The sequence below is a fragment of the Heptranchias perlo genome, chromosome 45 (genome assembly GCF_035084215.1).
Source record: "Heptranchias perlo isolate sHepPer1 chromosome 45, sHepPer1.hap1, whole genome shotgun sequence".
NCBI lineage: Eukaryota > Metazoa > Chordata > Chondrichthyes > Hexanchiformes > Hexanchidae > Heptranchias > Heptranchias perlo.
Window position 1 is genome coordinate 3,512,879 of NC_090369.1, and position 70,026 is coordinate 3,582,904.

The 70,026-nt window shown below is 52.0% G+C and overlaps 2 protein-coding genes across 2 annotated transcripts in view; both read left to right on the plus strand.

The window, feature by feature from the left end:
• Positions 1 to 19,947, plus strand: part of gdi1 (GDP dissociation inhibitor 1) — a 35,809-nt gene extending 15,862 nt beyond the window's left edge. Inside the window, exons 3-11 of the mRNA XM_067976221.1 lie at positions 314 to 413; positions 1,459 to 1,593; positions 5,009 to 5,207; positions 7,304 to 7,435; positions 9,420 to 9,519; positions 12,265 to 12,436; positions 14,923 to 15,067; positions 15,648 to 15,702; positions 19,409 to 19,947. Of these exons, the coding sequence (XP_067832322.1) occupies positions 314 to 413; positions 1,459 to 1,593; positions 5,009 to 5,207; positions 7,304 to 7,435; positions 9,420 to 9,519; positions 12,265 to 12,436; positions 14,923 to 15,067; positions 15,648 to 15,702; positions 19,409 to 19,561 (1,191 nt within the window). The 3' untranslated portion in view covers positions 19,562 to 19,947. The remainder of the gene's footprint in view (positions 1 to 313; positions 414 to 1,458; positions 1,594 to 5,008; positions 5,208 to 7,303; positions 7,436 to 9,419; positions 9,520 to 12,264; positions 12,437 to 14,922; positions 15,068 to 15,647; positions 15,703 to 19,408) is intronic.
• Positions 19,948 to 25,674: 5,727 nt separating this feature from the next.
• Positions 25,675 to 58,763, plus strand: LOC137306824 (protein FAM50A). Its single transcript, XM_067976222.1, has 13 exons — positions 25,675 to 25,927; positions 30,540 to 30,624; positions 31,811 to 31,910; positions 35,065 to 35,243; positions 35,817 to 35,893; positions 40,995 to 41,061; positions 45,194 to 45,255; positions 49,566 to 49,642; positions 50,577 to 50,631; positions 53,337 to 53,385; positions 55,171 to 55,241; positions 56,146 to 56,256; positions 58,361 to 58,763. Exons 1-13 carry the CDS (start codon positions 25,817 to 25,819, stop codon positions 58,367 to 58,369), a joined length of 1,053 nt encoding a protein of 350 aa, XP_067832323.1. The 5' UTR covers positions 25,675 to 25,816; the 3' UTR covers positions 58,370 to 58,763.
• The last annotated feature ends 11,263 nt before the right edge of the window (positions 58,764 to 70,026 follow it).

A 70,026-nucleotide genomic window follows, 5' to 3' on the forward strand; every position in this document is an offset into this window, starting at 1 on the left:
ACCCCCGTCCCATCACCGTGCGGGGGGGTCGTGGACACTGACCCCCGTCCCATCACCGTGCGGGGGGGTCGTGGACACTGACCCCCGTCCCATCACCGTGCGGGGGGGTCGTGGACACTGACCCCCGTCCCATCACCGTGTGGGGGGGTTCGCGGACGCGGACCCCCGTCCCGTTGCTCGCTGGGGCACCGTTGCCGAGGGTGGATATTGAGCAAGGCGGTAGCTGGGATTGTGGCCCTCGATTTTCAAAAAATGGCGGTGAGCGGCAGTACCGTGTCCCCGAAATGCTCCATCTTTTAATGTCTTCCCGCAGCTGTACAAGAGGTTTGGGATCTCCGAAGCCCCTCCGGAATCCATGGCACGGGGCAGGGACTGGAACGTGGATTTGATTCCCAAATTCCTGATGGCTAACGGTAAGGCCGGCAGCGAGAGGTTAATAACTTTTTTTTTCCTACCCCCCTCTCTTCCAACAGAAGCTTCTAAATTAGTTTGGGGTTTACAATCTACTGACAGCAGCGCTGTCGCTGGGCTTTCAGTGAAGCTCAGTGTGACTCTGTCACAGGTCTGACGCTGGCAGTGACAGCGTTTGGAGCATCTCTCACAAAGCGGCTGGGCTGCCCCGCACTAACCTGTGTTGCTGCACGAGAGATTTCCTGGCCAGAGCTGGTAGCTGGCCTCCTCTTGGGAAGTGAGGGCCTTGGATCGTGGAGATTGACCGCAGGAGGAGCTCCGCCTGGCCCGTTGGACCTGGGCAAATCTTCAGTCGGAGATTTCTGCCCTAATCCTGTTAACTCTGTCCTCTCCCGGAATCCTCGTCCGGGTCCCTTTTGAAAGTCTCTGCCGCCGCAGCCACTGGTGCATTCCCTCTTCTTACGGCCCTCTGAATTTCCAAAGAGTTTTTTTCCCCTAATTGGCTTGAGGTTGTCTTTTCCTCTGACTGTTGGCCTCTCCCCAGGAGGTAGCACGGCCGTTGAGTTGTTGGGGGGGGGTGGTCATAGTGTACAGAAGTTGCAATGTTGCCCTATTGGGCAGGCACGATGAACCAACTGGTCCTTTCCTGCCCTCCGTTTACATACGTTCAGAAAGTCTCGTGTGTAGTGTGCGCTTCCTGATAGTGCCGTCCTTGCTTCTGGTCGCACTCCCCGCCTCCCGCCCCCCCCCTTCCCTTACTGGCATCCCGCTTCTCTACCCCTGGTGCCCTGCCTCTCTCTCCCCTCTTTTCCCCCCCCCCCCCCCCCCACGATCACAGGTTTGCATTTTTTGTAACAAAAACAGATGCAGCCTCCATGCGCGGGTTGCTTGAGTAGTTGGCGACTGGTCGTTAATCTATTGGGTGGTCGGGTGCCTGGGTTAAAACGGATTTTGTGGGGAGGGAGGGAGGGAGGGAGCCAGCCGTCGTCTTGACTTTATAAGAGTTACCGCTGCCAACGGAGTCTGTTTCGTTCCCGGGCCCCGCAGGTCAGCTGGTGAAGATGCTGCTTTACACAGAGGTCACGCGATACCTGGATTTCAAAGTTGTGGAGGGGAGTTTCGTTTACAAAGGCGGGAAGATTTACAAAGTGCCCTCCACGGAGACGGAAGCCCTCGCCTCCAGTGAGTGTTGGGCTGTCGCTCGTTAACCTTTCTCCTTCCCCGGTCACTGCTTGCCGCAGCCGGTGGGTTATTCCATCTGGTATCTCCTTTGCTCCGTGTGTGTGTCTGTCTTTATGCGTGGTGTGTGTGTGTGTGTCTGTCTTTGTGCGTGGTGTGTGTGTGTGTGTCTGTCTTTGTGCGTGGTGTGTGTGTGTGTGTCTGTCTTTGTGCGTGGTGTGTGTGTGTGTCTGTCTTTGTGCGTGTGTGTGTGTGTGTCTGTCTTTGTGCGTGGTGTGTGTGTGTGTCTGTCTTTGTGCGTGGTGTGTGTGTGTGTCTGTCTTTGTGCGTGGTGTGTGTGTGTGTGTCTGTCTTTGTGCGTGGTGTGTGTGTGTGTCTGTCTTTGTGCGTGGTGTGTGTGTGTGTCTGTCTTTGTGCGTGGTGTGTGTGTGTGTCTGTCTTTGTGCGTGGTGTGTGTGTGTGTCTGTCTTTGTGCGTGGTGTGTGTGTGTGTCTGTCTTTGTGCGTGGTGTGTGTGTGTGTCTGTCTTTGTGCGTGGTGTGTGTGTGTCTGTCTTTGTGCGTGGTGTGTGTGTGTGTCTGTCTTTGTGCGTGGTGTGTGTGTGTGTCTGTCTTTGTGCGTGGTGTGTGTGTGTGTCTGTCTTTGTGCGTGGTGTGTGTGTGTGTCTGTCTTTGTGCGTGGTGTGTGTGTGTCTGTCTTTGTGCGTGGTGTGTGTGTGTGTCTGTCTTTGTGCGTGGTGTGTGTGTGTGTCTGTCTTTGTGCGTGGTGTGTGTGTGTGTCTGTCTCTGTGCGTTGTGTGTGTGTGTGTCTGTCTCTGTGCGTTGTGTGTGTGTGTGTCTGTCTCTAGTGCGTTGTGTGTGTGTCTGTCTCTATGCGTTGTGTGTGTGTGTCTGTCTCTATGCGTTGTGTGTGTGTGTCTGTCTCTATGCGTTGTGTGTGTGTGTCTGTCTCTATGCGTTGTGTGTGTCTGTCTCTATGCGTTGTGTGTGTCTGTCTCTATGCGTTGTGTGTGTCTGTCTCTATGCGTTGTGTGTGTCTGTCTCTATGCGTTGTGTGTGTCTGTCTCTATGCGTTGTGTGTGTCTGTCTCTATGCGTTGTGTGTGTCTGTCTCTATGCGTTGTGTGTGTCTGTCTCTATGCGTTGTGTGTGTCTGTCTCTATGCGTTGTGTGTGTCTGTCTCTATGCGTTGTGTGTGTCTGTCTCTATGCGTTGTGTGTGTCTGTCTCTATGCGTTGTGTGTGTCTGTCTCTATGCGTTGTGTGTGTGTGTCTGTCTCTATGCGTTGTGTGTGTGTGTCTGTCTCTATGCGTTGTGTGTGTCTGTCTCTATGCGTTGTGTGTGTCTGTCTCTATGCGTTGTGTGTGTCTGTCTCTATGCGTTGTGTGTGTCTGTCTCTATGCGTTGTGTGTGTCTGTCTCTATGCGTTGTGTGTGTCTGTCTCTATGCGTTGTGTGTGTCTGTCTCTATGCGTTGTGTGTATGTGTGTCTGTCTCTATGCGTTTGTGTGTATGTGTGTCTGTCTCTATGCGTGGTGTGTATGTGTGTCTGTCTCTATGCGTTGTGTGTGTGTCTGTCTCTATGCGTTGTGTGTGTGTCTGTCTCTATGCGTTGTGTGTGTGTCTGTCTCTATGCGTTGTGTGTGTGTCTGTCTCTATGCGTTGTGTGTGTGTCTGTCTCTATGCGTTGTGTGTGTGTCTGTCTCTATGCGTTGTGTGTGTGTCTGTCTCTATGCGTTGTGTGTGTGTCTGTCTCTATGCGTTGTGTGTGTGTCTGTCTCTATGCGTTGTGTGTGTGTCTGTCTCTATGCGTTGTGTGTGTGTGTGTCTGTCTCTATGCGTTGTGTGTGTGTGTGTCTGTCTCTATGCGTTGTGTGTGTGTGTGTCTGTCTCTATGCGTTGTGTGTGTGTGTGTCTGTCTCTATGCGTTGTGTGTGTGTCTGTCTCTATGCGTTGTGTGTGTGTGTCTGTGCGTTGTGTGTGTGTGTGTGTCTGTGCGTTGTGTGTCTGTCTCTATGCGTTGTGTGTCTGTCTCTATGCGTTGTGTGTGTGTCTCTATGCGTTGTGTGTGTGTCTCTATGCGTTGTGTGTGTGTCTGTCTCTATGCGTTGTGTGTGTGTGTGTCTGTCTCTATGCGTTGTGTGTGTGTCTCTATGCGTTGTGTGTGTGTCTGTCTCTATGCGTTGTGTGTGTGTCTGTCTCTATGCGTTGTGTGTGTGTGTGTGTGTGTGTCTGTCTCTATGCGTTGTGTGTGTGTGTGTCTGTCTCTATGCGTTGTGTGTGTGTGTGTCTGTCTCTATGCGTTGTGTGTGTGTGTGTCTGTGCGTTGTGTGTGTGTCTGTCTCTCTATGCGTGGTGTGTGTGTGTGTCTGTCTCTCTATGCGTTGTGTGTGTGTGTGTGTGTCTCTATGCGTTGTGTGTGTGTGTCTGTCTCTCTATGCGTTGTGTGTGTGTGTGTCTGTCTCTCTATGCGTTGTGTGTGTGTGTGTGTGTCTCTATGCGTTGTGTGTGTGTGTCTGTCTCTCTATGCGTTGTGTGTGTGTGTGTCTGTCTCTCTATGCGTTGTGTGTGTGTGTGTCTGTCTCTCTATGCGTTGTGTGTGTGTGTGTGTGTCTCTATGCGTTGTGTGTGTGTGTCTGTCTCTCTATGCGTGGTGTGTGTGTGTGTCTGTCTATGCGTGGTGTGTGTGTCTCTCTCTATGCGTGGTGTGTGTGTCTGTCTCTCTCTATGCGTGGTGTGTGTGTCTGTCTCTCTATGCGTGGTGTGTGTGTGTGTCTGTCTCTCTATGCGTGGTGTGTGTGTGTGTCTGTCTCTCTATGCGTGGTGTGTGTGTCTGTCTCTCTCTATGCGTGGTGTGTGTGTCTGTCTGTCTCTATGCGTGGTGTGTGTGTGTGTCTGTCTCTCTATGCGTGGTGTGTGTGTCTGTCTCTCTCTATGCGTGGTGTGTGTGTCTGTCTCTCTCTATGCGTGGTGTGTGTGTCTGTCTGTCTCTATGCGTGGTGTGTGTGTCTGTCTGTCTCTATGCGTGGTGTGTGTGTGTGTCTGTCTCTATGCGTGGTGTGTGTGTGTGTCTGTCTCTCTATGCGTGGTGTGTGTGTTTGTCTGTCTCTCTATGCGTGGTGTGTGTGTGTGTGTCTGTCTCTCTATGCGTGGTGTGTGTGTGTGTCTGTCTCTCTCTATGCGTGGTGTGTGTGTGTGTCTGTCTCTCTCTATGCGTGGTGTGTGTGTGTGTCTGTCTCTCTCTATGCGTGGTGTGTGTGTGTGTCTGTCTCTCTCTATGCGTGGTGGGTGTGTGTGTGTCTGTCTCTCTCTGTGGTTATGCTTCTATGAAGCAGCTAGGGAGGTTTTTCTACAATAAAGGCCCCGGTTAAATACAAGTTGTTTTCTCTTCCCCCTCGTGCCTGACGTTTCTTTTCTCCCAGATCTGATGGGCATGTTTGAGAAACGCCGCTTCCGCAAGTTCTTGGTGTTTGTCGCTGCCTTTGACGAGAACGATCCCAAGACCTTTCAGGGCGTGGATCCCGTCGCCACGACGATGAGGGACGTCTATAAGAAATTTGACCTGGGGCAGGATGTGATCGACTTCACTGGTCACGCACTGGCTCTCTACAGAACAGATGAGTATGTTGTCAATGTGATTTTTATTTTTAAAGTGAGCAGGTCATTAGGGCGGGCTAGAGCAGCTTGTTACCCATTGGGCTGGAATTCAAAGGGGGTGGAAGTTATGTACAGAGCTCTGGTTAGACCCCATCTGGAGACACTGCGTTCAGTTCTGGGCACCGCACCTCAGGAAGGGGATATTAGCCTTGGAGGGGATGCAGCGCAGATTCACCAGAACGATACCGGGGCTAAAAGGGTTAAATTACGAGGACAAGTTGCATAGACTAGGCTTGTATTCCCTCAAGTGTAGAAGATTAAGGGGTGATCTAATCGAGGGGTTTAAGAGATTAAAGGATTTGATAGGGTAGAGAGAGAGAAACTATTTCCTCTGGTGGGGGGAGTCCAGAACAAGGGGGGGTAACCTTAAAATTAGAGCCAGGCCGTTCAGGGGTGATGTCAGGAAGCACTTCCTCACACAAAGGGGAGTGGAAATCTGGAACTCACCCCCCCCCCCCCCAAAAAGCTGTTGAGGCTGGGGGTCAATTGAAAATTTCAAAACTGAGATTGATAGATTTTTGTTAGGCCAGGGTATTGAGGGTTACGGAACCAAGGCAGGTAAATGGAGTTAAGATACAGATCAGCCACAATCTCTGAATGGTGGAACAGGTTCGAGGGGCTGAGAAGCCTCCTCCTGTACCTGTGTAACAGGCCCGAGGGGCTGAATGGCCTCCTCCTGTACCCAATGGGGACCAAACTGCACGATTGGGTGAACGACCCTTCCCATGGATTTCAACCAATTTTACAAATAGTTTTGCCTGTGGTGTCAGCTAGAGGAGCAGAGTAAAGGATGTTATAGTGTGCCTCGGTACTGGGAAAGGTCAGCAAGCATTCCCCCTCTTGATCATTATCCAGCCAGCCCCTGTTGGAAAGGGCAGTTTCCATGGACACTGGGTTAGGATAGGGTCAGGCTTGGCTTGTGGGTGAAGAATGGCAACTCCTGGCAAGCTGCCGGAGGGGCGGCAGATCCCCATGGAACTTGTAGCCCAGCCAGACCTGGCACCTTCGGGGATGTGGGAACCGGAGGAGGCCATTCAGCCCCTCGAGCCTGTTCCGCCGTTCAGTTAGATCATGGTTGATCTGCACCTCAAATCCGTTCACCCATATCCCTTGACACCGTCACCTAATAAAAAAAATCTGGTGATTTCAGTCTTCAAATTCGATTGACCCCCAGCGTTGGGGAGGAGAGAGTTTTAGAAGGAAGTTGGGAGGTGGCTGAAGGTGTAGGATTTGAACAGGCTTTTGAGGATGGAGAGAGGGAGAGAAACGTAAAGGGGTTCAGGCAAAGAATTCCAGAATGTGGGAGCAAGCCAGGGGAAGGCCCCACTGTCGGTAGAGTGGAGGAGACGCAGGGTATACCACCATTGAAAGAGGGGAGGTGGGGGTTTGCAGGGGTAAGAGTGGAGCAAGGCCACCGAAAGACTGAACAGGCTGGGGCTCTCTTCTCCAGAGAAGACCGGGAGGTGACCTGATCAAGGTCTTAAAAAATTATGAAGGGGTTCGATAGGGTTGACGTGGAGAAGATGTTTCCACTTGTGGGGGAGACCGGAACTGGAGGGCCATCAATATAAGGCCGTAATAACTGATAAATCCAATCGGGAATTTAGGAGAAACTTCTTTACCCAGAGAGCGGTGAGAATGTTGAACTCGCTCCCATAGGGAGTGGTCGAGGCGAATAGAATCGATGAGCTTCCCCTTAAATCCAATGAGGGAGAAAGGAATAGAAGGATATGCTGATAGGGTGAGATGAGGAGGCTCGTGTGGAGCATAAACACCAGTACTGACGAGTTGGGCCGAATGGCCTGTTTCTGTGCTGTAGACTCCGTGTGAATTGTAGACCTGGGCGAGGATTTCAGAGTCCGTGCGTTTGAGAGGTGGGGAGCCAGTGAGGACAGGGGCGACGAGTTAGTGCGGGATAGGAGTGCAGTGGGTGAAACAGAGGGAAGGAACGGTTGGAAACCGCGGAAGGTTAGAGGCGAGAGAGGGAGGCGGAGCGGAGGATAATCGTACTGGACTTCTTTCTCCGATCCGATCTTTTTAATGCGTTTTGTGTTCGACAGGTATCTCGACCAGCCATGCCTGGAAACAGTCAATCGCATCAAGCTGTACAGTGAGTCACTGGCACGGTATGGGAAGAGCCCGTACCTCTATCCCCTCTACGGACTCGGGGAGCTGCCGCAGGGGTTTGCCAGGTAAAGGATACATTATAAGAGGGAGGAAACTTACCTCTCCATCTGTGAACTTGAAAATCCCTCTGTGGCCCTCGCCCCCAGTCTCTGTAACCTCCTCCAGCCCTACAACCCTCCGAGATCTCTGCGCTCCTCCAATTCTGGCCTCTTGCGTGTTTTTCATCGCTCCGCCGTTGGCGGCCGTGCCTTCAGCTGTCTAGGCCCCAAAGCTCTGGAATTCCTTCCCTAAACCCCTCTGCCTCTCCTTTTAAGGCGCTTCTTAAAACCTCCCTCTTTGACCAAGCTTTTGGTCACCTGTCCTAATATCTCCTTATGTGGCTTGGTGTCAAATTTTGTCCATGATTTACGCTCCTTTGAAGCACCCTGGGATGTTTTACTTGTTGCTGTTGTCGACAAGTGGGCTACTTTGAGTAGCATCATGAATAATTAAATCTAATATTTTCATTTTTGGTGCGTGTTATTTATGTGCCTCTGAGGAGTTTCATGGCATTGCTGTGGTCTCCAAAATAGCCAAACACACATTCAGGGCATTTTCGTTCTGCTGTGTGCTTACACTCTGTCAGAGGGTTTCTGGATCACCTCTTCATGTGAGAGAATGTCAGTGATTTCCTGCAGGTTTCTTTTGACATTCGGCATTACCATCGCCGAATCCCCCACCATCAACACCCTGGGGGTCACCACTGACCAGAAACTTCACTGGACCAGCCATATAAATACTGTGGCTACAAGAGCAGGTCAGAGGCTGGGTATTCTGCGGCGAGTGACTCACCTCCTGACTCCCCAAAGCCTTTCCACCATCTACAAGGCACAAGTCAGGAGTGTGATGGAATACTCTCCACTTGCCTGGATGAGTGCAGCTCCAACAACACTCAAGAAGCTCGATACCATCCAGGACAAAGCAGCCCACTTGATTGGCACCCCATCCACCATCCTAAACATTCACTCCCTTCGCCACCGGCGCACCATGGCTGCAGTGTGTACCATCCACAGGATGCACTGCAGCAACTCGCCAAGGCTTCTTCGACAGCACCTCCCAAACCCGCGACCTCTACCACCTAGAAGGACGAAGGCAGCAGGCACATCGGAACAACACCACCTGCATGTTCCCCTCCAAGTCACACACCATCCCGACTTGGAAATATATCGCTGTTCCTTCATTGTTGCTGGATCAAAATCCTGGAACTCCCTCCCTAACAGCACTGTGGGAGAACCGTCACCACACGGACTGCAGCGGTTCAAGAAGGCGGCTCACCACCATCTTCTCAAGGGCAATTAGGGATGGGCAATTAATGCCGGCCTTGTCAGTGACGCCCACATCCCCATGAACGAATAATAAAAAAAAGTTGACAGCTGGATCAGACCGAGAGATATTAGGAATAGGAGTGAGCATAATTAACTCATTTACAGACTGAATTTAATAATTAATATTAAAGTTTCTCACAGGAACAGGGATGAGGGACTCCAGTGATGTGGAGAGACTGGAGAAGCTGGGGTTGTTCTCCTTAGAGCAGAGAAGGTTAAGGGGAGATTTAATAGAGGCGTTCAAAATCATGAAGGGGTTTTGATAGAGTAAATAAGGAGAAACTGTTTCCACTGGCAGGAGGGTCGGTAACCAGAGGACACAGATTTCAGATAAAAGGCCAGGGCTGAGATGAGGAGAATTTTTTTTTAACGCAGTGAGTTGTTATGATCTGGAATTCGCTGCCTGAAAGGGCGGTGGAAGCAGATTCAATAGTAACTTTCAAAAGGGAATTGGATGTAGACTTGAAAAGGACTGTGGGTAAAGAGCAGAGGGGAGTGGGACTAAAACGATGGGCTGAATGGCCTCCTCCTATGTAGTATGATTCTGTGATATGATAAGTTGGTCCCTCGGTTATCATTGTTTGTGGTTTAATTCCTTCTCCTCCTTCCGCCCCACGCGCTGATCCCTGTGACATTACCGTGGCGTGATTCTCTGCTCCTAACTCTTGTCTTTTCTTCATCGTAGGCTGAGTGCGATCTACGGAGGTACTTATATGTTAAATAAACCGGTGGAGGAGCTGGTCCTTGAGAACGGGCGAGTGGTCGGCGTGAGGTCTGAGGGAGAGGTATAATTTCTGCTGTTCGCTGTTAAACTGTTTAAACGATGCATTGGGCCAATCCTTCTCTACTGAAGCAGACTGTTTTCCAGTGCCACGTTTGGGTGGGTTGGGGTGTTGAACGCTGTCGGCCCCGGTAACTCACTGGAACGGCCAGGTGGAGTGTCGGCAAGCAAGCTGTTCGACTGCGGGAGGCAGATCCTGTCCTTGCACAACAGGAGATAATGGATCAGGAGCTGGTGCCGTGGCTGATTTTAAACCTCCCCCTCCCAATCCTAATGCATGGGCACGGAGGGCAACAGTAGCGTCCTTAACCACCATCCTGGCTGGGACATACTGGAGTACCTTGCTTCTCCCTGGTCTGTGCGAGTTGTCTGCAAAGGGATAGAGGGACCACACCTGGAGTACTGCGTACAGTTCTGGTGCCCTTATTTAAGGAAGGACATACTTGCATTGGAGGCAGTTCAGAGAAGGTTCATTAGGATGCTTCTGGGTTGTTTTGTGAGGAAAGATTGAACAGGTTGGGTCTATACTCAATGGAGTTTAGAAGAATGAGAGGAGATCTTGTTGAAACATACAAGATTCTGAGGGGATTCGATAGGGTAGATGCTGAGAGGATGTTACCCCTCATGGGGGAATCTGAAACTAGGGGGCACAGTCTCAGAATAAGGGGTCACCCGTTTAAGACGGAAATGAGGAGGAATTTCTTCTCCCAGAGGGTCGTGAACCTTTGGAATTCTTTACCCCAAAAAGCTGTGGAGGCTGAGTCATCGAATACATTCAAGACTGAGTTAGACAAATTTTTGATCAGCGAGGGAGTCAAAGGATATGGGGAAAGGGTGGGAAAGTGGAGTTGAGGTAAAAATCAGATCAGCCGTGATCTCATTAAATGGTGGAGCAGGCTCAAGGGGCAGAATGGCCCACTCCTGCTCCTATCTCTTATGGTCTTAAGCTCACCACACAATTGTGGAACCATATCTGTTCAGCTGGCAAGGAAGTGACCGAGTAGGTGCTTTGGGAATTTGGGGGGTATGGTGCAGGGGAAAGAGGCTGGTTTGCACACTTTTCGAACTGAACTCTTTTGCATATGAATATATGGCCTCTGTGTTCTGCTTGACTGTCTAGCTTCCTCTTTTTTTTAAGTGAAGCTCGTCTGATAACGGAATGGGTAAATGCACTGTGCGCTGTAGCACTAAAGACTGGGAAGGTGCGCAATTCGATCCCTGGTCTCTGCTGGGTTGGCTGATCTTAGCCAGGGTTGGCGCAGAGGCGACGCTGTTGGATTCCTGAGAAGGGAGGGGGAGAAATCAGGCTAGGTTTTTGGATTGCGCCAGCACAGACCCAGAGGGCTGAGTGGCCACCTCCTGTGCAGTCAGCGTCTATGGTTCATAGGACATTGGATTGCTAGACGGAAAAAGACCGAGATCCATCTGGTTCGCCTTCCACCACGCTGGTAGTCGGGCGATGCAATGATAATGGAGTTGTTGACCAATCCTAGTGATTTAATCTTCCTCAATTAGTCTACAACAGACCCAGACATGACATGGGGAGAAACTTCTGTGGTGGAGAGTTTTGGGAACCATAGGTCCAAAGTCACCTTGTATGCCAAAAAGTTCAATAGATGCAGGGCTAGGGGGAAGAGTGCAGGGCCATTAATTTTGAGTTTCTCTAGCAAAGATCGAGCACACACAAGATGAGCCAAATAGCCTTTTTGTGCTGTAAATGTCCGTGGGATCCTGCTCCTTCTCGCTATTCAGTTGGCCCCTGCTGAACGTGGATATATTGGCCTTGGAAGGAGTGCAGCGCAGATTCACCAGAATGTTACCAGGGCTCCAAGGGTTAGATTAGGAGGCGAGATTACATAAACTAGGCTAGAAATATATAAAGTTAAGGGGTGATTTGATTGAGGTTTTTAGGATTTTGAAAAGAATTGATAGGGTAGATAGAGAGAAACTTTTTTTCCCCACTGGTGAGGGAGTCTAGGACCAGGGGGACATAACCTTAAAATCAGCCTTGGCCATTCAGGAGAGAAGTCAGGAAACACTTCTTCACGCAAAGGGTGGTAGAAGTGTGGAACTCTCTCCCGCAGAAAGTTGTTCACTCGATTAATAATTTTAAATCTGAGATTGATAGATTTTTACCAGCCGAGGGTATTAAGGGATGTGGAGCCAAGGCGGGTGGATGGAGTTAGGACGCAGATCAGCTGTGATCTCGTTGAATGGCAGAACAGGCTCGAGGGGCTGAATGGCCTCCTCCTGTTCCTATGTCGAGGCAGAAACCCTCAACTCATTTAAAAAGCACCTGGATGTGCACCTGAAGTGCCGTGACCTACAAGGCCACGGACCAAGTGCTGGAAAAAGTGGGATTAGGCTGGGTGGCTCATTTTCGGCCGGCACGGACACGATGGGCCGGATGGCCTCCTTCTGTGCTGTAAATTTTCTATGATTCTATGGATGAGCATGGCTTTGGGTTTGGGTCTAATAGGTGTTCGTTGTCCGTTGCCTGGGCTCGCCTGGGTGGGGTACCAGAGGAGTGGCTGCCTGTGGCGTTATATCCCACCCTTTGGGAAAGGAGGAGAAAACCAGATGGTGAGTGGCTAGCCCAGATGAGGTCTTGTGTTTCAACAAAGGAAATATTTCATGTTCCTACTTGGGTGGATCGACTGCGAAGGGTAAAAGGATATTTTTTTATTTTGAAATGTGAAAGTTTCTTCTAAATGGTGGCAATTTTTTTGTCCTTTTGTTCTGTTCCCAGGTGGCTCGCTGCAAGCAGCTGATCTGCGATCCCAGCTACGTGGCGGAACGCGTGCAGAGAGCGGGCCAGGTGATCAGGGTCATCTGCATCCTGAGCCACCCGATCAGGAACACCAACGACGCCAACTCTTGTCAGATCATCATCCCACAGAACCAGGTCAACAGGAAGTCAGGTGGGGGTCCGAGCCACTGCCCATTCGGCCCATCGTGCCTGTGCCGGCTCTTTGAAAGAGCTCTTCGATTAGTCCCACTCCCCGCTGTGCTTTTCTTTCCCCCCATGGCCCTGTGAAATGTTTTCCCCTTCAAGTATTTATCCAATTCCGTTTTGAAAGTTATTATTGAATCTGCTTCCACCGCCCTTTCAGGCAGCGCATTCCAGATCAGAACAACTCGCTGCGTAAAATAAAATGTTTCCTCATGTCTCCTCTGGCTCTTTTTACCAGTTACCTTAAATCTGTGTCCTCTGGTTACCGACCCTCCTGCCACTGGAAACAGTTTCTCCTTATTTACTCGATCAAAACCTCTCATAATTTTGAACACCTCTATTAAATCTCCCCTTAACCTTCTCTGCCCTGAGGAGAACAATCCCAGTTTCTCCAGTCTCTCCACATAACTGAGGTCCCTCATCCCTGGAACCATTCTAGTAAATCTCCTCCGCACCCTCTCTAAGGCCTTGACATCCTTCCTAAAGTGCGGTGCCCAGAATTGAACACAACACTCCAGCTGAGGCCTAACCAGTGTTTTATAAAGGTTTAGCATAACTTCCTTGCTTTTGTACTCTATGCCTCTGTTAATAAAGCCCAGGATTCTTTCTGCTATGAGGACAGGTTGCATGTACTAGGCTTGTATTCCCTTAAATATAGAAGATTAACGAGTAATCTAATTGAGGTGTTTAAGATGATTATAGGATTTGATAGAGTAGATAGAGAGAAACTATTTCCTCTGGTGGGGGGAGTCCAGAACAAGGGGGGCATAACCTTAAAATTAGAGCTAGGCCGTTCAGGGGTGATGTCAGGAAGCACTTCTTCACACAAAGGGGAGTGGAAATCTGGAACTTTTTCCCCACAGAAAGCTGTTGATGCTGGGGGTTAACTGAAAATTTTAAAACTGAGATCGATAGATTTTATGTTAGGTAAGGGTTATGGAACCAAGACGGGTAGATGGAGTTAAGATACAGATCAGCCATGATCTAACTGAATGGCGGAACGGGCTCAAAGGGGGCTGAACGGCCTCCTCCTGTTCCTGTGTTCCAATCTTATAATCTTCAAAATTCTCTACCCCAGAGGGCTGTGGATGCTCAGCCGTTGACTATATTTAAGGCTGAGACCGATAGATTTTTAGACTCTAGGGGAATCGAGGGATATGGGGATCGGGCGGCAAAGTGGAGTTGAGGTGGAAGATCGGCCATGATCTGATTGAATGGCGGAGCAGGCTCGAGGGGCCGTGTGGCCTACTCCTGCTCCTATTTCTTAGGTTCTTAATCCATCCTTGTGAATTCCCACACGAGTGAATTCCAGCTCTCTGATGGGCCACTGGGGTCATATGCCAAGGGGGGAGAACCAGGGGATAAATTCCCTGCCCTTGGATTTCTGCAGTGCCTGTTCGGAGGGTTGTTGCCTGAGGTCCTAGATGTGTCCCACTTGCTGGAGAGCAGGCAAGCTGCAGATCTGAAGAGGGGCTTGAAGAATAGAAACTAAGCTTCCCTGATAACTAAGTGGGTAAATGCAGCATCCAGACCTACGGTTCTATGCTTAGCCTGCGGAGTTAGGTGGTCAATACTCGTGCAGCAGTAAGACGATCACAATTTGGCAGCGCTCCTGGGCTAGGGAAGGGAGGGGGGAGGGGAGAATTCCCCCCTCCCCTCCTATTTCTGTGCAGTGACCCCTGCTGGGATGTGGTGTTAGGATGAGTGAAGCTGTCATATCCACTGTCAGTTGTCTTATGCCCATTGGTCAGATAGCCTCACCCCCCCCCCCCCCCCTCCAACCAGGGTCATGTGTGAAGAATTGCCATTTGGACAACTCTGCTATTCCAGTGCTCTCCTGGCCTCCCATTCTCCACCCTCCGGACCTCATCCAAACCTTTGCTGCCCGTATGCTATCTCAGACCGTGCTGTCTTACATTGGCTCCTGGTCCCCCAACACTTCAAATTTAAAATGCTCTTCTTTGTGTTTAAACCCCTCATGGTCTTGCCCCTCCCTATCTCTGTAAGCTCCTCTAGCCCTGTAAACCTTGCACTCCCACCCAAACTCTCCGTTCCTCTGACGTTGGCCTCCTGCATCCCCTTCGCCCGCCATTGCCTTCAGCCGTCAAGGCCCCACGCTCTGGAATTCCCTCTCTCTAAACCTCTCCGCCTCCTTCTGCTCCTTTAAGATCCTCCGTAAAACCCACCTCTTTGACCAAGCTTCAAGTCTCCCGCTCTAATATCTCCTTTGGCTCGGCGTCCATTTTTGTCCTGTGAGGCACTTTGGGACGTCTTTTTCTATGTTAAAAGGCGCTATATAAATGCAAGTTGTTGTTGAGGCACCAGAGGGCAGACGCACCCCGTGGAAAGTTGACTCTAGCAAGAGGGGAGGGGGAAGGCAAGCTTGTGACACAGTCTCGTTGCTCCATCGCACAGTAACCACTCTAACAATCAATCTCTTCCCGCGCTCTCCAGATATATATGTCTGCCTGATCTCCTACGCGCACAATGTGGCGGCCCAGGGCAAGTACATCGCCATCGTGAGTACTACGGTAGAAACAGGCGAGCCTGAGAAAGAGATCGAGCCTGCACTCGAGCTTCTGGAGCCCATCGACCAAAAGTAAGGAGAAACTTTTTTTAAAAAATGTCTCCTGTTTCCCTCTTCCATTTCTATGTCCGAGAGCAGAGTTTTAATAAAGGACTCGTGAGTGCGGTACTTCACACTTGAATGCAGAGTAGCATCGTATTCGGTCCAGGTCGTGCTGCACTCTTTTTATCTCCCCCCCCCCCCCCCCCCTTCCTGTGTCGGAATCTCCTGCTCTTAACTCCTTCCTTCCCAGGGGCCTCCAAACTGCTCCCCTCCCTCAGTCCTCCATTACTCCTGCAGTCCGCGTGCTTCTAAAACCCGAGCATGGCACCGCAGAGTCGTTAAAGTATTGGTTTGTGTCGTCGTCCCTCTTGGCGGTGTCCTTCACGATGGGGTTTGGGTCCACGACTAGAATTTAGGAACGCACCCGTGCGAGAGTACACTGTGGTGGAATGTTCCGTTCGAACCTTTTAGGTAATTGACGGTGTGACCTGAGGAGATGCCGGAATGCTCCTTTGAACTTGTGCGGAAATTGTGTGTCTCATGGGCCTGCCCACGAAAGATGTTGTAATGTTTGTGCCAATCTTTGCTTTTTTTTTTGTCTGTTCCCCAGGTTTGTTGCTATTAGCGACCTGTACGAGCCAATCGAAGACGGAACAGAGAGCCAGGTGAGAAGGTCGACAGCAGTGGCACCTGCAATACGGCCCATCTCTCCTTCACCCGTGCCCCTCAACACGTGCATGTGTGTGAGACACGAGGGGAAGGGTGACGGAGCAAACCAAGACTTGCATTTCTGCAGCGTCTCTCGTGAACGTACAGGGAATCGCGTTTGATTTGGGCTAATTGTTGTGTAGGGAGATGTGGCAGCCATTTTGCACACAGCAAGATGCCACAAACGCCATGACCAGTTAATCTCTTTTTGTTGGTGGTGTTTTGAGGGTGGAAAGTTGGCCCAGGACATCAGGGGTACTCTGTCTGCTCCTCTTCAAATAGTGCCGTCAAAACTTTAACATCGACCTTGGTTTAACATCTCCTCTGAAAGACGGCACCTCCGATGGTGCAGCACTCCCTCAGTACTGCACTGGCAGTGTCAATCTAGATTATCAGCTCCAGAACCTTCTAACCTAGAAGCAAAAGAACTATTAACTGAGCCAAAGATTGACGTTTTTTTTAAAAAAATAGGCAGATGCAGTTTTGTAATGCTAAGTCTGGGAGAATACTGCTTGAACAAGTTATTGTTCAGAGTTGTGACTCTTGACAAAATGCTGGTGAGGACCCCTTTGCTTTAAAAGACTTGCATTTCTACAGCGTCTTTCATGAACCTCAGGATGTTCCAAAGTGCTTTACAGCCGATTAAGTACTTTTTGAAGTGTGGTCGCTGTTGTAATGTAGGAATGCAGCGGCCAATTTGCCCACAGCAAGATCCCACAAAACAGCAGTGAGATAAATGACCAGTTAATCTGTTGGTTGGGGGATAAATATCGGCCCCAGGACACCACGGAGAGCTCCCCTCTGCTCTTCTTCAGATAGTGGCCGTGGGATCTTTTCCCACCCGAGAGGGCAGACGGGGCCTTGGTTTAACGTCTCATCCGAAAGACGGCGCCTCCGACAGTGCAGCACTCCCTCAGTACTGCACTGGAGTGAGAGTGTCGGCCTTTTTGTGCTTAGCGTATGCAATGTGTTGTGTATTTCCTCTCGGCCAAGTGAGCGTCTTCACACTTGTGGAAACCCATCACTGTGTTGTAAGAATCTCCAAACCAAGCTATTGGGAAAACTACACGTAGAGTTTATGTTTGCCTGATATGGAATGCAAACTCTCTCCCTGGGCTTCACCTCGACTCCAAAGATGCCCTCCTGGGTAATGGACGGAACGCAGAGTAATTATTACTGGGAGAGGGGCAAGTGGAGATTTCTGGATTGCAAGACACAATCCTCCTGGTGTAAATGAGTTGTCCAGCACTTGACTGCAGTTCAATGTTGATTTTTAAAAAAAATTGTAATATTTTCTCTCCCTATTCAGGAGTGCAGCTTTGCAAAATTTCTCCTTGTATGTCCAGACACACAGTGTGCTGCTGCAGTATTCCTGTTTGGCCACACGATGGTGCAGGTGGTCTGTGCCAGTACCAGTGCCAGAGGCTGATGCTAAAACTGCAGAGTCGCACAGAGCCTGTTCCATGTAGATCTGGGAAAAGAGTCTGCCTTTTTAAAAAAAAAAAAATCCCTTTACCTTTTGCTTTCCCCCCTATTTTCTCCTGAAGTCTCTGGATCACTGGTGTTGGCTGCCCTCTCCTGAATGGCTCTTGACGTGTGTGAGCCTAGACGCTGGTTGTCGTCTGGCTGCTTGTGGTTGAGGAGCGGGTATTACACTTGAGTCCGATGCTTCCTCGCTCGGTGCCCGTATTTGCATTTTCCAGTAGGAATTCCTGGATGGCAGCCAGGTACAAGAACCCTGGCTGATTATTTATATTGTGCCCTCTCTCTCTTTTTAGCCCAGGGGCGCTGTGGCCAGTGGCAGCACCCAAATCCCGTCTTGGCTTGCTGCCCGATCGCGGAGGGTGACCAAAACTTGCTCTTGTCCTCGCCTGACACCTGCACTAGTCTAACAGAAGGCACTTGCATTTGCAACAAGAATTGCATTTATATAGCACCTTTTACTGTAGTAAAACGTCCCCAAGGCGCTTCACTGGAGCGGAACGCAAATCAAACAAAATTTGACACCGAGCCACGTAAGGAGATATTAGGACAGGTGAGCAAAAGCTTGGTCAAAGAGGTAGGTTTTAAGGAGCGTCTTAAAGGAGGAGAGAGGGGTTTAGGGAGGGAATTCCAGAGCTTGGGGCCTAGGTGGCTGAAGGCACGGCCGCCAATGGTGGAGCGATGGAAATCGGGGATGCGCAAGAGGCCAGGATTGGAGGAGCGCAGAGATCTGGGAGGGTCGTAGGGCTGGAGGAAGTTACAGAGCTGGGAGGGGGCAAGGAAGGCCATGGACGGATTTGAACACGAGGATGAGAATTTTAAAATTGAGGCGTTGCCAGACCGGGAGCCAGTGTAGGTCAGCGAGCACAGTGGGGTGATGGGTGAACGGGACTTGGCGCGAGTTAGGATATGGGCAGCAGAGTTTTGGATGAGAACTTCTTTCTAGCACCCCCTGGCCAGCATCTTGGATCAGCTAACCTGGCACATTCAGGGAATTAAAACCAAGAAGTGACACTAACCCTTATCAGTAAATTCAGCACAAACCAGGAGTGGAAACACGAGACTTTCCTCGCCTGTATAGTTCAGCTGCACACACAGCGGACAACTGAATGCCGGAAGTAAAAAGTGTATCCTGACTCTATAGTTTTATATGTGTGCCAACATGCCTACTGATATTTCCACTGTTGCTACAATACGTACGAATATACAGTACAAGCAACTTTGAAACTAACGCAGAACACTTTTATTTTTGATGAAACAGATTAACTCGTCTCAACTCTGTGGGATGTTGCTGTGTGCTTATTAAGCTTTGTTTTCCCATGTAATGGCGACTGCACTTCAGAACTAATTCAGTGGTTCTGAAGTGCTTTGGGATGTTCGTGAACTTCCTCGTGGTCCCCCTCTCATTTCCCCACACCCCCCTCCCTCTTTGTTTGATATAACTCTGGAGCAGCGCCTCCGTTCCAGGTGACGTCAGCTGACTTCGTTGCCGAGGCTCTGAGTCAGAAGGTCGTGGGTTCGAGCCCCCCATAATCCAGGCCTGACACTCCCCCCGTGCCAGTGCTGAGGGAGCGCTGCACTGTCGGAGGTGTCGTCTTTCGGATGAGAGGTTAAACCGAGGCCCCCGTCTGCCCCCTCAGGTGGACATAAAAGATCCCACGGCCGCTATTGGAAGAAGAGTGGGGGGAGTTCTCCCCGGTGTCCTGGGGCCGATATTTATCCCTCAACCAACATCACTAAAAACAAGATGATCTGGCCATTATCACATTGCTGCTTGTGGGAGCTTGCTGTGCGCAAATTGGCTGCTGCCTCTCCCTGCGTTGCAACACCTCAAAAAGTGTTTAATTGGCTGTGAAGCACTTTGGGGCGGCCTGAGGTCGTCAAAGGTGCTGTAGAAACGCAAGTCCTTTTCTTTTTTCCGCCGCGCGTGTTGCTGCTTCATTCGGGAAAAGAGCTGCGCGCGGTTTGCGAACGTGGGAACATAGCGGGAGGAGGCCATTCAGCCCCTCGAGCCTGTTCCGCCGTTCGATGAGATCATGGCTGATCTGTGACCTAACTCCACATACCCGCCTTAGCCTCATATCCCTTAATACCTTTTTGGTTAACGAAAATCTATCAATCTCGGACCCTTTCCAGGTCGTGAGCCCGTCCGCATTTTAAACCTCTCTCTCTCTCTCCCAGGTCTTCATCTCTCGGTCTTACGACGCCACCACACACTTCGAGACGACGTGCAACGATATCAAGGACATCTACAAGCGCATGACCGGCACGGGTTTCGACTTCGAGAACATGAAGCGCAAACAGAATGACGTCTTTGGCGAGGACGAACAGTAACGGAAGCCGGGGGGGTCCGCGGGAAACACGGGCTCTGCGTAGTGTAAATGAATGGATTTCCCCCTCTCCCCCTCCCCCCCCCCCCCCCCTATAATTTACCTCTGTACCTCCAGATAGTATAACGAGTGGGCATAGCCTTAAAAAGTACTTCAAGCAGCTGCCGCTGGGGTGCGCGTGAGCCAAGTTTTCCGACCGATGATACCTGCTGACTTCGCGTTCCGTTCCCGGCAAATGTCCCTTTTCCATGATGCCGTGTACACGTGGGCCATTTTGTGAGATTTGATCGGTTAAAAGTGTGTTCCTTTATAGGCTACCGTAGGGCAGCTGTCAACCAGATAACACTAAAGGACTGAAATAATAAAACACAGAAAAATCCTGTCTGCAAAGTTGGTCGGCCGTGTCTTTTTCTCTTTTTTTTGCAGGGTGCGGAAACTATCTACTGTGTTATTTCCCGGGACTTTTTTTGGGGGCGGGGGTTTAAATTTCAGATTTGCAGCTTTTCCCTTTGTGGCCACGGAACCGTTGTGGGGGACGAAGAGAAGCCATTGTTTCCGAGCGCACTGCGAAACCCTCATTTGTTTTTTTGTCTTGTCCCGAACACGTGGCCCTACAGCCCCGTGGCAGCAATGGTAAATGGGTGTGCGTTTTACAACAGTGCCTGCATCGCCCTGGTGCTGAAGTGGCAGCCACCCTGCCCAAGCGTCTTGGTGGCTGAAATTGGTGCCACGGTACCCAACAAACTTGGCTACCAAGCTTACTTGCCCAGTGGCAAGTCGTACCTGACCAGCCACTTTTAAGGTGGGACTATCCTAACCTGCCCACTAATATTGAGCTGTTGGGTTTGCGATTTTTAATTGTCTTTGTTTAACTATAGAAGGTGTTTTATTTTCTTTAAGTGGATTAGCTTTTATACCCACACCCCCCACACAGGCAACCAGACTGAGAATTAATGACACTCCATTGGTATAGTGGTGTTGCAAGTATGGGTTTCGACCTCATCTGGTCCTTTAATCTGCTGCTGCAGGACGTTGGTGGTGATCTTTTAAAAGGGGTCCAAACTTGGCCTTTCCAAATGGATGGTGTGGGAACAGTGTAGGTGTACAAGGCTGACCGATTAAAACTGGGGTCTTGTACTCGGCCCTTGCCTCTGGGGCTTGGGTACCAATGCGGCCCAGAGCTTTGCAAGGGACGCTGCTTGAAATTGGTGTGTAGTCATCTTAATCTGGCTCCTCCTGAGCACGGCACCGCTGCGTTCGTCTGTCACTGAGAGGCCGCAGGGCAGCGGGTGCGGGGAAATGGAAAAATGCCGCACTGGGGGGGGGGGTGCTCGTCTGGTGCACGTTGTCAGAGCAGTGCAGAGGGAGCTCTCGCACTAACCCGCAAGAGAGTTGCTTTAGTGGGGGGAAGGTGTGAGGGTGCAGCCTGATTTAAACAGAACTTGAGGAGGGGCCTAACATACAACTTGGCCCCCACATTTGGACAGATTGCAAGCCTTGGGCGCGTTATAGTCCTCAAACCTTCGCACCAGACTTCCCCGGAACCGAGCACTCGTGCAAAGCAGCGTGCCCACCCGGGCATTAGCTGCCTCTCAACATTCCAGCACGGAAACGTACATTCCACCCATCAAGTCTGCCTTCCTTTGCCCTGATGGGTACAAAATGCACAATAGCGGTCAATTGTGACGCTGTGTTATAGCCATTCTTATAACAGAAGGCGAGTGACCGGCTGTATGTTAAGCTGGTAAAGGGCGGCCCATCTGTGAGCGACCACTAACGCTGCTTTAGCTGCTCAGTATTCACACAAGCTGGCGGAGGTGGGGGCTACAGTTAACCACCTGGACCGGAAGCTGCAGATGGTAGGTGATCACACCTTCAGAGTTGACCCTGCTGCTACGTCATTGCCTTTTGCACCTTCTGTCCCATGTTTTCGCTCCTCTTGTGTTTTTTTTAAATAGTGCTCTCGATTTGCTTCCTGGAGGCTCGCTGGGCTAGGGCCGTGTTGCCGTGTTTGTGGGACAGCTTGCAGGAGGTGCAGAAACCACTCGGGGGGGGGGGGGGGGGGTGGGGTAATTTGAAGCCCAAATTTGATTGCTCTTACAAAGAGGCGGCAGGGGCTCGATGGGCCAAATGGTCTGCTTTTGTGCTGTAACCTTTCTATGATTCTAATTAACGAGCCACGATTTGCCTCCATGGCTAGCGAGTGGGTGGGAAAGGAAATAGGCAGGATTCCCAATCTCTGGTTACTATCTGGTAATACCTACTGGAAAGTGCACATGTGGATTTTGGGCGAGGACGGGGAATTCTGCTGAGCTGTGATGCTTTACACTGCTGAATAGCCTGCCAACAGGCTTACACATGACGAATGGCACTTTGGCGAAGGGGTCAGGGGGTATAACTCCTAGAAAGAGCCTGCACCTTCGCGGAGAAGGGAAGAAAGTTCCCTGTCGTGACTACTCTCCAACTGCACGCTCCCTGGGCACAGCAGCCTTTGCTCACTGCACTAACTTTAACATGATCACAAGAAGAGAGATTAGAAGAAAATGATTTACTGATAGGGGTGATGAGAACATGGAGTTATCTGCCGCAAACTGCTGGTGGAGCAGCCTGCTAAATTCTTTTTTCAAGTATCTATCTCGTTCTCTTTCAAAAGAGGAATATTAAAATGTACGTGGAGCAAGCAGGGGGAGTGGGCTGGCTGAGCTGGGCAGACTTTATGGGTTGAACGAGCTGCGCCTCTAGCCAAGCTGTTCCAGTACAGCTACAACACTGGCATCCACCCGACAATGTGGAAAATTGCCCAGGTATGTCCTGTCCACAAAAAGCAGGACAAATCCAATCCGGCCAATTACCGCCCCATCAGTCTACTCTCAATCATCAGCAAAGTGATGGAAGGTGTCGTCGACAGTGCTATCAAGCGGCACTTACTCACCAATAACCTGCTCACCGATGCTCAGTTTGGGTTCCGCCAGGACCACTCGGCTCCAGACCTCATTACAGCCTTGGTCCAAACATGGACAAAAGAGCTGAATTCCAGAGGTGAGGTGAGAGTGACTGCCCTTGACATCAAGGCAGCATTTGACCGAGTGTGGCACCAAGGAACCCTGGTAAAATTGAAGTCAATGGGAATCAGGGGAAAACTCTCCAGGGGCTGGAGTCATACCTGGCACAAAGGAAGATGGTAGTGGTTGTTGGAGGCCAATCATCTCAGCCCCAGGGCATTGCTGCAGGAGTTCCTCAGGGCAGTGTCCTAGGCCCAACCATCTTCAGCTGCTTCATCAGACTTTCCCTCCATCATAAGGTCAGAAATGGGGATGTTCGCTGATGATTGCACAGTGTTCAGTTCCATTCGCAACCCCTCAAATAATGAAGCAGTCCGAGCCCGCATGCAGCAAGACCTGGACAACATCCAGGCTTGGGCTCATAAGTGGCAAGTAACATTCGCGCCAGACAAGTGCCAGGCAATGACCATCTCCAACAAGAGAGAGTCTAACCACCTCCCCGTGACATCCAACGGCATTACCATCGCCGAATCCCCCACCATCAACATCCTGGGGGTCACCATTGACCAGAAACTTAACTGGACCAGCCATATAAATACTGTGGCTACGAGAGCAGGTCAGAGGCTGGGTATTCTGCGGCGAGTGACTCACCTCCTGACTCCCCAAAGCCTTTCCACCATCTACAAGGCACAAGTCAGGAGTGTGATGGAATACTCTCCACTTGCCTGGATGAGTGCAGCTCCAACAACACTCAAGAAGCTCGACACCATCCAAGATAAAGCAGCCCGCTTGATTGGCACCCCATCCACCACCCTAAATATTCACTCCCTTCACCACCGGCGCACCGTGGCTGCAGTGTGGACCATCCACAGGATGTACTGCAGCAACTCGCCAAGGCTTCTTCGACAGCACCTCCCAAACCCGCGACCTCTACCACCTAGTAGGACAAGGGCAGCAGGCACATGGGAACAACACCACCTGCACGTTCCCCTCCAAGTCACACACCATCCCGACTTGGAAATATATCGCTGTTCCTTCATCGTCGCTGGGTCAAAATCCTGGAACTCCCTTCCTAACAGCACTGTGGGAGAACCTTCACCACACGGACTGCAGCGGTTCAATAAGGCGGCTCACCACCACCTTCTCAAGGGGCAATTAGGGATGGGCAATAAATGCCGGCCTTGCCAGCGACGCCCACATCCCGTGAACGAATATAAAAAAAAGAATGGAACGTTGCGAGGCAGCTAATGCCCGGGTGGGCACGCTGCTTTGCACTGAAGTGCTGCGAGTACCCGGTTCCAGGGAGGTCTGGTGCGAAGGTTTGAGGACTACAACGCGCCCAAGGCCTGCAATCTGTCCCGGTGTGGGGGCCAAGTCGTATGTTAGGCCTTCCTCAAGTTCTATTTAAATCAGGCTGCATCCCCACACCCTGGCCCCTTTTGGAAAAGGTGTTTCTCCTGATTTACTCTATCAAAACCCATCGTGATTTTGAACACCTCGATTAAATCTCCTCTTAACCGTCTCTGCTCTGAGGAGAACAATCCCAGTCTCTCCACATAACTGGAGTCCCCTCATCCCTGGTACCATTCCGGTAAATCTCCTCCGTACCCTCTCCAACGCCTTGACATCCTTCCTAAAGTGCGGTGCCCAGAATTGGACCCAATACTCCATCTGGAGCCTAACCAGTGTTTTATATCATACTGTTTAAATCCCTTCATGGGTCCCTATCTCTATAACCTCCTCCAGCCCTACATCTTCTCCGTTCCTCTGACTCCTGCATCATATACGTACCGTTGACTGCCTTGCCTTTAGCTGTCTGGAATTCCCTCCCTAAACCCCTCCGCCTCTCCACCTCCCTCTCTTCCTTTAAGATCTTCCTTAAAACCCAGATCTTTGACCAAGCTTTTGGTCACCTCTCCTAATTTGTCCTCCTTTAACAAATTGTCCTTTTCTTCCTAATGCCAGATGTTTTCCAACTTCAAAGGCGCTCGAAAAGTGCGTGGTGTTGTTATTTACCTTGTCTACACCATTTTCTAACCTTTGGTCTCAGCTTTGCACCAACTGAGGCAACTCAATGTGTTTTCTTCAGCAGTTGTCCTGCAGCCTCTGCCAAGGAGAAGGACAAGAGCAGCCATGTTGCTCTTGATGGGATCACCATCACCTCTGAGCTCCCTCCAAGTCACACACCATCCCGACTTGGACATATATCGGCCATCGTCGCTGGGTCCAAAACTAGGGGCCATTATTTAAAGACAGACAGTCACCAATAAATCCAATCAGCAATTCAGGAGAAACTTCTTTGCCCAGAGAGCGGTGAGAATGTGGAACTCGCTACCACAGGGAGTCGGTTGAGGCGAATAGCATCGATGGATTCAAGGGGAAGCCGGATAAACACATGAGGGAGAAAGGAGTAGAAGGATAGGGTGAGATGAAGTAGGTTCATGTGGAGCGTAAACGCCGGCATGGACCAGTTGGGCCGAATGGCCTGCTTCTGTGCTGCAGACTCCTATGTAATTCAATATCCTGGAATTCCCTCCCTAACACCATTGTGGGAGCTCCTTCACCACACGGGACTGCGGCGAGTCAAGAAAAAGGCGACGGCCCACCACCATCTTCTCCGGGCAACTAGGGAGGGGCAATAAACGCCAGCCTCGCCCGCGACCCGAGAGCAAAGGTAGATTAAAACAAAACGTGCAGCGGCCATCTCATTCCTGTCATCCTTTTGGAAGCATTTTGTCCACGGGGGAAGGAGGCGGAGGGGCGTTGAGCAGAGAACTAGATTAGAAAACAAAAATGGAGGTCGGGACCAAACGGACAACCGCCCTCGTGCTTCCCGCCCGCCATCCAGCGCGCCTGCGCACTGTTGGAACGCCCCTTTGGGTGTTTGAATGCGCTTGCGCACTCATCGAGCAACCCCCCCCCCCACTTCAGTGTTTGAGTACGCCTGCGCTGTGCCGTACCTCCGCCGCAACGCGTCGGAGGAGGGATGTTAGTACGCCTGCGCTGTGCCGTAGCTCCCCCCTCAACACGTTTACGTGTCGAAGGAGGGATGTTAGTGCGCCTGCGCGGTGCCGTACACCAGCCTCCCCGTCTCTGTATGACCCGGGGGGGGAGGTCTTAGTACGCCTGCGCGCAGTGGCGTCGGTTGTGTTCGTTCGCAGCCCAACCCCTTCAGCGTCGGTTATCAACGGAGATTAATTTTTTTTTTCAAATCGCTTTCTCTCCCCCGCTCCCGTTTTTGAAGAAGAGTCGTAGGGATGGCGCAGTACAAAGGAGCGGCCAGCGAGGCCGGCAGGGCGATGCAGCTCATGAAGAAGCGGGAGAAGCAGCGCGAGCAGCTGGAGCAGCTCAAACAGAAGATCGCCGAGGTGAAGATGGCGGCGGGTCGGGTCTTAAAGGGGCCGCGGCCCCGTGATGGGTGCACCTCACTTGGGGGGAGGGGGGGAATACCACACTGGGGTTTAAAATGGGGGAGGGGGGAATACCACAGTGGGGTTTAAAATGGGGGAGGGGGGAATACCACAGTGGGGGTTAAAATGGGGAATACCACAGTGGGGGTTAAAATGGGGGGAATACCACTGGGGTTTAAAATGGGGGAGGGGGAATACCACAGTGGGGTTTAAAATGGGGGAATACTACAGTGGGGGTTAAAATGGGGGAATACCACAATGGGGGTTAAAATGGGGGGGAATACCACAGTGGGGTTTAAAATGGGGGAGGGGAATACCACAGTGGGGTTTAAAATGGGGGGAATACTACAGTGGGGGTTAAAATGGGGGAATACCACAATGGGGGTTAAAATGGGGGGGAATACCACAGTGGGGTTTAAAATGGGGGAGGGGGAATACCACAATGGGGTTTAAAATGGGAGGTGGGGGAATTCCACAGTGGGGTTTAAAATGGGGGAGGGGGGAATACCACAGTGGGGTTTAAAATGGGGGGGGGGAATACCACAGTGGGGTTTAAAATGGGGGAAGACCACACGGGTTTAAAATGGGGGGGTAATACCACACGGGTTTAAAATGGGGGAAGACCACACTGGGGTTTAAAATGGGGGGAATACCACAGTGGGGGTTAAAATGGGGGAGGGGGAATACCACAATGGGGGTTAAAATGGGGGAATACCACACTGGGGATTAAAATGGGGGAGGAGGAAAACCACACTGGGGTTTAAAATGGGGGGGGAATACCACGGGTTTAAAATGGGGGAGGGGGGAATACCACACAGGTTTAAAATGGGGGAGGGGGGAATACCACACTGAGGTTTAAAATGGGGGAGGGGGAATACCACACGGGTTTAAAATGGGGGAGGGGGGAATACTGCACTGGGGTTTAAAATGGGGGAAGACCACAATGGGGTTTAAAATGGGGGAAGACCACAATGGGGTTTAAAATGGGGGAATACCACATGGGTTTAAAATGGGGGAGGGGGAATACCACAATGGGGTTTAAAATGGGGGAAGACCACACGGGTTTAAAATGGGGGGGGTAATACCACACTGGGGTTTAAAATGGGGGAAGACCACACTGGGGTTTAAAATGGGGAGGAATACCACAGTGGGGGTTAAAATGGGGGGGAATACCACAGTGGGATTTAAAATGGGGGAGGGGGAATACCACAATGGGGGTTAAAATGGGGGAGGAGGAAAACCACACTGGGGTTTAAAATGGGGGGGGGAAATACCATGGGTTTAAAATGGGGGAGGGGGGAATACTACACTGAGGTTTAAAATGGGGGAGGGGGGAATACCACACTGAGGTTTAAAATGGGGGAGGGGGAATACCACACGGGTTTAAAATGGGGGAGGGGGGAATACCACACTGAGGTTTTTAAAATGGGGGAGGGGGAATACCACACGGGTTTAAAATGGGGGAGGGGGGAATACCGCACTGGGGTTTAAAATGGGGGAAGACCACAATGGGGTTTAAAATGGGGGAATACCACATGGGTTTAAAATGAGGGAGGGGGAATACCACAATGGGGTTTAAAATGGGGGAATACCACACTGAGGTTTAAAATGGGGGAGCAGGGAATACCACACTGAGGTTTAAAATGGGGGAATACCGCGTCGGGGTTTAAAATGGGGGAGGGGGAATACCGCACCGGGGTTTAAAATGGGGGAGGGGGGAATACCGCACCGGGGTTCAAAATGGGGGAATACCACCATGGGGTTAAAAATGGGGGAATACCACAATGGGGTTTAAAATGGGGGAGGGGGAATACCGCACTGGGGTTTAAAATGGGGGAGGGGGGAATACCGCGCCGGGGTTTAAAATGGGGGAGGGCGGAATACCGCGCCGGGGTTTAAAATGGGGGAGGGGGGAATACCGCGCCGGGGTTTAAAATGGGGGGGGAATACCGCGCCGTGGTTTAAAATGGGGGAGGGGGAATACCGCACCGGGGTTTAAAATGGGGGAGGGGGAATACCGCACCGGGGTTTAAAATGGGGGAATACCACAATGGGGTTTAAAATGGGGGAATACCGCACCGGGCATTAAAATGGGGGAGGGGGGAATACCGCATGGGGGTTTAAAATGGGCTGGGGGGAATACCGCACTGGGGTTTAAAATGGGGGAGGGGGGAATACCACACGGGTTTAAAATGGGGGAGGGGGAATACCGCACCGGGGTTTAAAATGGGGGAGGGGGGAATACCGCACTGGGGTTTAAAATGGGGGAAGACCACAATGGGGTTTAAAATGGGGGAAGACCACAATGGGGTTTAAAATGGGGGAGGGGGAATACCGCACTGGGGTTTAAAATGGGGGAATACCACAATGGGGTTTAAAATGGGGGAATACCACAATGGGGTTTAAAATGGGGGAGGGGGAATACCGCACTGGGGTTTAAAATGGGGGGGATTACCGCACCGGGGTTTAAAATGGGGGAGGGGGGAATACCGCACCGGGGTTTAAAATGGGGGGGATTACCGCACCGGGGTTTAAAATGGGGGGGGATTACCGCACCGGGGTTTAAAATGGGGGAGGGGGGAATACCGCACCGGGGTTTAAAATGGGGGCGGGGGGAATACCGCACCGGGGTTTAAAATGGGGGAGGGGGAATACCGCACTGGGGTTTAAAATGGGGGAGGGGGGAATCGCGCACTGGGGTTTAAAATGGGTGAGGGGGGAATACCACACGGGTTTAAAATGGGGGAGGGGGGAATATCACTGGGGTTTAAAATCGGGGAGGGGAACAAAACATTGGGGTTTAAAATGGGAGAGGGGAATTCTACACTTGGATTTAAAATGGGGGACGGGAAATACAACATTGGGTTTTAAAGGTAACTGTGCAGCATTGGGTTTTAAAGGGCTCTGGTTCTGCAGCACCAACATCTGAGGGCAACTAAGAATGGACCATGAATATGACCACGCTAGAGCTGCCCACATCCTGCGAACAAATACATAATAAAAAAAACCTTACCCTTCCCCACCCGCCCCCCCTCTCATAACACAGGTTGGGGGGCATAATGGATTTGTAAAATATAACTTCCCCTGTGTCCTACTTAGAAATTTCTGAAGAGCCCGCACTCAAATACAGACTGCTAGAAAATGACAAGGAAGGGAGGCCTTTTGTGTGGCTTGCAAGCGCGAAATTCTTGCCTGTATTTACAGGCACATAAGCTGAAATTTCACCCAAGGTGCTGTCACCAATGCAGTGGAAATAGTTGCAATGAAATATTTTCCATTGGGCGGTTGAACTGCCTGCTATCTAAGCGAGGCTGTGCACTGCACCACCAGGTTTAGTGGTTGAAGCAGAGACCATTATCGATTAAGATAGGTGGTTGAAGAAAAGGGAAGCTCGGCTGCCCCTATCTTAACCCTCACCAAGTCCCGTTCGCCCATCCGCCCCGTGCTCACTGACCCACATTGCCTCCCGGTCCAGCAACGCCTCGATTTAGAATGATACAGTACGTCGTGCCTGTGCTGGCTCTCAAAGTGCTATCCAGTTAATCCCATTCCCCTGTCCTTTCCCCATAGGCCTGCAATTTTTTCCCTTCCAAGTATTTATCCAATTCCCTTTTGAAAGTTATTATTGAATCTGCTTCCACCGCCTTTTCAGGCAGCACATTCCACATCATAACACCTCGCTGCATAAAATAAATTCTCCTCATCTCCCCCTCTGGTTACCGACCCTTTCTCCTTATTTACTCTTAACAAAACCCTTTTTGGTTTTGAACAGCAGGGGATTTTTTTTTTATTCGTTCATGGGATGTGGGCGTCAATGGCGAGGCCGGCATTTATTGCCCATCCCTAATTGCCCTTGAGAACATGGTGGTGAACCGCCTTCTTGAACCGCTGCAGTCCGTGTGGTGAAGGTTCTCCCACAGTGCTGTTAGGAAGGGAGTTCCAGGATTTTGACCCAGCGACGATGAAGGAACGGCCGATATATTTCCAAGTCGGGATGGTGTGTGACTTGGAGGGGAACGTGCCGGTAGTGTTGTTTCCATGTGCCTGTTGCTCTTGTCCTTCTAGGTGGTAGAGGTCACGGGTTTGGGAGGTGCTGTCGAAGAAGCCTTGACGAATTGCTGCAGTGCATCCTGTGGAGGACAACCATTGAGATGGACTGGTTGGGCTGAACGGCCAGCTTCTGTGTTATAATATCTATGCAATGCTAAGGGCTACACACACCAGAAAGGTCTCAGGTTCCATCTTTGGTCTGTGCTGAGTTAGGAGATCACAGCCAGAGGGGCACTACAACAATTCTTACTGCCCCTTGGTGAGGGAGGGAATAAATGGGCCAGGGATCCCGCCCCTGAAAGCCCTGAAAGCGTGCATTGCCATTTGTGGATGTCGGGGTTGAGGATAAGGGTGGTGTTGGCCTCTGATGTCCCTTTAACACCTTGCTGTCCAGGCTCATTTGTGAAGATTGACCATTTGGGCAGAATAACGAACGGAGCTGCACCCCAGCAAGTGTCCACTCCCTTCAGGAGACGAGGGGGAGAAAGGTTTACTGACCAGCTGTTCTCTTGCGTTGCAGGAAAATTTGGTGAAGTCAAATATTGACAAGAAGTTCTCGGCTCACTATGATGCGGTGGAGGCAGAGCTGAAGTCCAGCACAGTGGGTAAGGCTGGGATTCCGCAGGGCTGTCACTAATGTTTCATCAAGGGCCAGGATCCCACACCATGCCTCGGCTGAGGGTGGCTCTGGGGAAGGCTGCACTAGGCAGTGATGCTACGTGGGTCTGTGGCTCTCATCTCCCCAATGGTCACGGGATATGGGTCTGTGCTTTTGATTTCCATCCCACGTGGCGAGCTCCTGATTTCAACCGTTTCTCTGTGGACAGTTGCCACATGAAGGTTTGGCAATTGCCCAAAGGGACAGAGGAAAACCATAGGCCCAATAGTTCTGTTAAATAATTCTATTTTAATAGGGCCCTCTCACTCACTATCAAAGCACATTTAATAATTTCTCCTAATAATATTTTCTTGCTGCTGTTTGAGGAGCAAGAAATGGGTCACTTACAGCTCAGGTTCGATACAGAGTAAAGCTCCCTCTACACTGTCCCATCAAACACTCCCAGGGCAGGTACAGGGTTAAATACAGAGTAAAGCCCCCTCTACACTGTCCCATCAAACACTCCCAGGGCAGGTACAGGGTTAGATACAGAGTAAAGCTCCCTCTACACTGTCCCATCAAACACTCCCAGGGCAGGTACAGGGTTAGATACAGAGTAAAGCCCCCTCTACACTGTCCCATCAAACACTCCCAGGGCAGGTACAGGGTTAGATACAGAGTAAAGCTCCCTCTACACTGTCCCATCAAACACTCCCAGGGCAGGTACAGGGTTAGATACAGAGTAAAGCTCCCTCTACACTGTCCCGTCAAACACTCCCAGGGCAGGTACAGCACGAGTTAGATACAGAGTAAAGCTCCCTCTACACTGTCCCATCAAACACTCCCAGGGCAGGTACAGGGTTAGTTACAGAGTAAAGCTCCCTCTACACTGTCCCATCAAACACTCCCAGGGCAGGTACAGGGTTAGATACAGAGTAAAGCTCCCTCTACACTGTCCCATCAAACACTCCCAGGGCAGGTACAGGGTTAGATACAGAGTAAAGCTCCCTCTACACTGTCCCATCAAACACTCCCAGGGCAGGTATAGCACAGGGTAGGTAGGGATAGTGGTGGATGGCATGAACAAATCCATGTCCTATCACTCTGCAATGCAGTGTCCTGATCTGTCGCTCCCTGTTTGTCACTGTGTCTTTGTGGAGATCTGTAGCCTCACTGTTGGTTTGTGTCTGTAGGCCTGGTGACCCTGAATGATATGAAGGCAAAGCAGGAGGCTCTTGTGAAGGAGCGAGAGAAGCAACTTGCAAAGAAGGAACAGTCTAAGGAACTGCTGCTGTGAGTAGTCTCCCTGAGGATTATCTGCACTATTGTGTAACAAGTTGTATAAAAATTGGCAATCCAAGTTTCTCATTGCCTCAGTCGAATGTTCAGTGTGGTACTGAACCATATAGAAAATAAAGAATCAGCTTTTATATAATATCTTTCACATCGTCAGGATAAATGTGAGGTGATGCATTTTGGTAGATCAAATCGGGCCAGGACCTACTCCGTTAATGGTAGGGCGTTGGGGAGAGTTATAGAACAAAGAGATCTAGGAGTACAGATTCATAGCTCCTTGAAAGTGGAGTCACAGGTGGATAGGGTGGTGAAGAAGGCATTCAGCATGCTTGGTTTCATTGGTCAGAACATTGAATACAGGAGTTGGGATGTCTTGTTGAAGTTGTACAAGACATTAGTAAGGCCACACTTGGAATACTGTGTACAGTTCTGGTCACCCTATTATAGAAAGGATATTATTAAACTAGAAAGAGTGCAGAAAAGATTTACTAGGATGCTACCGGGACTTGATGGTTTGACTTATAGGGAGAGGTTGGATGGACTGAGACTTTTTTCCCTGGAGAGTAGGAGGTTAAGGGGTGATCTTATAGAAGTCTATAAAATAATGAGGGGCATAGATAAGGGAGATAGTCAAAATCTTTTCCCAAAGGTAGGGGAGTCTATAATGAGGGGGCATAGATTTAAGGTGAGAGGGGAGAGATACAAAAGGGTCCAGAGGGGCAATTTTTTCACTCAAAGGGTGGTGAGTGTCTGGAACGAGCTGCCAGAGGCAGTAGTAGAGGCGGGTACAATTTTGTATTTTTAAAAGCATTTGGACAGTTACATGGGTAAGATGGGTATAGAGGGATATGGGCCAAGTGTAGGCAATTGGGACTAGCTTAGTGGTATAAACTGGGCGACATGGACATGTTGGGCCGAAGGGCCTGTTTCCATGTTGTAACTTCTATGATTCTGTGATTCTATCCCAGCCCCGGGACACCGGGGATAACTGCCCCCCCACCCCACACTGCTCTTCTTCCAGTAGTGGCCGTGGGATCTTTAACATCCACCTGAGAGGGCAGAAGGGGCCTCAGTTAATGTCTCATCTGAAAAATGGCATCCCCGACAGTCAGTACTGCATTACAACAGTGGCCACACCTCAGAAATGCTTAATCGGCTGTGAAACGTCCTGAGGTAGTGAAATGGGCGATCGAAATGCAAGACCTTTCTTTCTGTCCCTTCGCCCGGTGGCTTGGGCTGCAGCGAGAAGCATGTAGTAACATCATTCAGCTGTAGAGGGCAATGAGAGATCACAGAAGCAAGCAGTCCTTTGAGAAAGACCCATTATCGGTTATTCCCCTAAGTGCTAGTTTCTGCTGACTGGCAGCAAGAGTACTCTACGTTCTGTGTCTCTGAGGTATAAATCTTTCTGCAGGAGCCAGTTTGATGCACACATAACTCTGGATTGCAGCTTATTCCCTGCTATGAGAGACTGCTCTTTCAGCACTCTCAGAACCACTTTGCCTTGCTACCTGTCTCCCACCCTTCAAAACAGCAACTTGTATTTACATAGCAGCTTTAACATAGTAAAACGTCCCCAAGGCGCTTCACAGGAGCATTTATCAAACAAAATTTGACACCGAGCCACATCAGGAGATATTAGGACAAGTGACCAGAAGCTTGGTCAAAGTGGTAGGTTTTAAGGAGCGTCTTAAAGGAAGAGAGCGAGGCGGAGAGGTTTAGGGAGGGAATTCCAGAGCTTCTTAAGGCCTAGGCAGCTGAAGGCACGGCTGCCAACGGTGGAGCGATTAAAATCGGGGTATGCGCAAGAGGCCAGAATTGGAGGAGCGCAGAGATCTCGGAGGGTTGTAGGGCTGGAGGAGGGGGGGTGGCGGCGGCGAGGGGAGGGAGTTGTACACGAGGATGAGAATTTTAAAATGGAGGCGTTGCCGGACTGGGAGCCAGTGTAGGTCAGCGAGCACAGCGGTGGTGGGCGATCGGGACTTGATGCGAGTTAGGATACGGGCAACAGAGTTTTGGACGAGCTGAAATTTATGGAGGGTGGAAGATGGGAGGCCGGCCGGGAGAGCATTGGAATTGTCGAGTCTAGAGGTAACAAAAGCTTCTGAAATAACTATTTCTGCGAACGTGCGTTTGCTCTCTCCCCCTTCCTCACCGTCCTCTTCTTTTGTAAAATGCTGATCAAACAAACAGCACTGGGATGTGTTATTTTTTGTGCTTGGAGAGCGGGACGTGGTGAGACCCTGGTCTCGGCTACTCGTTGCCAGGAGGAGCCTTAACCAATGGATCAACTGGTCATCTATCTCGTTTGCTGTTTGTGGGACCTTGCTGCCTGCAAACTGGCCGCCTACATAACAACACTTCCAATAGTAATTCATTGGCCAGGCAGCACTCCGAGACGTCCTGAGGCAGCGAAGGGCACTGTATGAATGCAACTCCTTTCTCTCGTTCTTCAACGAGGCGAGAGTGCCACCACCGAGCCACGGCTGACGCCTAACGTCTTTGGGGGACGGGAACCTGCCGTCCTCACCCGCCCTGGCCTACATCGGGCTCCAGTCCTACATTATGCAGTTGGCTCTCGATGACTCCTGACATGCCCTGGCAAGCTACTCGGTGGTAAAACAATTGCTGCAAAGGCCGCCACCCGCCATCGCCTCGGGGCGACGAACGGCGGCCGTGCCAGCGTTGCCCGTCACCTTCCAAGCCCAGAGGAACTGAGTCCAGTTTTAGCACCCTCCTGCACCCTGAACCGTATCAGGGATGGTACCTGTGGCCGTCCCAGTCTGTATGACACACCACCAGCTCAGGAGGTGTCGTTTCCCCTTCACTCCTCCCACCCCCGGTTCAGCTCTTTAACATTTAATCTGTTTGATTGATTCCTCCCGTCACCCCACCATTGGCGGCCGTGCCTTCAGTTGCTAAGGCCCTGCGTTCTGAATTGCCTCTCTAAAGCTCTTTGCCTCTCCTCCTGAAAGCCCACTTCTCAGACCAAACTTTTGGTCAACCCCCTCCTATGGACTTACGGCCCGGCATACTATTTTTTTTTTTGCTTATGCCTCCGTGAAGCACTTTGGGCCGTTTTTCTACATTAAAGGCAAGTTGTTGTCGACTGATGCTAAATAACCTCTTGTTCACTTTGCCCTCACTTCAGTAAGTTGGAAAAGCAGAAAGAGAGAGAACGGAAGAAAGAGGAGAAGAGAAAGATTGCCAGCTTGTCGTTTACCTTGGACGACGAGGAGGAGGAAGAAGAGGAGGAGGAAGAGGAAGAGGAGGAGGAGGAGGAGGAAACTGGAGAGGAGTTTAAAAGCGAGGATGAGGAGCTGATATTAGGTTAGAAAGACGGTGCAAGTTTTTTTTTTGGCTTAGCTCTGTGTTTTAGCTTCCTCCCCCTGTCTGTCGTTACCAAGACCACTTTCTCCCACCCCTGCAACATGGCCCCCAACTCTACCCAATCAACGCCAAAAACCCTAGGTCACGCCTGCATCTCCTCGAGACTTGGCTCCCTTTGCCGTCCCAGCAGCCTCCATCCAAACTTGCAGTGCCTTCAAAACACTGCATCCCCACCCACACTCCCATCGCCCCCGTTCTCCCACGCGTTCCTTTAACCCTTGCCCCAAATGCAGAGCCCTCGATCTGGCTTTCGGATCCCTCTGTGGCTCCGTCTCCAGCCGCGCACCCCTGCCCCCGCACCATGCACCCTTCATCCCCTGACTCCCGAGTCGCCCATGGGCCCGTTCTGTGCTGTATCATTCCACGATTCTATCGCAGCCCGGCTTCCTGCGCTGTCCCTTCCCATGGGAACCCTTCAGTTGATTGCTTCCCCGGTCCCATTGTTCACGTTGAATGGCCTCCTCCTATGTTCTTGAGTTCCCATTTTTGAATTGTGTTTTTTTTTAATTTCAGAAATTCCCGTCAAGAAAAGGAAATTGGGTAAAAATCCAGATGTGGACACGAGCTTCCTACCGGACAGGGAGCGGGAGGTAACGCATGCCGTTTTTTAAACACCTTTACCGACAAGCGGCGCACTCCTCGATGGAGTCCCTCGCGGTGCCCCGGGCCGGCGTCCCTCTGGGTCAGAAGGTTCAGGTTTGAGTGCCATAACCTCGGCTTTTAGCCCAGGGCGGTAAAAAGAAAAGGAACGAACCTGCATTTCTGCAGCACCTTTCCGGACCTCAGGACGCCCCAAAGCGCTTCACGGCCAATGAAGCACTTCTTTCGAAGTGCAGTCACTGTTGTAATGTAGGAAAGGCGGCAGCCAATTTGTGCACAGCAAGATCCCACAAAACAGCAATGTGATAAACGACCAGTTCATCCGTTTTTAGGCGGTAAATATTATCCCCAGAACACCGGGGAGAACTCTTTCTCCGCCCCCCCCCCCCCCCCCAGTCCTTTTCTTCATTTATTACCAGGGCAGATGGGGGAGCCTCGGTTTAACGTCTCATCAGAAAGAGGGCACCTCCGACAGTGCAGCGCTCCCTCAGCGCTGGCACCGGGGGGAGTGTCGGGCCTGGATTATGGGCTCAAACGTGCACAAGTTGGCTGCCGCGTTTCCTACGTTACAACAGCGACTGCGCTTCAAAAGAAAAAGTACTTAATTGGCCGTGAAACGCTTTGGGACGTCCTGAGGTGGTGAGAAGCGCTGTAGAAATGGGAGTTCTTCAGTCTGAACAGCAGCATCTCGGTGCCAGCCTGTGACCTACAGACACCCGCACGCACACGGATCCACTGGCAAGACTGAGATCGGTAGATATCTGTTAGCTAAGGCGGGTAAACGGATCTGAGGTACATGGAATGGCGGAACGGGCTCGAGGGGCCGAACGGCCTCCTCCCGCCTCCCTACGTGCCCGGGGAGGAGAAGATCAGACCGTTCTCGAGGAGCGGGGTCAGGTGGGGCGGTGGAAGCAGACTCAGTCACGGCTTTCAAAAAAATGAATCGGATCAGTGCTTGAAGGGAAAAAAAATTTGCTCTCGCAAAGAGCCGGTATGGGCACGATGGGCCGAATGGCCTCCTTCTGTGCTGCAACCAGTCTACGATTCTATGAACTTGCTTTCTGTTGTACAAGAGCCTCCTCTCTTCCCTCCCCCAGTACCTCAGTGCTCACAAGTTTCAGCTTGTGTCTCTCCCAGGTGGGAGTGGAGTGCTATAGTACCGTAGCTGTTCATCCGTCTCATTGAATGTATTGTTTTTCTATCATATTTGACAAATCTTTTTTTTTATTTTTGAGGTCATTCTTTCAGCTGAGTTAGAGAGTATTCTCTGAGCCCACCCTCTGCCCTGGGAGGCTTGGACCTTTTAATTTTTGGGTCCTTGGTATTTACTTGCGGTTTGAAATGCTTTAGTCAGGAGGATTACAAAGAGGTCCATTCAGCTGTGTGCGTGCAGGGAACACACTAATTCAGGTTCTGGTAGCTCGAGGGAGGGAGTTCCCGGTCCTTTTAAGTTCGTTTTGAAATTTGATTGCCTTTTCCATCGTACTTTGTAAATTGTGGATGGTATGTGTTTGTGTGCGTTTTTCTCTCTATGCTATGTTTGTGTCTTGTGTCATTCTGTGTGTTTGTATCTTTGCGTTTGTGTGTGTGTCTTTCTGTCTGTTTCTCTGTGTGTCGGTCTGTGTGTTTGTGCCTCTGTCTGTGTCTATGTATGTGTGTCTTTCTCTTTCTCTTTCTTTGTCTGTGTCTTTGTGTGTGTGACTTTTTCTATCTGTGTGTGTATGTCTGTCTCTGTGTCTGTGTGTGTGTAACTTTATCTCTGTGTCTTTGTGTGTGTGTGTGTGCCTTTGTCTGTGTGTGTGTGTTTCTCTTTCTCTGTCTTTCTGTGTCTTTGAGTGTGTGTGTGTCTTTCCCTTGTCTGTCTGTGTGTCTTTCTCCTGACTGTGTGTCTTTCTCCTGTCTGTCTGTGCGTCTTTCTCCTGACTGTGTGTCTTTCTCCTGACTGTGTGTCTTTCTCCTGTCTGTCTGTGCGTCTTTCTCCTGACTGTGTGTCTTTCTCCTGACTGTGTGTCTTTCTCCTGTCTGTCTGTGCGTCTTTCTCCTGACTGTGTGTCTTTCTCCTGTCTGCCTGTGCGTCTTTCTCCTGTCTGTGCGTCTTTCTCCTGTCTGTGCGTCTTTCTCCTGTCTGTGCGTCTTTCTCCTGTCTGTGCGTCTTTCTCCTGTCTGTGCGTCTTTCTCCTGTCTGTGCGTCTTTCTCCTGTCTGTGCGTCTTTCTCCTGTCTGTGCGTCTTTCTCCTGTCTGTGCGTCTTTCTCCTGTCTGTCTGTGCGTCTTTCTCCTGTCTGTCTGTGCGTCTTTCTCCTGTCTGTCTGTGCGTCTTTCTCCTGTCTGTCTGTGCGTCTTTCTCCTGACTGTCTGTGCGTCTTTCTCCTGTCTGTCTGCGTCTTTCTCCTGTCTGTCTGTGCGTCTTTCTCCTGTCTGTCTGTGCGTCTTTCTCCTGTCTGTCTGTGCGTCTTTCTCCTGTCTGTCTGTGCGTCTTTCTCCTGTCTGTCTGTGCGTCTTTCTCCTGTCTGTCTGTGCGTCTTTCTCCTGTCTGTCTGTGCGTCTTTCTCCTGTCTGTCTGTGCGTCTTTCTCCTGTCTGTCTGTGCGTATTTCTCCTGTCTGTCTGTGCGTCTTTCTCCTGTCTGTCTGTGCGTCTTTCTCCTGTCTGTCTGTGCGTCTTTCTCCTGTCTGTCTGTGCGTCTTTCTCCTGTCTGTCTGTGCGTCTTTCTCCTGTCTGTCTGTGCGTCTTTCTCCTGTCTGTCTGTCTGTCTTTCTCTTGTCTGTCTGTGTGCGTCTTTCTCTTGTCTGTCTGTCTGTGTATCTTTCTCACTGTGTGTGTGTGTGTGTGTGTGTGTGTGTAGCCCTCCTGGTCATTGTCATGTTCCTCTGGGGGAAGGGGAGGAGTTCCGAACAGCTGACATTGTGGTCCTGCATCTCTCACTGGGGAGCCGCGGTTCAGATTTAACCGAAGGGATAGCGGAAAGGCTGCCAGCACTCGCAGGCCGCCGCGGAAACCCGCGAGTGAGTCCTCCCATATGGAAAGCATTCCGGAGCCGCCAGCTGTTTACCAGATGTGTGCAGCTCGGACCTTGCTGGATACTGAACACTCTTAAATCAAACAGGGGACCGTTTCCAATTACATTACACAGCTACCAGAATCGTGTTCGCTGAGTGTCTGATCTGGAGTTAAGAGTTTGTACAAAGTGAAATTGGAGAAATCTGCAGGGCTACAGGATCCGTCATCATAAATATTTAACACCTTGCAATAAACTGCTTCCCATCCAGTTACTTTCCCCCCCCCCCCCCACACCCTGCCACTTCTGATTCTTGCTGGGGTACAGTTCCAAAGTAGGCCTCTGCTACCTTGCCTGAGTATAGCCTATCGTCGTGTGTGAGACCAGACAGTGAGGCTCAGCCGGCCATTTGCTCGTGGTGGGAGGCAGATTGGGCACCATAGCCGAACCTGATCCTGTCCTCACCCGACAGCCGCACGTGCACACTTTCCGACACGGGTCTCTGATCAGCGATCAGGCTGCCCCCCGCCCCCAATCGCTTCTTTCTCCACCCGCTCCGACGGCCCGTCACTCGTGTCTCACTCTCGGAGTCAGAAGGTTGCGGGTTCGAGCCCCCACTCCAGAGACTTGAGCCCCGTAATCTAGGCTGACACTCCCCACCCCGGCGCCAGTACTTAGGGAGCGCTGCACTGTCGGAGGTGCCGTCTTTCGGGATGAGACGTTAAAGACGAGGCCCCCCACCCTGTCTGCCCTCTCGGGTAAAAGATCCCATGGGGACTATTTCGAAGAAGAGCAGGGGAGTTCTCCCGGTGTCCTTGCGCTGATATTTATCCCTCAAAAAAACAGATGATCTGGTTCATTTATCTCATTGCTGTTTGTGGGCGCTTGTTGTTGCCAAATTGGCTGCTGCGTTTCGCTGGACTGAAAGGGAAAAGGAACTTGCCTAGCGCCTTTCACATCCTCAGGATGTCCCAAACCGCTTCGCAGCCAACAAAGTACTCTTTGCTTTGTTTGAAGTGTAGCCACTGTTGTTCTGTAAGCAAACGCAGCAGCCGATTTGTGCACAGCAAGATCCCGCGAGCAGCGCTGCCTAAGGGAGGAATGCGGGCCCAGGACACCGGGAGAAGTGCTTGCTCTCCCGCTCGTGTGGCTGGATCTATTTGCGTCCACCCGAACAGGCGAGACGGGGGGGGGGTGGGGGGGGGGGGCCTCGGTTTGATGTCTTCACCCAAAAGACGGCAACTCCCGACGGTGCAGCGCTCCCTCGGTACTGGTCAGGGCCTGGAGTGGAGCGTTAATCATTCCCATTGGCGAGTTGCCAAGTGGGAAGCCGGGCGCCTTCTTACAGGGGAGAGGGGCAGACTACAGGCCCCGTGGTTCTATGTCGGTAGATGCCCTCTCACTCGCTGTATGGAAGCTGGGATGACCTCTGCCTCCTGATATCACGGCCTTCCCTTCTTCTACTGGAGAGCAAGAAAAGGAAGGGGGAGGAGCACCGAGTCCCAGCTCGGGCAACGGCCCACAGCCGTGTAGGACCGTGAGCGGAGGTCCAGAGACACGGGGGGCGGGCGGCCAGGGGCCACAGGCAAAGGGGGAGGCAGCAAAACCTCCCCCGAGGTTGTATGGTTGAGTGCACTGGGGTAGCCGATGGGGAACAGTCGAGTGCAGGTCCTGACCGGAAAGAAAGACCTTGCATTTCTCCAGCGCCTTTCACCGCCTCAGGACGTCCCAAAGCGTTTCACAGCCAATGAAGCACCTTTGAAGTGTAGTCACTGTTGTAATGTAGGCAGCCAATTTGCGCACAGCAAGATCCCACAATGTGATAAATGACCAGATCATCTTTTTTATTTTAGTGAGTTTGGTTGAGGGATAAGTATTGGCCCCAGGACACTGGGGAGAACTCCCCACCTCTTTCCCCCCCCACCCAATCCCTGGTCCGTGGGATCTTTTACGTCCACCCCAGAGGGCAGGTAAACCGTGGCGCGCCAAGTGGGCGGCTGCTAATGAATTCAACAAACTGCCCGCGGTGGTCACTGGAGCCAGGCCTCAGCTTCTCTCATCTTTATCTCCTCCACCACCCTGCCCCCGTCTTCAGGAAGAAGAGAACCGTCTGCGGGAGGAGCTGCGGCAGGAGTGGGCCAACAAGCAGGAGAAGATCAAAAGTAAGGCAGCGCTCTCCTTCCAGTGCGACGCATGCAAAATCCGCGGTGCCCGATGCCACGCGGCCCAGCGAGGCCCTAGCCCCCCTCCCGGGGGCCTGCACTGATTCTCGAGTTGGCTGATGTGTCGGGCGGTGATGGGGTGGGGACAGTGCTGGGTGAGTCATGTGCCCCAATTGGGTACAGCACGCCTGGGTTAGAGGGAGGTGGGGATAAAATCAGCCAGGGACTCGATCCTGATGCCAATCACGACCCAGCTCCGCCCCTCCTGGTCAAATTGCCAGCTGGCCCTTGCTGTTTGCGCCTGATGAGTGACCACTCTGGTGGCAGAGCAGGAGCGAACTACCGCCTGTGGGACCCCGACCCAGTGCGAGTCGGTGCTGTCAGGGAGAGGCCAGGAACGGGAGGAGGCCATTCTGCCCCTTGAACCTGTTCTGTCATTCAATCAGATCATGACTGATCTGTATCTGTAACTCCATCTACCCGCCTTGGTTCCGTAATCCTTAATACCCTGGTCTAATAAAAGCCTGTCAATCTCAGTCTTGAAAGCTTCAATTGACCCCCAGCCTCGACAGCTTTTTGGGGGAGAGAGTTCCAGATTTCCCCCCCCCCTTTGTGTGAGGAAGTGCTTCCTGACATCACCCCTGAACAGCCTGGCACTAATTTTAAGGTTCTGCCCCCTTGTTCTGGACGCCCCCCACCAGAGGAAATAGTTTCTCTCTATCTACCCCATCCTTTAATCATCTTAAACCCCTCGATTAGATCACCCCTCAATCTTCTACACTCGAGGGAACACAAGCCTAGTCTCTGCAACCACTGAGACAGCCTCAGCCGAGACTGAATCATAGAATGATACAGCACAGGAGGAGGCCATTCGCCCCATCGTGCCTGTGCCGGCTGTTTGAAAGAGCTATCCAATTAGTCCCACGCTCCCACCACTGCTCTCTTTCCCCTATATCCCTGGAAATGTTTCTCCTTCAAGTATTTATCCAATTCCCTTTTGAAAGTTATTATTGAGTCTGCTTCCCCCGCCCCTTCAGGCAGCACATTCCAGTGAAGCTGGACCCTTCCATCTGTCTCAGTAACACAAGGTCAGCAACGAAACATGCTCCATCCTCTGTCCCTTCCATTCCCTCCCTCCCCCCCACCCCTCAAAGGAGGGGGGGTCTCTCTGTCTCTCTCTCTGTCTGTTTCTCTGTCTCTCTCTCTGTCTCTGTCTGTGTCTGTGTCTCTCTCTCTCTCTCTCTCTCTCTCTGTCTGTCTGTCTCTCACAGACACACACACACAGCTTTCAATGGGCAGTATATCTCGTTGCTGGGCAGAGTAGCAACTGCGGTTTTTGCTTTAATAGCTGGAAGCCTTGTAACGTTAAGCGACAACCTCACAGCGCCTGTGGAATATGGGTGTTTCTCTGCACTCATTGAAGCCCTCGGTAATAAGACCAGCTGGAAGTAATACAAGGAAGATTCCTACCTGGCATGGTACTAACCAGCCAGGAAGGACCCGGGTTTCCCCCAGGGTCTGTGCTGATCTCCGCCTGTGGGGCCGAGGGGGTGGAGGGGGAGAGTTACGGGTGTTACAACTCGCCTCAGAGCCCCCTGGGTCGGGAAAGGGGGAAAAGCAGCCAGGAATGCACGGGGACCCCCTATAAATACAGACACACTCCCGGGGACCCCCTGTAATTACTGACACACTCCCCGGGGACACCCTGTAAATACTGACACACTCCCCGGGGACCCCCTGTAAATACTGACACACTCCCCGAGGACCCCCTGTAAATACTGACACACTCCCCGGGGACACCCTGTAAATACTGACACACTCCCCGGGGACCCCCTGTAAATACTGACACACTCCCCGGGGACCCCCTATAAATACAGACACACTCCCGGGGACCCCCTGTAATTACTGACACACTCCCCGGGGACACCCTGTAAATACCGACACACTCCCCAGGGACCCCCTGTAAATACTGACACACTCCCCGGGGACCCCCTGTAAATACTGACACACTCCCGGGGACCCCCTGTAATTACTGACACACTCCCCGGGGACACCCTGTAAATACTGACACACTCCCCGGGGACCCCCTGTAAATACTGACACACTCCCCGAGGACCCCCTGTAAATACTGACACACTCCCCGGGGACACCCTGTAAATACTGACACACTCCCCGGGGACCCCCTATAAATACAGACACACTCCCCGGGGACCCCCTATAAATACAGACACACTCCCGGGGACCCCCTGTAATTGCTGACACACTCCCCGGGGACACCCTGTAAATACCGACACACTCCCCAGGGACCCCCTGTAAATACTGACACACTCCCCGGGGACCCCCTGTAAATACTGACACACTCCCCGGGGACCCCCTGTAAATACTGACACACTCCCAGGGACCCCCTGTAAATACTGACACACTCCCCGGGGACCCCCTGTAAATACTGACACACTCCCCGGGGACCCCCTGTAAATACTGACACACTCCCCGGGGACCCCCTGTAAATACTGACACACTCCCCGGGGACCCCCTGTAAATACTGGCACACTCCCCGGGGACCCCCTGTAAATACTGACACACTCCCCGGGGACACCCTGTAAATACTGACACACTCCCCGGGGACCCCCTGTAAATACTGATACACTCCCCGGGGACCCCCTGTAAATACTGACACACTCCCCGGGGACCCCCTGTAAATACTGACACACTCCCGGGGACCCCCTGTAAATACTGACACACTCCCGGGGACCCCCTGTAAATACCGACACACTCCCGGGGACCCCCTGTAAATACCGACACACTCCAGGAGAACCCCCCACCACCCCCCCCCCCCAGGTCTAACATCTGCAAGACGGTGTCAAACCCATTTTCAGAAAAATATTTTTTTAAAGAACCATAATAATAAAGCAACGGAAATAATATATTATTAAGGTCAGCAAATATAGAACTCAGATGTCCCCCACCCCTCAGGATCCAATTTGAAAACCCATGCTGGGAGGTGGGCGCATGCGTCGGTGCTAACGGAGAATGCGATTGTAAGTGGGGCACGGTGGCCTCGTCAGTAAGTCCACGCTCCGGGGGTTTGTAATTAAAGGACCGCAGCCTCGCAAAGCACAGCAGTGCCTCGAGCCAAGTCCCAATTATGTAAAAATAGCTCCTAATTGCACTGCTGCCGGGGCGGGGGAGGGCATCATTTTTGGGTCCAGTCAGTCAGTAAATTGAAGGCTTTAGCCTCTGCAGCTCTGCCTGAAGAATGCTTTGATGCATTTTCTTTTTGGGGGGTCGGGAGGAGGACATGGCTGGAGATTACAAGGTGCGCCAGAGCAGTGGGCGTGTGAGCGTCCGATCCCTTTCTGTCGAGGATAAAGCCAGCTAGTGCCGATTCTTCCCTCTTGTCCGGGCACCCTTCTGAGTTCCACGCATCAAAGCAGCCGTTTAGGACTTTAATCTCCACTCGACTCAGCACCAGTGAAGAGCTGACTCAGGGCACTCTCCTAGTCAACTTAACGTGACCCCAGCACTTAAAAGCGAGCTCCATTCTACTTATGTTGTTACTTTATTGTTGGGCCCCTTTATTATTTTAAAAGTATAATTTCCTTTTGTGTGCACTTAGTACGATGAGCGAGAGTGCCAGGAAATTCCCATCGTGGGCACTTACTGTCAGTACTGAGCACTTCTAGTTTAGATACAGAATAAAACTCCCTCTAAACTGTCCCACCAAACACTCCCAGGGCAGGTACAGCACGGGTTAGATACAGAGTAAAGCTCCCTCTACACTGTCCCATCAAACACTCCCAGGGCAGGTACAGCATGGGTTAGATACAGAGTAAAGCTCCCTCTACACTGTCCCATCAAACACTCCCAGGGCAGGTACAGGGTTAGATACAGAGTAAAGCTCCCTCTACACTGTCCCATCAAACACTCCCAGGGCAGGTACAGGGTTAGATACAGAGTAAAGCTCCCTCTACACTGAGGGTAACCAGTCAGCTAATTCTATCATGATAACAGATGGATGGAAGTTTATTCTTCAGCTGGTTATCACTGGGAACTCTGAAGTTGTTTGAAGGAGCTTGTTTGGTGATTGTGCTACTTATTGTGTGGAATAAAGCGCGTTTGTGCTGTATTTCAGGTGAGGAGATTGAAATCACGTTCAGTTACTGGGATGGCTCAGGGCACCGGCGGACCGTGAAGGTGAGAAACGGCAGCCGTGCTGCTGTGCGCGCGTCTCTATACGTGTGTTGCCTCGTCCTCTCTCTGCCCCCCCCGCCCTCTCCCCTCTCCCTCTCTCTCACAGGGGTGCATGCGCTGTCTTTCTCTATCTGGAGCGTGCACGCTCTCAGCTCTTTATCTCCCTTTCATGGGCATGCACACTCTCTGCCTCTCTCTGTCTCGAGTGCGCACTCTCTGTCTTTCTGCCATCTCTTTTTCTTTCTCTCTCTCCGCCTCTTTTTTAAAAAAAACTTGGTTGAATAACCTGCAGTCTCGACAATCCTCCTGTGCTGAAATTTCTGTGAGGCCGCCGAAAAGGCCCTCGGGTGAGGTGCCCCGGTGATGTGCCTGCAGAGGAAATAGCCGGCGAGTTGGGTGCTCTAACTCTGTGATAACTCAGGCGTCCCGCTTACAGCCAGCAGGCAGAAAAACAAGTGACTCTGGGGGTGGAGGGCTGATGCAGCTGCTGCAGTTTGCAGTTGAGCAGCCTGATTGGAGATGCCTCAGTCTCCTGAGGCCCACATGGACACGGGCCTCCAAGGAGTTTCTGTACTTTAAACAAAAGCTTCTCCTAGGGTGTGGAGCTGCAGTGTGCACAGTGGGTATCCCAAGGGACACTTCCTTTTATCCCCAACTAACGTGCACTCTTGCTTACTTTGCCTGAGGGCGATTTTGGGGCTTGTTGGAAGAGAGAAGTCAGCTTACAGACCTGGATCGCATGGGTATGTGTTTGATGGGACAGTGTAGAGGGAGCTTTACTCTGTATCTAACCCTGTACCTGCCCTGGGAGTGTTTGATGGACGGTGTAGAGGGAGCTTTACTTTGTATCTAACCCTGTACCTGCCCTGGGAGTGTTTGATGGGACAGTGTAGAGGGAGCTTTACTTTGTATCTAACCCTGTACCTGCCCTGGGAGTGTTTGATGGGACAGTGTAGAGGGAGCTTTACTTTGTATCTAACCCTGTACCTGCCCCTGGGAGTGTTTGACGGGACGGTGTAGAGGGAGCTTTACTTTGTATCTAACCCTGTACCTGCCCTGGGAGTGTTTGATGGGACAGTGTAGAGGGAGCTTTACTTTGTATCTAACCCTGTACCTGCCCTGGGAGTGTTTGATGGGACAGTGTAGAGGGAGCTTTACTCTGTATCTAACCCTGTACTTGCCCTGGGAGTGTTTGATGGGACAGTGTAGAGGGAGCTTTACTCTGTATCTAACCCTGTACCTGCCCTGGGAGTGTTTGATGGGACAGTGTAGAGGGAGCTTTACTCTGTATCTAACCCTGTACCTGCCCTGGGAGTGTTTGATGGGACAGTGTAGAGGGAGCTTTACTTTGTATCTAACCCTGTACCTGCCCTGGGAGTGTTTGATGGGACAGTGTAGAGGGAGCTTTACTTTGTATCTAACCCTGTACCTGCCCTGGGAGTGTTTGATGGGACAGTGTAGAGGGAGCTTTACTCTGTATCTAACCCTGTACCTGCCCTGGGAGTGTTTGATGGGACAGTGTAGAGGGAGCTTTACTCTGTATCTAACCCTGTACCTGCCCTGGGAGTGTTTGATGGGACAGTGTAGAGGGAGCTTTACTCTGTATCTAACCCTGTACCTGCCCTGGGAGTGTTTGATGGGACAGTGTAGAGGGAGCTTTACTCTGTATCTAACCCTGTACCTGCCCTGGGAGTGTTTGATGGGACAGTGTAGAGGGAGCTTTACTCTGTATCTAACCCTGTACCTGCCCTGGGAGTGTTTGACGGGACAGTGTAGAGGGAGCTTTACTCTGTATCTAACCCTGTACCTGCACTGGGAGTGTTTGATGGGACAGTGTAGAGGGAGCTTTACTCTATCTAACCCTGTACCTGCACTGGGAGTGTTTGATGGGACAGTGTAGAGGGAGCTTTACTCTGTTGCCCTCCCTCCAATGCCTCTCACCGGGGTGCAGTTCCAGTCCCAACAGCTGCTCACCGCCACCTCACCCCCTCGATTAGTCGTCGTTTGCAGAGCTGAGGAGTGTTTGTGTATCCGGGCTACTCAACTGAGGAGGGAGGGAGGCACAGGTACCAGTGTCAATGGGGCAGGAGGAGGGAGGGACACACAGGTACCAGTGTGGATGGGGCAGGAGGAGGGAGGGACACACAGGTACCAGTGTGGATGGGGCAGGGGGGAGGGAGGGACACACAGGTACCAGTGTGGATGGGGCAGGGGGGAGGGAGGGACACACAGGTACCAGTGTGGATGGGGCAGGGGGGAGGGAGGGACACACAGGTACCAGTGTGGATGGGACAGGAGGAGGGAGGGACACACAGGTACCAGTGTGGATGGGGCAGGGGGGAGGGAGGGACACACAGGTACCAGTGTGGATGGGACAGGAGGAGGGAGGGACACACAGGTACCAGTGTGGATGGGGCAGGGGGGAGGGAGGGACACACAGGTACCAGTGTGGATGGGACAGGAGGAGGGAGGGACACACAGGTACCAGTGTCAATGGGGCAGGAGGAGGGAGGGACACACAGGTACCAGTGTGGATGGGACAGGAGGAGGGAGGGACACACAGGTACCAGTGTGGATGGGACAGGAGGAGGGAGGGACACACAGGTACCAGTGTGGATGGGGCAGGAGGAGGGAGGGACACACAGGTACCAGTGTGGATGGGGCAGGAGGAGGGAGGGACACACAGGTACCAGTGTCAATGGGGCAGGAGGAGGGTGGGACACACAGGTACCAGTGTCAATGGGACAGGAGGAGGGAGGGACACACAGGTACCAGTGTCAATGGGGCAGGAGGAGGGGGGGACACACAGGTACCAGTGTGGATGGGGCAGGGGGGAGGGAGGGAGGCACAGGTACCAGTGTGGATGGGACAGGAGGAGGGAGGGACACACAGGTACCAGTGTGGATGGGACAGGAGGAGGGAGGGACACACAGGTACCAGTGTCAATGGGGCAGGAGGAGGGAGGGACACACAGGTACCAGTGTGGATGGGGCAGGGGGGAGGGAGGGAGGCACAGGTACCAGTGTGGATGGGACAGGAGGAGGGAGGGACACACAGGTACCAGTGTGGATGGGACAGGAGGAGGGGGGGACACACAGGTACCAGTGTGGATGGGACAGGAGGAGGGGGGGACACACAGGTACCAGTGTGGATGGGACAGGAGGAGGGAGGGACACACAGGTACCAGTGTGGATGGGACAGGAGGAGGGAGGGAGGCACAGGTACCAGTGTGGATGGGGCAGGGGGGAGGGAGGGACACACAGGTACCAGTGTGGATGGGGCAGGGGGGAGGGAGGGACACACAGGTACCAGTGTGGATGGGGCAGGAGGAGGGAGGGACACACAGGTACCAGTGTGGATGGGACAGGAGGAGGGAGGGACACACAGGTACCAGTGTGGATGGGACAGGAGGAGGGAGGGACACACAGGTACCAGTGTGGATGGGGCAGGGGGGAGGGAGGGACACACAGGTACCAGTGTCAATGGGGCAGGAGGAGGGAGGGACACACAGGTACCAGTGTGGATGGGACAGGAGGAGGGGGGGGACACACAGGTACCAGTGTCAATGGGACAGGAGGAGGGGGGGACACACAGGTACCAGTGTCAATGGGGCAGGAGGAGGGTGGGACACACAGGTACCAGTGTCAATGGGGCAGGAGGAGGGGGGGACACACAGGTACCAGTGTGGATGGGGGCAGGAGGAGGGTGGGACATCTAAACCAGTAAGTGAGCAGAAAGAGGGACGGACGTATGGTAAACCAGTCAGAAGAGCGGAGGAAGCAAGCTGGAGAAATGTCGAGGTCGGGTCGAGCGAGGCAGTGAAGATGAGCCTTTTCCTGGCTCCGTAACCTTCTCCAGCTCTATCCTCTTCGCCCGCCCCCCCCCCCCCCCCCCAAACTCTCTGATCCTATCACTCTGCCCTCCTATGCACTGGTGGATGTCCCACTCTCTTGAATTCCCTCCCTAAATCGACCCCTTCGCCTCGCCTCCTTGAAACTCCCTCCTTAAAACCCACCTCCTTGACCAAGCTTTCTGCCCCCCCCCCCCCCGACAACCTCTCCTCCAGCTCGGAGCCTCTTTTCCTCGTGCCTCCGTGAAGTTCCTCGGCGCGTTTTTTTGCCCGTTAAAAGTCGCCCTACAAACGCAAGTTGAGGATGGAGAGTTAGTCGGTGGGGTGAGGGGGGCGCCGGGGCCGTTGGGGAGTAACAAACGCGGGGTGATGGAGTAACGGTGGGTTTAATGGCCTTGCGTCCTCTCCTGCAACAGTTGTGATCTCTTTTTCTCCCCCCCCCCCCCCACCGTTTCCTTCCTAGATGAAGAAAGGAAACACAATCCAGCAGTTCCTGCAGAAGGGACTTGAGATCCTTCGGAAGGATTTCAGCGAACTCAGGTACAGTTGAGAAATCTGGGATATAGGGGTACAGGGATCAGGGGGTGCAGATTCTCGTTAAGAGTAGGAACGCAGGTTAACGAGGCCATAACAAGTACAAACAAAGCACTCGGGTTCATTTCTAGAGGAACAGAATTGAAAAGCAGAGAAAACTTGCATCGAACCTTGGTTAGACCACACTTGTGCGCGGTTCTGGTCTCCATCTTACAAAAAGGATGTAGAGGCACCGGAGAAGGTGCGAAAAGGATTTAGGAAGGAACATTGGAGCCGGAGGAGGCCATTCAGCCCCTCGAGCCTGTTCCGCTACTCAATTAGATCATGGCTGAACTGTATCTTAACTCCATCTACCCGTCTTGGTTCCGTAAGCCTTAATACCATTTACAAGGATGATACAAGAACTGAGAGGTTATTACTGTCAGGACAGACTGGGGCTCTTTTCTCTAGAAAAGAGAAGGTTGAGAGGGTGACCTGATAGAGGGCTTTAAGATAATGAAGGGGTTCGACAGGGTAGACGTAGAGAAGGTGTTTCAACTTGTGGGGGGAGACCAATACTAGGGGGCCATAAATATAAGGTAGTCACTAATAAATCCAATCGGGAAATTCAGGAGAAACTTCTTTACCCAGAGAGCGGTGAGAATGTGGAACTCGCTCCCACATGGAGCGGTCGAGGGGAATAGAATCGATGGATTTAAGGGGAAGCTCGATAAACACATGAGGGAGAAAGGAATAGAAGGAGAGGGTGATAGGGTGAGATGGAATAGGGAGGGGGGAGGCTCGTGTGGAGCATAAACACCGGGATAGACCGGTTGGGCCGAATGGCCTGTTCCTGTGCTGTAAATTCTGGGTAGTTGTATGTAAATCTTCATTGGATGTATTTCGTTGCAATGCAGGAAAGACAGCACTGTGTAAAATGTCGACCCTGTTCTTTCTGCAGGTCTGCTGGTGTTGAGCAGCTTATGTACATCAAGGAAGATCTGATCATTCCACACGTAGGTGTCGCATTGGGCGTTCCTATTACTGGTCAGGCCGTATGAGGAGGGAGCAGATAAAATGGACCTGAGTGTCGGCAGCTCTTCTCCTCTCGCCCAGGTTTTATCTCCCCCCATCCGCCCCCCCCCCCCCCCCCCCCACACCCCCTTCTCCCGACGGCTCCAGGGTCCCGGACGCACGGGGGGGGGCCCCCGTTTTCTGCGCAAGGCGCCATGTCTCGTGCGACCCCAGGCACTCGTTATCCGTTGTACGTGAGGCGTGCCGGAGGAACGCAATTGAGGGGTCGCTGCCGATTCCCAGTCCCTTCTTCATCTGGCATCCAGAACCACAGACTTTTCCAGCAAGGGCTCGTTGGGTAACAATCATAGAACCTTACCGCACAGAAGGAGGCCATTCGGCCCATTGTTCCAGTGCCGGCTCTTTGAAAGAGCGATCCAATTGGTCTCTCTCTCCTACTTGCTCCCCATACCTTTTAATATCCCACACAGTCTAATCCCACTCTTCCCCTCACTCCCCGTCCCCTTTAATATCCCACCCAGTCTAATCCCACTCTCCCCCTCACTCCCCGTACCCTTTAATATCACACCCAGTCTAATCCCACTCTCCCCCTCACTCCCCGTACCCTTTAATATCACACCCAGTCTAATCCCACTCTCCCCCTCACTCCCCGTACCCTTTAATATCCCACCCAGTCTAATCCCACTCTCCCTCACTCCCCGTCCCCTTTAATATCCCACCCAGTCTAATCCCACTCTCCCCCTCACTCCCCGTACCCTTTAATATCACACCCAGTCTAATCCCACTCTCCCCCTCACTCCCCGTCCCCTTTAATATCCCACCCAGTCTAATCCCACTCTCCCCCTCACTCCCCATACCCTTTAATATCCCACCCAGTGTAATCCCACTCTCCCCCTCACTCCCCGTACCCTTTAATATCCCACCCAGTCTAATCCCACTCTCCCCCTCACTCCCCATACCCTTTAATATCCCACCCAGTCTAATCCCACTCTCCCCCTCACTCCCCATACCCTTTAATATCCCACCCAGTCTAATCCCACTCTCCCCCTCACTCCCCGTACCCTTTAATATCCCACCCAGTCTAATCCCACTCTCCCCTCACTCTCCGTACCCTTTAATATCCCACCCAGTCTAATCCCACTCTCCCCCTCACTCCCCGTACCCCTCAATATCCCACCCAGTCTAATCCCACTCTCCCCCTCACTCCCCGTACCCTTTAATATCCCACCCAGTCTAATCCCACTCTCCCCTCACTCCCCATATCCCACCCAGTCTAATCCCACTCTCCCCTCACTCCCCATATCCTTTAATATCCCACCCAGTCTAATCCCACTCTCCCCTCACTCCGCATATCCTTTAATATCCCACCCAGTCTAATCCCACTCTCCCCTCACTCCCCATATCCTTTAATATCCCACCCAGTCTAATCCCACTCTCCCCTCACTCCCCATATCCTTTAATATCCCACCCAGTCTAATCCCACTCTCCCCTCACTCCCCGTACCCTTTAATATCCCACCCTGTCTAATCCCACTCTCCTGCTCGTTTGAAGTTCTGAGGAGTTTTGATAAAGTGGGGAAAACCTTTTCCACTAATTGGTAAGTTGATATCTAAAGGGCAGAGAATTAAGATCATCAGTAAAGGTACGAAGGGAGAGTTCTTTAGAAGAATTGAAGAATTTTTTAGGCAGAGTATTATTAGGACATGGAATGCCTTATCAGAAATGGTGTTGGAAGCAGAATACATAACGGCTTTTAAAAGAGAGATGGATAAATATTAATTTGAAAAGGAAAAATGTAAAAGGGTATGAGGAAAGGGCAGGGGAATGGGACTGAGGGGAGAGCTCTTTCAGAGAGAGAGAGCACAGGGGGCGATGGGCCGAGTGGGGAAAGGGCAGGGGAATGGGACTGAGGGGAGAGCTCTTTCAGAGAGAGAGAGCACAGGGGGCGATGGGCCGAGTGGGGAAAGGGCAGGGGAATGGGACTGAGGGGAGAGCTCTTTCAGACAGAGGGCGCAGAGGGCGATGGGCTGAGTGGGGAAAGGGCAGGGGACTGAGACTGAGTGGAGAGCTCTTTCAGAGAGAGGACACTGCTGTAGGCTGACCGTGGAAAGAGAGAGAGAGCTAGCACAGGCACCATTGCCTTAACTACCTCCTTCTGTGCTGTGAGATTCTACGATGCAACAACAGTGTGTGGCAGAGGATTCCTCTCTCTAAACACCCCCCACCTAAAGGATTTTTTTCCGATCCTCCCCTTTAATTTTTATATGGTGATCTTAAATTCGTGCCCTCTTGAAACTTCTCCTTTTAATTCCTTCTGCCGTCATCTTAAATTTGACCCATCTCGTTAACCGTCTAGTAACTACTCACCACACTGACCTGCTGGTGCTGTTCTATATTCTGTCACCTTGCTCTATTTATACTGCGTGATTTCGGAAGCTGTTTTAAAATTCAGCGTTGTGCGTTTACATCTGTTCCGCGCGGCAGCCTGCGAGTACTGTGCATATCTCAGGGCAGGGCAAGCAGTGGGATGCCTTCACTCCATGGTGTGCGTCTCACTCTAGCAAGAGGGGGAAAAGGCGGGGCGGGGGGGGGGGGCTGGGCGGGGGTGTGGGAGGGTAGGAGAGCCAGGGTGGCTCTTTCTGTCCACGTAAAGCCTGTCTCAGTCATTCCTCCTTTACTCTCACAGCATCACACCTTCTACGATTTCATCGTGACGAAAGCAAGAGGCAAAAGTGGTGAGTGTTTTTCCAATGACTTTGCGCTCTGTGACCTCCTAACGTGACCCCCTGTCTTTAAAGGCCTTCGGTTTAAGCGGGGAGGGTGGTCTGCCGAAAAGGGAATCCTGTTCATTTCTTTTTTTTCCCCTCGTTTTCCAATTCCCCTTCTGGCTCAGTTGCCACCGTTCAGCCCCATCCCTCTGAGCCAGAAGGTGGTGGGCCCAAGCCCCCCGGTCTAGGGTTTGAGCCCACAATCGAGGTCGACGCTCCATTACAGCGGCGCTGCGTTGTCGGAGGTGCTGTCGTTCAGTGTGTGACGTCAAGCGTGAGCCTGTTCCGCCACTCGGGTTAGATCACGGCTGATCTGTGTCTTAACTCCATCTACCCGCCTTGGTTCCGTAACCCTTAATACGATTCACAAGGATGAATCAAGAACTGAGAGGCTATAACTGTCAGGAAAGACTGAACAGGCTGGGGCTCTTTTCTCTAGAAAAAAGAGAAGGCTGAGGGGTGACCTGATGGAGGTCTTTAAAATTATGAAGGGGTTTCGATAGGGTAGACGTAGAGAAGATGTTTCCACTTGTGGGGGAGACCAGAACGAGGGGGCCATCAATATAAGAGAGTCACTAATAAATCCAATCGGGGAATTCTTCTTTACCCAGAGAGCGGTGAGAATGTGGAACTCGCTCCCACATGGAGTGGTCGAGGGGAATAGAATCGATGGATTTAAGGGGAAGCTCGATAAACACATGAGGGAGAGAGGAATAGAAGGATATGTTGATAGGGTGAGATGGAGTAGGGAGGGAGGAGGCTCGTGCGGAGCATAAACATCGGCTTGGGCCGAATGGCCTGTTCCCGTGCTGTAAAATTCTATGTAATTCTTTGAGCCGCTGTATAAAATGCAAGTGTTAGTTTTATAAAGAGAGGAGACGGGTTAGTGTGATGGGCGTGAGCTGTAAGGCAAGATTAGAGAAACTTGAGTTGTACAAACCAGGGAGAAGGTTATGGCGAGAGCTTATTGAAGGGTAGCAAATATTTAACATGGTGGAAGAAAAGTAAACCAGAATATTAAGTCCGATTAAGTCAGAAGGACCCGAGGAGTAGATTTTAATTAGTGAAAAGTGAATACAAAATCCAGGCCGAGTGCTGCACCATTGGAGGTGCCGTCTTCCAGAGGAGACATTAAACCCAGGCCCTCTGTCCTCTCAGGTGGACGTAAAAGATCCCCCCCCCCGCCACTATTGGAAGAAGAGCAGGGGGGGGTGGTGGAGTTCTCCCCGGTGTCCTGAGGCCAATATTTATCCCTCAACCAACATCCCTCAACCAATCATTATCACGTTGCTGTTTGTGGGATCTTGCTGTGCACAAATTAGCTGCCGCGTTTCCCTACATTACAACAGTGACCACACTTCAAAAAAAAATGTACTTCATTGGCTGTGAAATGTCCTGAAGTGGTGAAAGGGGCTGTAGAAATGCACGTTCTTCCTTCCATCCAAATGGGTATTAGGAAGAATTTCTTTTAGTTATAGGACGATCAGCATTTGGAATGCTGTGCCCATTGGGGCAGTGGCATTCGCGGTGCCATTAGATGCCAAGATGGCAGCTAGGGGTGGTGAAGGGCTGAGCTTGGCTGGGGCCAAGTGGCCTTTTCTCCTCCTGTGCTGCGAGGGGATTAGTAATCCAATCGTCAGCTGCACATTCCCGTTCAACGGGCACGCGGGGGACGTACGATGCGGAATGAGGCGCGGCTGTGCTTGCGTGTGCTTGGTAAATGCCTTCTCTTCTCCCCCTCCCCTCCCGCAGGACCTCTGTTCAGCTTCGATGTTCACGAAGACGTCCGCTTGCTGAGCGACGCGACGGTGGAGAAGGACGAGGTACGCGGAACCCCAATTTGGCCGCAGGGCGCTGCTGTCTCCCTTGCCAGTTGCTTCAGTAAGCCGTGGCTCAGAGGGTCACACTCTCGCCTCTGAGTCAGAAGGTCGTGGGTTCGAGCCCCCACTCCAGAGACTCGAGCCCCGTAATCCAGGCCCCGACACTCCCCCCGGTGCCAGTACTGAGGGAGCGCTGCATTGCCAGAGGTGCCGTCTTTCGGGTGAGATGTTAAACCGAAGCCCCCGTCTGCCCCCCTCAGGTGGACGCAAAAGATCCCACGGCCACTATTGGAAGAAGAGCAGGTGGGGAGCTCGCCCCGGTGCCCTGGGGCCAATATTTATCCCTCAACCAACATCACTAAAACAGATAATCTGGCCATTTATCACATTGCTGTTTGTGGGAGCTTGCTGTGCGCAATTTGGCTGCTGTGTCTCCTACATTAGAACTTTTAAAACTCAGACGCATACCACCGTTTCTTCAGCGTCGCTGAGTCAATATTCAAGAAGAAGGCCCACCACCAGCTTCTCGGGGCAACTAGGGGACAGGCAATAAATGCCGGCCTTGCCAGTGATGCCCACATCCACACATTTTTTTAAAAAAAACCATTGCAGCTCAATTGACCTGGGACCAATATTTATCCTTCAACCATCATCACTAAACCAAATGATCTGGTCATTATCACGTTGCTGTTTGTGGGATCTTGCTGTGCGCAAATTGGCTGCCGCGTTTCCCTGCATTACAACAGTGGCCACACTTCAAAAAGTACTTCATTGGCTGCGAAGTGCTTTGGGACGTCCTGAGGTGGTGAAAGACGCTGGAGGAATGCAAGTTCCTTCTTTTCGTAAAGGAAAATAGAGCCCGCTTCACGTATTAAAAGTTGTTATTTTTTTCCCCTTCCCTTTAAAGTCTCACGCTGGAAAGGTGGTCCTCAGAAGCTGGTACGAGAAGAACAAACACATTTTCCCGGCAAGTCGCTGGGAACCGTACGATCCAGAGAAAAAATGGGACAAGTACACGGTAAGTGGGCGTACGAGTTAACCTGGCCCTCCTTCCCCAGAAGGTTGTGGGTCCAAGTCCCTCTCCAGAGACTTGAGCACAAAATCTGGGCCGACACGTCCCCGGGGCCAGTACTGAGGGAGCGCCGCGCACTGTCGAGAGGTGCCGTCTTTTGCATGAGACATTGAACCGGGAGCCCCATCTTCCCATCGCAGGTGGATGTGAAAGATCGAGGAGCGTTTCTCCCGAGTTGGGCAAAAAGCATATTCCAAAATAATGGGCAGAAGATTTTGACACAGCTCCCCAGCGCCCCCCTCCCAGGTCGACATTCAGTGAAACTTGAACCCGGGAGTCATTATTTACAGGGGGTCCCCGGGAGTGTGTCTGAATTTACAGGGGGTCCTAGGGAGTGTGTCAGTATTTACAGAGTTCCCTGGTAGTGTGTCAGTATTTACAGGGGGTCTCCAGGAGTGTGTTCAATATTTACAGGGGGTCCCTGGGAGTGTGTCAGTATTTATAGGGGGTCCCCAGGAGTGTGTCAGTATTTACAGGGGGCTCCCGGGAGTGTGTCTGTATTTACAGGGGGTCCCGGGGAGTGTGTCTGTATTTACAGGATCTCCCCGGGAATGTGTCAGTATTTACAGGGGGCCCCCGGGGAGTGTGTCTGTATTTACAGGGGGTCCCCAGAGTGTGTCAGTATTTACAGGGGGTCCCCGGGAGTGTGTCAGTATTTACAGGGGGTCCCCGGGAGTGTGTCAGTATTTACAGGGGGTCCCCAGGGAGTGTGTCAGTATTTACAGGGTGTCCCCGGGGAGTGTGTCAATATTTACAGGGGCCCCCAGGAGTGTGTCAGTATTTACAGGGGGTCCCTGGTGGTGTGTCAGTATTTACAGGGTGTCCCCGAGAGTGAGTCGGTATCCACAGAGTTCCCCGGGAGTGTTAGTATTTACAGGGTGTCCCTGGTAGAGTGTTTACAGGGGGTCCCTGGGGAGTGTGTCAGTATTTACAGGGGGTCCCCGGGAGTGTGTCAGTATTTACAGGGGGTCCCCGGGAGTGTGTCAATATTTACAGGGGGTCCCCGGGGAGTGTGTCAGTATTTATAGGAGGTCCCTGGGAGTGTGTCAGTAATTACAGGGGGACCCTGGGAGTGTGTCAGTATTTACAGGGGGTCCCCGGGGAGTGTGTCAGTATTTACAGGGTGTCCCTGGGAGTGTGTCGGTATTTACAGGGGGTCCCCGGGAGTGTGTCAATATTTACCGAGTTCCCTGGGAGTGTGTCAGTATTTACAGGGGGTCCCCGGGAGTGTCTTCCGTATTTACAGGGGGTCCCCGGGGAGTGTGTCCGTATTTACAGGGGGTCCCCGGGGAGTGTGTCCGTATTTACAGGGGGTCCCCGGGAGTGTGTCAGTATTTACAGGGGGTCCCCGGGGAGTGTGTCAGTATTTATAGGAGGTCCCTGGGAGTGTGTCAGTATTTACAGGGGGTCCCCGGGGAGTGTGTCAGTATTTACAGGGTGTCCCTGGGAGTGTGTCGGTATTTACAGGGTGTCCCTGGGAGTGTGTCAGTATTTACAGGGGGTCCCCGGGGAGTGTGTCAGTATTTACAGGGGGTCCCCGGGGAGTGTGTCAGTATTTACAGGGGGTCCCCGGGGAGTGTGTCAGTATTTACAGGGGGTCCCCGGGGAGTGTGTCAGTATTTACAGGGGGTCCCCTGGGAGTGTGTCAGTATTTACAGGGGGTCCCCGGGGAGTGTGTCTGTATTTCCTGGGAGTGTGTCCGTATTTACAGGGGGTCCCCGGGAGTGTGTCAATATTTACCGAGTTCCCCGGGAGTGTGTCCGTATTTACAGGGGGTCCCCGGGGAGTGTGTCCGTATTTACAGGGGGTCCCGGGGAACTTGTCCTAATACAGGCACAGACCAGTTCAGAATGCACTGGGCCACAGTGCAATTCTCCCTACATTGTGTTGGTAAGATCCGTCGCCATAACCCGAGTGGCGACACTCGGCGATAAGGGACGGTGCTTCATTATCACGGCAGGTTTAACGGGGGTCTTGTAAATTCGATTGTCGCCACCTTTTAACCAGCCGGGTTACCCGATCCTAACGTGCCTCCCTCTTCTCTTTGCAGATTCGGTAGAGGAGCCCCTGCCTCAGGATAACGCTGCCTGTCTGGGTCAGCTGGTCGTCTGGCCATGTGTCCGTTTTTTTTTGTTGTGTTTCATGACACGCCGTCCGAGTGGCCTCTTCGGTATCGTTACTCGCTAACTCCGGAACCCCAATTACAACATTCCTCCCGTTCCGGAGCGAGATTGGAACAATCCTGAACTGACCCCTAGGCGTTCGGTTTCCTCCGTGCCCTGATCTCGGAGCGCTGGTTAGTGCGTTAGCGCGGACTGGGTGCGGCACAGTCATTAACCCGCCTTCCATCGGACTCTCGTGGCGTTTCTTTCCTTTAAAAATTTACGTGCACTGCGTTCTCTTTCCGTTCTCAATTTTTTCATTGGGTGCAGCCACGGGGAGCGCGGGCTGGGGTGGGGGCGGTGGGGTTGGGGGAGGGAGGGAGCGCAGTTCAGCTCGGCCTAGGGCGGGGGGGGGGGGGGGGGGGGAATCCAGGCAAGCCTAAACAATGGATGGCCTAGGTCAGGGGGAGGGGAGCAACATCAAATAGAGCGAGTGTCCATTTATCCTTTCTAATGCCCCCGGGCGGGGTGTGGGTGGTTGCGGGCAGTACGGTCTAGAAGGGGATATACAGCATAACTGTTCAAGTAGAACATACAGCTCAAATCAGGCCATTCGGCCCTACTGGTCTGTGCCGGAGTTTATGCTCCACACGAGCCTCCCCCCTCCCTACTCCATCTCACCCTATCACCATCTCCTTCTATTCCTTTCTCCCTCATGTGTTTATCCGGCTTCCCCTTAAATCCATCGATTCTATTCCCCTCGACCACTCCATGTGGGAGCGAGTTCCACATTCTCACCACTCTCTGGGTAGAGAAGTTTCTCCTGAATTCCCGATTGGATTTATTAGTGACTCTCTTATATTTATGGCCCCCTCGTTCTGGTCTCCCCCACAAGTGGAAACATCTTCTCCACGTCCACCCTATCGAAACCCCTTCATTATCTTAAAGACCTCTATCAGGTCACCCCTCAGCCTTCTCTTTTCTAGAGACAAGAGCCCCGGCCTGTTCAGTCTTCCCTGATAGTTATAACTTCTTAGTTCTGGTATCATCCTTGTAAATCTTTTTTGCACCTTCTCCAATGCCTCTACATCCTTTTTGTAGTATGGAGACCAGAACTGTTCTCAATACCCCAAGTATGGTCTAACCACTTGTGGCTCGGTCCTGCTCTGATTATGTACTAGAGCAGGGAGGGGCCGGATTCCACCCACCCCTGTCCCCCTGGGCCGCGCTGAGTTAGCCGATCTCAACCGATCACAGTGTCAGCCGTGGCTCAGTGTGTCGCACCGTTGCCTCTGAGTCAGAAGGGTGTGGGTTCGAGCCCCCAATCCAGGGACTCGAGCCCCCAAAGTCCAGGGCCGACACTCCCCCGGCGCCAGTACTGAGGGGGGGCGCTGCACTGTCAGAGGGTGCCGTCTTTCGGATGAGACGTTAAACTGACGTTCTGCCCTCTCGCGTGGACGTGAAAAATCCCACGGCCACAATTGGAAGAAGAGCGGGGGGGGTGGGGGGGGAACTTCTCCCCGGTGTCCTGGGGCCGATATTCGCGATGCCCTTTGGAACGTCCCGTGGTGGTGAAAGGAGGCTGTAGAAATGCAAGTTCTTTCTTTCAACCGGGGTGGCAGTAGGGTCGCTGCTGTTGGCCTCAGTACCCCAGCTGGGTTAGGGGGAGGGGGAAAAAACAATCGGGCGGGGTTCCCGTCGCTGTCCGGTGGATCCTGCTGAAAGTGGGTGCTGACCTCTGGCGAGATCGGGATCGGAGCTGAAGGCCCGCGTTGCCGAATAGCCAGCTAACACTCGCGCACAGACGATAGCGACTCGGGCACGGAGGGCTGCCCACCCCTGCGGAGCCGCACCGCCCCCCCCCCCCAGTCACGGGTCACGGCTTCGGGCGACTCTGAGGGGCCCGGGACTTTGAACGATGTGTCTGATCACCAGCAACTTGCGTTTATACAGCGCCTTTAACGTCGGGAAAAACGTCCCGCAGGCGCTTCGCAGGAGCGTAAATCGGACAAAGGTCGACGGGGGTCAGTTCCCCCCCCCCCCCCCACAAAATATCGAGCTCAGGTCTGGGGACCTGTTTGGCAGCAGGGCAGGGTTTAGCTCCCCTGTCACCGGTCGCTTCCATGGGAAACGGATGAGACCGTGGCTGCGACTTAAACGAAAGCCGCCCGTCGCCCTCTGATGTCCCAGTCCCATCCTGCTCGGGAGTGGCTCCTGTTCCCCGGGGGGGGGGGGGGGGAACAGGAACAGGAACCGCTGCCGATCCCCAGGGGGAACTGTCCCTGTCCCTGTGTCCCCCCCCCCCTCCCGGGGAACGGGAACTGTCCCTGCCCCCCGTCCGGAGTCGTTCACTTTGTAACTTTTTATGAATGAAATAAAAAGCCAGCTTTCGGTATGACACCGACATCTGCCCCAGAGCTCGTCCTTTGTCTGAAGTTTTTTCCGTTTATAGATGGTTTATTCACGTCTCTTGTGCCTGATACTGGTGCTTATAATACGCCTGAGTGTTTGTGTCAATGAGAGAGAGAGAGAGACTGCCATGTACAGTACAAGCTCCATTATCAACCAGAATTTGTTTGGCGACAAAGCTCCCAGTTTAGCGTTTGTAAAACCAAAGCCACCGTCTTTCCCGCCAGGCCCCTCTGGCATGGACTAAAATCATGACGTCCACCAGCTAGAAGGACAAGAGCAGCAGGCACATGGGAACAACACCACCTGCACGTTCCCCTCCAAGTCACACACCATCCCGACTTGGAAATATATCGCCGTTCCTTCATCGCTGGGTCAAAATCCTGGAACTCCCTTCCTAACAGCACTGTGGGAGAACCTTCACCACACGGACTGCAGCGGTTCAAGATGGCGGCTCACCACCACCTTCTCAAGGGGCAATTAGGGATGGGCAATAAATGCCGGCCTCGCCAGCGACGCCTGAGAATGAATTAAAAATTCCTACCCTCCCCTGAGGCTGTCAGATGCAATAGTTTTACACAGCTGGACCTTCAGGCTGAATGAATGTCCTTTGCCCACTTCTGCGCCCCTGAGATGCCAATTACCTTCCCATCACTGTCGGAAGCGCCGTCTTTCGGGATGAGATGTTAAACCGAGGCCCCGTCTGCCCTCTCAGGTGGGCGTAAAAGATCCCACGGCCGCAATTGGAAGAAGAGCAGGGGAGCGTTCTCCCCAGTGTCCTGGAATTGTTAAGGGAGATCCTGACTATTAACATTATGTTAAACTGAGAGCAGTTTGAACTGGTATACGGTAAGTTTAAGACTGATTTCAGGAAGTTTTTCAGAGAGTGGTCAACACGAGAATAGATAAAGAGTAGGGGAGGCATAATCCCTGGAATCCTTTCACACCAACTTGGGCTTATACAGCTTATTTAACCCGATAAACATCCCAGGGTGCTTCCCAGGAGTGTAAATCAGACAAAATTTGACACCAAGCCCCGTAAGGAGATATTCGGACAGGTGACCAAAAGCTTGGTCAAAGAGGGAGGTTTTAAGGAGCGTCGTAAAAGAGGAGAGAGAGAGGCGGAGAGGTTTAGGGAGGAAATTCCAGAGCTTAGGGCTCAGGTGGCTGAAGGCACGGCCGCCAATGGCAGAGCGATGGGAATGGGGGGATGCGCAAGAGGCCAGAATTGGAGGAGCGCAGAGACCTCGGAGGGTTGTAGGGGCTGGAGGAGGTTACAGAGATAGGGGGGGCGAGGGCCATGGAGGGGATTTGAAAACAAGGATGAGAATTTTAAAATTGAGGCGCTGCTGGACCGGGAGCCAATGTAGGTCATTGAGCACAGTGGGTAATGGGTGAACGGGACACGGTGCGAGTTAAGTTACGGGCAGCCGAGGGCCCTGCTATTTTATCACCTTTCCTTCAGCATCACCTGTTGTTGGTTCATCTTAGAATGAAGTTTAAAGTCCCACATAAGGAGATATTAGGACAGGTGACCAAAAGCTTGGTCGAAGATGTCGGCTTTAAGGAGCGTCTTAAAGGAGAGAGAGAGAGGCGGAGAGGTTGAGGGAGGGAATTCCAGAGGCATCTGAAGGCACGGCCGCCGGTGGTGGGGTGAAGGAAGTGAGGGGGGGGGGGGGGGCGGGGGGGATGCGCAAGAGGCCAGAGTTGGAGGAGGCGCAGAAATCTCGATGGGCGGAGGAGGTGACAGAGATAGGGAATTTAAGGACCGACTGGAAGCTTCAGGGTGGGAATGGGCGAACCAGGGTTTTGCTGAAGGGAGTCGTGACAGCAAGGCTGGAGACAGATGCTGACAAAGGAGAGGATAGTGTTCGCGTAAGCAGATGGTGAGAGTCGGAGAGCAGGGTCAATAAGCCTGCCCCAGACGCAGGTAATTGGCGGTGGGGGGGGGGGGGCCCACTTTGGAGAGCTGTGACCTGTGTCTGCATCGACTGCACGCATTGCCCCCAGGCATCGTAACCGGCAGATGTGAGCACGGTTGATTAATGGCCCCCTCTGGTCGATAGTATAGTAAGCAGATGACTGTATCGCTTTCAGCCAGCTGCAGTTCCCCCCGCCTCCCCACCCCACACCCCACCCCTCCCCACTACCTTTGGGCCAAAGCCCCAGACAGCCCTGGATCCTCGACTCAGCAACAATCCTTTACAAAGTGTGAGAGATTGTAAGGACGAAAGGGCCCTTGAGACAATTATCAAGCAAGGCAGGGTGCTGGGGTGATGTGGTCTTTTCCTGAGACCGCTCCACATTATCATTTCCTGCAAGTATTACTCGATTAAATGAAAATCAGTTCCAAGCGCATCTCTGCCCTGTTTCTTTTTTATGGTGAACTTTGTGTTTGTTGAGGTGTTAATGTCTGGAAAGTTGATTGTTTCCCCAAATTGTACTGTCCAGTGTCACGGTGCATGGTAAAGCTCCCTCGACACTGTCCCATCAAACACTCCCAGGGCAGGTACAGGGTTAGATACAGAGTAAAGCTCCCTCGACACTGTCCCATCAAACACTCCCAGGGCAGGTACAGGGTTAGATACAGAGTAAAGCTCCCTCTACACTGTCCCATCAAACACTCCCAGAGCAGGTACAGGGTTAGATACAGAGTAAAGCTCTCTCTACACTGTCCCATCAAACACTCCAGGGCAGGTACAGGGTTAGATACAGAGTAAAGCTCCCTCTACACCGTGGTACAGGGTTAGATACAGAGTAAAGCACCCTCTACACTGTCCCATCAAACACTCCCAGGGGCAGGTACAGGGTTAGATACAGAGTAAAGCTCCCTCTACTTTGTCCCATCAAACACTCCCAGGGGCAGGTACAGGGTTAGATACAGAGTAAAGCTCCCTCTACACTGTCCCATCAAACACTCCCAGGGCAGGTACAGGGTTAGATACAGAGTAAAGCTCCCTCTACACTGTCCCATCAAACACTCCCAGGGCAGGTACAGGGTTAGATACAGAGTAAAGCTCCCTCTACACTGTCCCATCAAACACTTCCAGGGCTGGTACAGGGTTAGATACAGAGTAAAGCTCCCTCTACACTGTCCCATCAAACACTCCCAGAGCAGGTACAGGGTTAGATACAGAGTAAAGCTCCCTCTACACTGTCCCATCAAACACTCCCAGAGCAGGTACAGGGTTAGATACAGAGTAAAGCTCCCTCTACACTGTCCCATCAAACACTCCAGGGCAGGTACAGGGTTAGATACAGAGTAAAGCTCCCTCTACACTGTCCCATCAAACACTCCCAGGGCAGGTACAGGGTTAGATACAGAGTAAAGCTCCCTCTACACTGTCCCATCAAACACTCCCAGGGGCAGGTACAGGGTTAGATACAGAGTAAAGCTCCCTCTACTTTGTCCCATCAAACACTCCCAGGGGCAGGTACAGGGTTAGATACAGAGTAAAGCTCCCTCTACACTGTCCCATCAAACACTCCCAGGGCAGGTACAGGGTTAGATACAGAGTAAAGCTCCCTCTACACTGTCCCATCAAACACTCCCAGGGCAGGTACAGGGTTAGATACAGAGTAAAGCTCCCTCTACACTGTCCCATCAAACACTCCCAGGGCTGGTACAGGGTTAGATACAGAGTAAAGCTCCCTCTACACTGTCCCATCAAACACTCCCAGGGCAGGTACAGGGTTAGATACAGAGTAAAGCTCCCTCTACACTGTCCCATCAAACACTCCCAGGGCAGGTACAGGGTTAGATACAGAGTAAAGCTCCCTCTACACTGTCCCATCAAACACTCCCAGGGCAGGTACAGGGTTAGATACAGAGTAAAGCTCCCTCTACACTGTCCCATCAAACACTCCCAGGGCAGGTACAGGGTTAGATACAGAGTAAAGCTCCCTCTACACTGTCCCATCGAACACTCCCAGGGCAGGTACAGGGTTAGATACAGAGTAAAGCTCCCTCTACACTGTCCCGTCAAACACTCCCGGGGCTGGTACAGCACGGGTTAGATACAGAGTAAAGCTCCCTCTACACAGTCCCCATCAAACACTCCCAGGGGCAGGTACAGGGTTAGATACAGAGTAAAGCTCCCTGTACACTGTCCCGTCAAACACTCCCAGGGCAGGTACAGGGTTAGATACAGAGTAAAGCTCCCTCTACACAGTCCCCATCAAACACTCCCAGGGCAGGTACAGGGTTAGATACAGAGTAAAGCTGCCTCTACACTGTCCCATCAAACACTCCCAGGGCAGGTACAGGGTTAGATACAGAGTAAAGCTCCCTCTACACTGTCCCGTCAAACACTCCCAGGGCAGGTACAGGGTTAGATACAGAGTAAAGCTCCCTCAACACTGTCCCCATGAAATACTCCCAGGGCAGGTACAGCACAGGTTAGATACAGAGTGAAGCTCCCTCTACACTGTCCCCATCAAACACTCCCAGGGGCAGGTACAGGGTTAGATACAGAGTAAAGCTCCCTCTACACTGTCCCGTCAAACACTCCCAGGGCAGGTACAGGGTTAGATACAGAGAAAAGCTCCCTCTACACTGTCCCGTCAAACACTCCCAGGGCAGGTACAGGGTTAGATACAGAGTAAAGCTCCCTCTACACTGTCCCATCAAACACTCCCAGAGCAGGTACAGGGTTAGATACAGAGTAAAGCTCCCTCGACACTGTCCCCATCAAACACTCCCAGGGCAGGTACAGGGTTAGATACAGAGTAAAGCTCCCTCTACACTGTCCCATCAAACACTCCCAGGGCAGGTACAGGGTTAGATACAGAGTAAAGCTCCCTCTACACTGCCCCATCAAACATTCCCAGGGCAGGTACAGGGTTAGATACAGAGTAAAACTCCCTCTACACTGTCCCCATCAAACATTCCCAGGGCAGGTACAGGGTTAGATACAGAGTAAAACTCCCTCTACACTGTCCCCATCAAACACTCCCAGGGCAGGTACAGGGTTAGATACAGAGTAAAGCTCCCTCTACATGTCCCGTCAAACACTCCCAGGGCAGGTACAGGGTTAGATACAGAGTAAAACTCCCTCTACACTGTCCCCATCAAACACTCCCAGGGCAGGTACAGGGTTAGATACAGAGTAAAGCTCCCTCTACATGTCCCGTCAAACACTCCCAGGGCAGGTACAGGGTTAGATACAGAGTAAAGCTCCCTCTACACTGTCTCATTGGTGCTCAATGATTGTCCTGAGAGACTGTTCCATTCCAAGAAACTGCAAGGATAGTTGGAGAAGAATCCAGCTTTTTTTAAGTGCACACTCTAGTTGAAACCTGCAACTTACCACATTTAGTTGTTTTTTTTTATTCGTTCATGGGATGCGGTCGTCGCTGGCGAGGCCGGCATTTATCGCCCATCCCCAATTGTCCTTGAGAAGGTGGTGGTGAGCCGCCTTTTTGAAGGTTCTCCTACAGTGCTGGTCGGGAGGGAGTTCCAGGATTTGGACCCAGCGACGATGAAGGAACGGCCGATATATTTCCAAGTCGGGATGGTGTGTGACTTGGAGGGGAACGTGCAGGTGGTGTTGTTCCCATGTGCCTGCTGCTCTTGTCCTTCTAGGTGGTAGAGGTCGTAGGTTTGGGAGGTGCTGTCGAAGAAGCCTTGGCGAGTTGCTGCAGTGCATCCTGTGGATGGTGCACACTGCAGCCACAGTGCGCCGGTGGTGAAGGGAGTGAATGTTTAGGGTGGTGGATGGGGTGTCAATCAAGCGGGCTGCTTTGTCCTGGATGGTGTCAAGCTTCTTGAGTGTTGTTGGAGCTGCACTCATCCAGGCAAGTGGAGAGTATTCCATCACACTCCTGACTTGTGCCTTGTAGATGGTGGAAAGGCTTTGGGGAGTCAGGAGGTGAGTCACTCGCCGCAGAATACCCAGCCTCTGACCTGCTCTTGTAGCCACAGTATTTATGTGGCTGGTCCAGTTAAGTTTCTGGTCAATGGTGACCCCCAGGATGTTGATGGTGGGGGATTCGGCGATGGTAATGCCGTTGAATGTCAAGGGGAGGTGGTTAGACTCTCTCTTGTTGGAGATGGTTATTGCCTGGCACTTGTCTGGCGCGAATGTTACTTGCCACTTATGAGCCCAAGCCTGGATGTTGTCCAGGTCTTGCTGCATGCGGGCTCGGACTGCTTCATTATCTGAGGGGTTGCGAATGGAACTGAACACTGTGCAGTCATCAGCGAACATCCCCATTTCTGACCTTATGATGGAGGGAAGGTCATTGATGAAGCAGCTGAAGATGGTAGGGCCTGGGACACTGCCCTGAGGAACTCCTGCAGCAATGTCCTGGGGCTGAGATGATTGGCCTCCAACAACCACTACCATCTTCCTTTGTGCTTGGTACTGGAGCCACTGGAGAGTTTTCCCCCTGATTCCCATTGACTTCCGTATATGTCATTTCGTTGTAAATAAATTTGATTTCTTCATTTAGCCCGCACCTGGCCAATTTATCGTGATTATGCCCCGTCTGTCGAGAGACTGATGTGGTGGATAATTCCACGCAGATTGCAATGAACAATTTAACGCAATCAGGATTAATTGTCAGACCCGGGTTGTCCCAGTGCGGGAAAGAGAAGAGGCAGGATTTAGACTGCGAAAGGCATGGTCCGTTTACAGAAACTGTTAATGGTGTTTGGATGAGGGAACAGCGAGCGGGTCATCGGGTCAGGCTCCAATCCATTCCTCTCCCCCGTCCCCCCACCCCATGGTTGAATAGCTTGCTGATGCTCATTGCCCAGACTCACGTGGCCAATGCCATTTGGGATAGGGCAACGAATGCTCGTGATGCAGCGTCCTCACGAAGATTGGGTACCTTGGGAAGGTCTTTCGGATGAGAGGTTAAACCGAGGCCCACCCCCCGCTCACCATCTGCCCTCTCGGGCGGTCGTAAAAGATCGCACAGCCACTACTGAAAGAAGAACGAGGCGGGGTGGGGGGTCGCGGAGTTCTCCCCGGTGTCCTGGGGCCCAATATTTAACCAACAGCTAAAACAGGTGCTTTTTAAATCTTATTGGTGCTTGTGGGATCTTGCTGTGCGCAAATTGGGGTTTGAATGCATTACACCAGTGGTTACACTTCAAAGAACTACTTCATTGGCTGTGAGGCGCCTTGGAGCGTCCCGGGGTGGTGGGAGGCGCTGTGGAAAGGCAAGTTCCTTTTATCTGTAGAGCCCGTTTCACTTTCTGACATGTTAAAAATTATGAAGCCCTTTCTTTTGTCAGGCTCCCCGTTCTTTCTTAAAGGAGAAAGAAAGCCGCCTGGAAAGGGCATACGTGGAGCAAATTGAGTTTTACCCGGTGCAGCCAGCTCCCTCCCCAGTCTGTCCACAGGCATGAAGATTACACCATACAGATCCAATTCAGCGTCTTAATGCAGGCCTTCACTTTTGAGTGGTTTGGATGGCTTCGTGCGATATCAGAGAAACTCTGTCGCAGATAACGGACCAATCCTCTTTTCCCACTTGTTAAAAGACGCCAATTTGCTGCTTCCAGCACCACGTGAATGCGAGATTATTTCTCTTGCTGTTTCTCCCCCCTCCGCTTGCTGTAAATTCCTGGCCACCCTCCCGTTAGTACCTGGCCACTCCCACCCCGCCAGCGACAAAGCTTCATCCGTGAGGCAGGACGGTCGGTGTCGGCGGGATATTTGCTGGCGAGGCCGGCATTTATCGCCCGTCCCCTGGTTGCCCCTTGAGAAGGTGGCGGTGAGCCGCCTTCTTAAACCGCTGCAGCCCCGTTGTGGTGAAGGGGCTCCCAGCACTGCCGCTAGGGAGCGAGTTCCAGGACTTTGACCCAGCGACGATGAAGAAACGGCCGATACATGTCCCAGTCGGGCGCTGATTGTGTGTGTGTGTGTGTGTGTGACTCGGAGGGAAACTTGGAGGTGTTCCCTGTGCACCTGCTGCCCTCGTCCCTCCAGGTGGTGGAGGTCGCGGGTTTGGGAGGTGCTGTCGAAGAAGCCTTGGCAGAGTTGCTGCAGTGCGTCCCGTGGATGGTACACGCTGCAGCCACTGTGCGCCGGCGGTGGGGTGAAATGCCGATCGAGCAACGCTGCGGCTCACCGAGTTAGCATCGACAGCACCTCCCTGCCCCGCGACCTCTATCACTGAACAGGGCAAGAGCAGTGATGCCACACCAGAGGCTGCACCCCAGCGTAAAAGATCCCAGCGGCCACTATTGGAAGAAGAGCAGTGGGGGAGTTCTCCCTCGTGTCCAATGTTTATCCCTCAACCAACAACATTAAAAAAAAAACATGATTTGTGGCCATCGCTGTTTTGTGGGATCTTGCTGTGCGCAAATTTGCTCCCGCGTTTCCTACATTACAACAGCGACCGCGCTTCAGAAGGACTTTGTTGGCTGTGAAGCACTTTGGCACGTCCTGAGGTGGTGAAAGGCACGGTAGAGACGCTGGTGAGTCCTCGGGTGGTTCTTACCTACAGGCTTTTTAATTCCGTTCGAAGCTCAGCCCTTAATCTTCGAGTCCTCGACAGTAATTCAGCTTTTTATCACTTTTGTCCGCACAGTTTTATGAAATGGAAGGCCGTGTATCAAAGCAGACGCTCGCCACTTACTGGAGCAGCTATTAACTCAACCTGGCAGGGCCCTTTTTGGCAATGCTCCTGCCTGCAGACGACAATACCCCAGGGTCTGCTGGCGAAGACAGTCATGGAACGAATGGCGAGCTTTAAAAAGAAAGTACGGACTTCATTAGGCCAGTAAGTGTAATAGTGTTAAGTGTCGGGGGAAAGAATTCCAAAGACTCACGACCCTCTGGGAGAAGGAATTCCTCCTCATTTCCGTCTTAAAGGGGCGACCCCTTATTCTGAGACTGCGCCCCCCTAGTTTTAGATTCCCCCATGAGGGGGTAACATCCCCTCAGCTTCTACCCCATCGAGTCCCCTCAGAATCTTGTATGTTTCAATAAGAAATGACTCCCATTTCTCCGGCCCCTCTCACCCCCTCAGGACGTCCCAAAGCCAATTTTTATATAGAAGTGTAATGTAGGGAATAAGCTTGACACGTACACCAGCTCTAAAATGCTGGGCTGCTTCTGACAAAACGTAGTGACATTCTCCGACCAAACCACAGCTAAGCCGTGTTTACTTAACAGCGACAGGACTCTCTGGTGTTAAAGGGACAGGTCACCTGCACCACGGAGCCACCTTCAAGAGCAGAGTGCGATAC

Excerpts from the sequence above, each read along its gene's own strand:
- LOC137306824 (XM_067976222.1), top strand. The coding sequence starts at position 25,817 with ATGGCGCAGTACAAAGGAGCGGCCAGCGAGGCCGGCAGGGCGATGCAG. Across the intron at positions 25,928-30,539 it reads TCAAACAGAAGATCGCCGAG|GAAAATTTGGTGAAGTCAAA; the intron begins GTGAAGATGGCG and ends CTTGCGTTGCAG. Across the intron at positions 50,632-53,336 it reads AAGATCTGATCATTCCACAC|CATCACACCTTCTACGATTT; the intron begins GTAGGTGTCGCA and ends TTACTCTCACAG.